The sequence below is a fragment of the Stomoxys calcitrans genome, chromosome 4 (genome assembly GCF_963082655.1).
Source record: "Stomoxys calcitrans chromosome 4, idStoCalc2.1, whole genome shotgun sequence".
Classification (NCBI taxonomy): Eukaryota; Metazoa; Arthropoda; class Insecta; order Diptera; family Muscidae; genus Stomoxys; species Stomoxys calcitrans.
In genome coordinates this window covers 25692654-25764742 of record NC_081555.1, presented here as the reverse complement: position 1 = coordinate 25764742, position 72089 = coordinate 25692654, and the positions used below count along the sequence as shown (strand labels likewise).

At 38.0% G+C, this 72089-nt stretch overlaps 3 protein-coding genes and 3 long non-coding RNA genes across 6 annotated transcripts; 3 read left to right on the top strand and 3 right to left on the bottom strand.

Annotated features, from left to right (window-relative positions):
• Positions 1 to 30837: 30837 nt before the first annotated feature.
• On the bottom strand, positions 30838 to 33492 carry LOC131996787 (uncharacterized). Its single transcript, XR_009397998.1, has 3 exons — positions 32140 to 33492; positions 31979 to 32072; positions 30838 to 31919 (listed from the first exon to the last, which is right to left on the bottom strand). It is a non-coding gene; the product is annotated as an uncharacterized LOC131996787 (long non-coding RNA).
• A 6459-nt stretch (positions 33493 to 39951) lies between these two features.
• On the bottom strand, positions 39952 to 41071 carry LOC131996788 (uncharacterized). The gene is made up of 3 exons (XR_009397999.1): positions 40849 to 41071; positions 40688 to 40781; positions 39952 to 40628 (listed from the first exon to the last, which is right to left on the bottom strand). It is a non-coding gene; the product is annotated as an uncharacterized LOC131996788 (long non-coding RNA).
• Positions 41072 to 41197: 126 nt separating this feature from the next.
• LOC131996786 (uncharacterized) lies at positions 41198 to 41875 on the top strand. The gene is made up of 2 exons (XR_009397997.1): positions 41198 to 41275; positions 41340 to 41875. It is a non-coding gene; the product is annotated as an uncharacterized LOC131996786 (long non-coding RNA).
• A 3166-nt stretch (positions 41876 to 45041) lies between these two features.
• On the top strand, positions 45042 to 53127 carry LOC106090524 (leucine-zipper-like transcriptional regulator 1 homolog). The gene is made up of 9 exons (XM_013256750.2): positions 45042 to 45266; positions 45388 to 45772; positions 45832 to 46140; positions 46209 to 46323; positions 46448 to 46611; positions 46676 to 47497; positions 47560 to 47738; positions 47813 to 47991; positions 52079 to 53127. The coding sequence occupies exons 1-9, from the start codon at positions 45206 to 45208 to the stop codon at positions 52481 to 52483; spliced, it is 2619 nt and encodes an 872-aa protein (XP_013112204.2). The 5' UTR covers positions 45042 to 45205; the 3' UTR covers positions 52484 to 53127.
• A 3915-nt stretch (positions 53128 to 57042) lies between these two features.
• Positions 57043 to 58459, bottom strand: LOC106090522 (uncharacterized). The gene is made up of 2 exons (XM_013256749.2): positions 58317 to 58459; positions 57043 to 57557 (listed from the first exon to the last, which is right to left on the bottom strand). The coding sequence occupies exons 1-2, from the start codon at positions 58359 to 58361 to the stop codon at positions 57261 to 57263; spliced, it is 342 nt and encodes a 113-aa protein (XP_013112203.2). The 5' UTR covers positions 58362 to 58459; the 3' UTR covers positions 57043 to 57260.
• Positions 58460 to 59458: 999 nt separating this feature from the next.
• Positions 59459 to 70914, top strand: LOC106090520 (uncharacterized). The gene is made up of 15 exons (XM_013256747.2): positions 59459 to 59539; positions 59604 to 60072; positions 60169 to 60280; positions 60351 to 60468; positions 60538 to 60743; positions 60810 to 60990; positions 61068 to 61242; positions 64552 to 64685; positions 64830 to 65045; positions 65574 to 65748; positions 65813 to 65991; positions 66058 to 66327; positions 70204 to 70347; positions 70449 to 70669; positions 70747 to 70914. Exons 1-15 carry the CDS (start codon positions 59498 to 59500, stop codon positions 70841 to 70843), a joined length of 2739 nt encoding a protein of 912 aa, XP_013112201.2. The 5' UTR covers positions 59459 to 59497; the 3' UTR covers positions 70844 to 70914.
• The last annotated feature ends 1175 nt before the right edge of the window (positions 70915 to 72089 follow it).

The following is a 72089-nucleotide window of genomic DNA, read 5'->3' as shown; positions in this document are numbered from 1 at the left end:
TATGTCAAGGAAAGGTCGGTGGAAAATGCCCTGCACGAGGTGATGAATAAAATAGAAGAATCCTTCGATGCCAAAACGTACACCCTGGCGGTGTGCATTGACATCGAGGGGGTTTTTATTAATGTGCAGGCCGGCACATTGATCCAATCCTTAAACCAGTACCGGGTGGACCCGGCGCTTAGAGACTGGATAAACCATATGCTAAGGAACAGGTGGATAATTTGCGTGTCATATGACATTCAAATAAGGGGAGAAAATGGCACAAGGCATGCCACAGGTGGCATTTTATCGCCACTCCTATGGGTAACCACCACTAAATGGCCTATTACGGAAGCAGACTGGGGAGATATTTGAGCCCGTCTGCTGTTATATGCAGAAGGGCCGAAAGGTTTAGGCATATGGCTGAAGTGATGGCTGAATTGGAGTGATGGGTGATTTAGTAGCGTACTGAGAAGGCTTACAGATTTTGGGCACTATGTAGACGGACTGTAAGCTTGAAATGGGGCCTGAATCAGAGGATAGTTCACAGGCTCCACGCCTCAGTAGTTTGGTGGACTGCTATGGAGACAAAGTGCAACATAAGGACCACACAACAGGTTCAGAGAACATGTTGACTTTGCATAGAGGGAGCGAGGGCACTAGAATCGTCTCTAGGGCACTGGAAACGATTCTAGATATCCGACCCATTGACATACAGATTAAGTGTGAGGCAGCCAATCCGGCTATGACAATTAAGGCGATGAGAGAATGGCTTGGGGATGAGAACAGCTCATAACATCGCAGTATAATAGAAACGACGATAGGAAACCTGGAAGAAAGGGAAGAGATTCCGATCAGATACCTAAGATGAACCTGGAGATAGAGTGCAAGGCTCTGCTACCAGCGGCACAGTCTTGGATTGACGGAACCCAAGTATTGCCATCTGGAAGATCATGTTACACGGATAGATCAAAGCTAGAGGGCAGAGTGGGCCTGGGGGTCTACATTGAGAACCCAGGGACTAAAATCTGTTTTAGACTGCCTGACCATAATACGGTCCTACAGGCGGAGATCCGGGTGATCACGGAATGCGTGAGGTGGTGTGGTGCTAATGCTAGGACGTCGAGTGTGAACATCTTTATGGGCAGTAAAATTGCCATAAGGGTAATTACAACCAGGACGGTAAGGTCACGAACAGTCTTGCAGTGTAAGAAGGAGATTTACGCCTTCTCTGAGGCCATAACGAAGTTAGGGGGGAATGAAAGGGCAGACGATTTAGCGATGAAGGCCAGAGGACTGCCGTGAATAAACTTGGTTAATCCGAAGCCTTTCGGGTCGACGCAGTCCGAGTTAAGGGCGTAGCGAAAATCCTATGGAGGATCCAGATCGTGAGAATACGAGGCTATTACTGAAAGAAAGCAAAAAGGAGGTCAGTATAGCTATTGGTATCATAACGGGACACATAGGACTACGAGCTCACTTATGTAAAATCGGTGCGGCAAGTTATAGCAGGGGTAGGGCATGCGGGGAAGATGATGAGATGTTGGAGCATTTCCTTTGTCATTGCCCGGCTTTCGCGTTCAACAGATACCGTTACTAAGGTGGAGACACAATATCAGACATGAACCAACTTAGGGGAGTGGCATGGGAAACAATTAAGGATTTTGTAAGTAGCACGGAATTCCTAACTTTGATTTTCTTTTTTGAGGTTACTTTTTTGTATTTAGAGCGCCCAACAAACCGATTACTGGCTTAGGTGTATGTCCATAGTGGGATGGGGCGGATTAAAATCCGCACCCTCATTTCAACCTAACCTAATCTACACTACATATCAGGGTCAAACGTCTCTTCAGAACTTAACCTAGCCAAGGGAAATAGGTCGAGGCGACCTTGCCAAATATCAGTGAAGCCTCAACCCAACACAACGAGATGCAGAAAAGTTAGAGATTAAAAATTTCAAAATCAATTTTCACAAAATTCTAATCAATATTCATCAATAAATAGCATAAAACATCGTAAAAAATAAAATAAGGGGAAAAATTACGCCTTTAAAACACGAAATTCATTATCTTATATCACTGAAGACTCACTAAAAATTGGTTCCTCCATCAGCAACAGCAGCATTTTCAATTCATTTTCGTAGTCTTTACCAACGTCATCTTCCATGTTGCCATAATGGCGATGAAAAACGCAGATAAGTAAATATTCCCAATTACAAGGATAACGAATGCAAAAAAGGACAAAAACAAAATATTATGTTAAGGATGTGATATCCTATAGTGACTATTGCCACCTGCTTCTTTTTATAGAATTTTGAATTTTAATTCGCTGGCTATGCCTTTAAAGGTCCTTCTTGTAATTGGTGGCAAAATTGTTGGAAGGAATGGTAAGTGACACTGAGAAGGAAAAGATTTAAATATAGAAAAAAAATTAGATTCAAATATAAGCTTTAAAAAAAATCTTCAAATTTTGATTCGATTTATTTGGGTCTAGAAGTTGAAGAGTGGGACAGGGAGTATGGGACTATTTAAATTTCTATGGAAATTTTGTTCAACGTATTATTTTCATAGAGGGTTTTGTCAAAGTTTTGCTCTACATTACGTTAACATTCGTTATGATAAACTTTCTCTGACCCTAAACATACGTTGTCTTCTATTGAAGATGCAAAACAACATGGAGACTTGTGATTTCCTTTGTTATCCATTCGATAATAATTTAGACATAACATGTGCTCTTTCTAATGAAATTCCTTGAAATAAATTGCCATTCGACAACAAAATATCCAATGGTATTAGCAACGATTGGCTTTATTACATAGAGATACATAGTTGTTTGCCTGCTATTCAATATGTTTCTCTGAAATATTTATTATTGCAAGGCTGACCATTTGTGTATGCGCTACGCATAACATGCCAAATATTTGTTGAATACTCCAATTAGAGATTGATTAAAATATTATTATTACTATTAGTAAAGCAAGTAACAATTAAAATATACAATAGAACAACTACAGCTACAACTACAACAACAATAGAAAAGCATAATCAAAACTAAATGAAATGAGAAACATTTATTGTTTCATATTTATAAGGGCCCCCGTACTTTGCCCTGAAGTAAGAACAATATGAGATGAGATGATGATTGTAGGGGCAGAAAGCTGTAGCTTTTCACATATGCCGCCTTTGCTCTGAACTCCTCACTCACTATGGATGGGCTCAGCAAATTGTTTGGATTGCAGTGTGTTCAAGTATTTACAGAGAATAAATATAAAATGCCACAAGCAAATAAATAAATTCAACAATACAACTCCCTAAAAGCATGCTTTAGAAAAACGAAAACATCTCTCTGGCACTTGAGGCAACAGGAAACGGAAATAAATAAATGAATGGCGTTTTATGTATTTCAATGGAGTTGATGAGATGGGTAATAGCAATGGCGAAAACATTACAAGAAATATAAAATAAGGGATAAAAACATTAAACGAAATTAAGTTAAATATATGAAAATAAAATTGAATAATATAAAATTAAATATATAAAACAAAAATTAAATAGAATAAAATAAAATAAAATTAAATAAAAATAAAAAAAAATAAAATAAAATAAAATAAAATAAAATAAAATAAAATAAAATAAAATAAAATATAATAAAATAAAATAAAATATAATATAATATAATATAATAAAAGAAAATAAAATAAAAATTTGCATCTATATGCAAATCTAGACCGAATTTAAATTGAAGAAGGATTTTGAAGGGCTTTACACAACTCACTTTTCTTATATTTGGCAAAATCGGACAATAAATGCGTCTTTTATGGGCCAAAGACCTTAAATCGAGAGATTGGTCTATATGGCAGCTATATTCAAATATGGACCGATCTGAACCAATTGGCAGAAAAATTTCGAGGGGCCCAACACTACAACTCATTGTACCAAATTTCTGCGAAATCAGACAATAAATGCACCTTTTATGGGCCAAGATCTTAAATCGAGAGATCGGTCCATACATCCAAATCTGAACCCATATGGGCCTAATTGAAAAAGGATTTCGAAGGACCTAACACAACTCACTGCCCCAAATTTGTACAAAATCGGATAATAAATGCTCCTTTTATGGGCCAAAGCCTTAAATCGAGAGATCGGTCTATATGGCAGCTATATCCAAATTTGTTCCGATCTGAACCAAATTGAATAAGGATGTAAAGGGCGTAACACAACTCACTGTTCCAAATGTTAGCAAAATCGGACAATAAATGCGCCTTTTATGGCCTCAAGACCTTAAATCAAGAGATCGGTCTATATGCAAATCTAGACCGATCTGGGCCAAATTACAGAAAGATGTTGAGTGGCCTAACACAACTCACTGTCCCAAATTTCAGCAAAATCGTATAAAAAATTTCGCTTTTATGGGCCTAAGACCCTAAATCACCGTATCGGTCTATATGGGGGCTATACCAAGATATAGTCCGATATGAGCCATTTTCGAACTTAGCCTGTCTATGGACAAAAAAAAAAGAGTCTGTGCCAAGTTTCGGTTCAATATCTCTATTTTTAAGGACTGTAGCGTGATTTCAACAGACTGACGGACTTGGCTAGATCGTCATAGATTTTTACGACGATTAAGAATATATATACTTAAAAGATCGGGAAAGGATGTTTCGATGTGTTGCAAACGGAATGAAATTCGCTGATTTATTGATGTTTGAAAATCGAAGATATCACCCGGTTGGGTTTTGGCTTGCGAAGGTTAATAAGAAAAGTTTATGCGAAATTTCTGGCGCTTAGCTTTACTCTTTGTAAGTGGCTGTTAAAACGTCCATTTATTTGTTCAACTTAGATATAAAAAGAAATACCCGATGGTTTTTATCTAAACATACTATGTTCAGGTCACAAGATCCTGATCCTGGATCCTATTAGTGCGGCCTTAGCCCTAATGAAACCACCAAACGGCATAGATTCAAAAAGTCAAATCGACAGTTACCAACCAATCGATTTGCGTCATTGAGATTAGTGCATCCTATCGTTGTGGCCTTTAATCTGGTTAAACCATCATAGAAAATTGTTCCAAGAAAGACCAATCGTTGTTGGGAATGTTGAGCTCTATAAGTGAGGCACTAAATCTGGTTAAACCACCATAGGTCAGATACTGTAAAAGCCCCAAGACAAATTGTCAGTTACCACCCAATCGATTTGTGGCAGTCCCCAAAGGTCTATGTTTGATAACTTTTTAAATCCAAAAATCATTTGCTGTATGATCTTATCTTCAGTTCGCGCACTAAATAATATCCCCTTGTCAATTACTAGTTCAAGGTTTTAGTTGAAGAGTCATGCAACTAATGCACTCCACTCTATTACACTTGCATAGTAATGCTAAATTAATATATTGGCAAATATTTCTTTTCGCATTTTCATTTTGAAAAAATCTATGATGACACTTAAGTAGGTACTTATGGTCATGGCCCATGTGTGCAACTGTGTTTGCATTTAAGTAAATAGCTCTATGCGTGTGTGTGTGTATTGATTCTTTATGTTTATATAGCAGTGCGTGTCTAAAGGATAACTACAACAACATAAAACCAAATGTGAGTATATAATTGTCCAAAACGGTAGTATGAAATGAAAGAACAAAAAAAGCAAACAACATCCTTTGCAAAGAGATCACAAAGACTTTGTTTGCCCTCTCACCACCACAACCGCACAAACACTTGAGGTACTCTTAACAACCGCAAAGTAATGCATTTCAAAGATTTTCCTTACAGTTTCTACTGGACAAACGAAAAATAGGAAAACTTTGTACGGATGAGTTTGAGAAAAGACGATTCGAGAGGTTTTTCTCGGAAATCTTGTGAAATTTCTCAAGGTTCATAAGTATGTGAAAATACTTTGACCCATAAGGACTTGGTTATTAAAGGAGGGTATATTTTTAGAAGTAAGCTTTTGATAATGAATTGCTTGGGCATCCATAATTTATTAGAAACAATCACATTGGTTCAATATGTCTTGCATTGGTCTGAGATACTTTCAGACAGGGTCTTTAATATTCAATGGCACAGTGGGGCGATAAGAAAGTAAAATAAAATAAAATAAATAAAGTAAAATAAATTAAGGTAAGAATTAAATAAAATAAAACAAAACAAAATAAAATTAAATAAAATTAAATAAAATAAAATAAATTAAAAAATAATAAAATAAACTAAAATAAAACAAGTAAAAAGGCGTTAAGTTCGGCCGAACTTTGGATATCCACCACCTCGGGTATGTATAAACCACCGTTCGTCAAATCCGGGGAAAAATGCATACCTTATGACCCCTAGTAGCTATATAGAATATGTTCCGATTTGGACCAAATACTAATAAGCACAAGTCATTGTTCAACTGTGTAAAACAAAATTTTGCTCTTTTTAGTAGCTATATCTAAAAATAAACCGCTCTGAACCATAAACGACACGGACATCGAAAAGCCTAACATACGTCACTGTGTCAAATTTCAGTGAAATCGGATTATAAAAGAGCCTTTTATTGGGCCAAGGCTTTTCATCGATATATCGGTCTATATGGCAGCTATATCCAAATTTGGACCGATTTCGACCAAGTTGCAGATACATTTCGAAGAGCCTAACACAACTCACTGTCCCAAATTTCGGCGAAATCGGACAATAAATGCACCTTTTATGACCCCAAAACCTTAAATCAAGAGATCGGTCTATATTGCAGCTATATCCAAATCTGGACCGATATGGACCAAATTGAAGAAATATTTCGAAGGGCCTAACACAACTCACTGTCCCAAATTTCGGCGACATCGGACAATAAATGCGCCCTTTATGGGCTCAAAACCTTAAATCGAGAGATCGGTCTATATGGCAGCTATATCCAAATCTGAACCGATCTGAGCCAAATTTACAAAGAATATCGAAGGACCTAAGACAACTCACTGTCTCAAATTTCAGCAAAATCAGATAATAAACGTGGCTTTTATGGGTCTAAGACCCTAAATCGGAGGATCGGTCTATATGGCAGCTTTATCCAAAACTGGACCGATCTGGGGCAAATTGGCGAAGGATATCGAAGGGCCTATGACAAACACATTGTCCCGAATTTCAGCAAAATCGGATAATAAATGTGGCTTTTATGGGTCTAAGACCCTAAATCGGAGGATCGGTCTATATGGCAGCTATATCCAAAACTAGACCGATCTGGGCCAAATTGGCGATGGATATCGAAGGGCCTAACACAACTCACAGTCCCAAATTTCAGCAAAATCAGATAATAAATGTGGCTTTTATGGGCCTAAGACCCTAAATCGGAGGTTCGGTCTATATGGGGGCTATATCTAGATATAGTCCGATTTGGCCCATCTTCGAACTTAACCTGCTTATGAACAAAAAAAGAATCTGTGCAAAGTTTCAGCTCAATATCTCAATTTTTGAAGACTGTAGCGTGATTTTAACAGACAGACGGACGGACATGTCTAGATCGTCTTAGATTTAGGGTCTTTATAGGGTCGGAAATGGATATTTCGATGTGTTGCAAACGGAATGACAAAATGAATATACCCCCATCCTTCGGTGGTGGGTATAAAAATAAAGTAAAGTAAAAATGAAATAAAATAAAATAAAAAAATTAAATTAAATAGTATAAAATAATCTTCTTATATATAAAAATCAATAAAAAAACAAAAGGGGCGGACCCTCCCCCTAACCCCAAAAGTACTACCCAAAACTAAAGGTGGACCAATCGGGACAATATAGGATTCAAATGAAAGGTATTCAGGAGTAGAGTACGTTCTTTATATTAAAACTCAGGTCCAAGTAACTGGGGGCCGCCCCAACCCCAAAATCCCCCAAATAGGTTTATTAGACGATCATGACAATATGGCATTCAAATTAAAGGCAATCGGGAGTAGACTACGAATATGGTCAGGAAGGAGGAATAGGCTTTATAATATGTTGATATCGGAAGGGGGCGGACCCTTCCCCGTTACCCCAAAAGCAACACCCAAAATCAAAAGTGTAGCGATAAGGACAATATGGCTATTAAATGAAAGGTATTGAAGAGTAAAATACGAATATGGTATTGAAAATCGGGTTCAAGTACCCATAAAGTCGCCCTAACCCCAAACCTCCTTCAATCAGACACATTGAACGTCCATATCAATATAGGGCTCAAATTAAAGGTATTCGGGAGTAGATTACGAATCTGGCATACGAAATCAGGTTGAAGTATAGGGGGTCACCCGGCCCCCCAAAAACGCCCCAAATGGGCATATTAGCCAATCACGACTATATGGGTCTGGTTTTTTTGTCTGTTCCGTAGAATTAAAAACGACGAATTTCTTAAAATTTTCACAGATTGTGTAGGTTTTTGTGGAAGGATGGTTACAGACACTTCACCTTACCTCAAAAACGCAAACCAAAACCAAAAATGGATTGATACGCACAATATGGGCATCAAATGAAAGGTATTGGAGACCAGAAAACGAATATCGTATTAGATTTTGGATCCAATTACCCAGCGGGCGGCCTCATTCTCAAAACTCCTCTAAACAGATATATTCGACGTTCCTATTAATATGGGAAGGGCAAAAGTCGGGCGGTGCCGACTGTATAATACCCTACACCTATATTTTAAGTACAATGTGGCAGCTATATCCAATTCTGAACCAATTTTGATTGATTTCGGCACATGTTTTCAGATGGGTTAATAAACAATCCGTATCAAATTTCGAGTAAATATGTTCAAACTGTAATAACTTCGGTTGGCAAATGACAACATTATCTCAATTTAACCAAAATTTGAAGAACATATATATGGGAGCTATATCTAAATCTGAACCGATTTAGAGCAAACTTCTCAGATGCGCTTGCAGTGCGTCTGGGAGTGAAAATCGGGCGATATACATATATGACAGCTATATACAAATCTGAACCAATATCTCTGAAACTCACCAGTATGTTAAGCGTCATAAGAAAATCCTTCCTGCCAAATTTCGAGAGAATCGGTTAACAAATGGGCTCTTCATTTCAATATTTCTTAAAATTGGGAGTTGCTTCTAAATATGACCCGATTTCAACCAAACTTGTTAGATATTGCGATAGTCGTCGAGGAAAGCGTTGAACACAGCTTGGTCAATAAATGCTCTTGCAAAGGTTCTTGGAATGAAAATCGGGCGATATACATATATGGCAGCAAAATTTTGGCATGATTGGTCAATAAATGCGCTTGCAGTGGCTCTAGGAGTGAAAATCGGGCGATATATATATATATTAAAGAGCTATATCTAAATCTGAACCGATTATGGATATTGTGAAAGTCGTCGAGGAATGCGTTGTACAAAGTTTTGGGAAGATTGATCAATAAATGCGCTTGCAGTGGCACTATGAGTGAAAATTGGGAGAAATATTAATCTATATCTAAATCTGGAGCGATTTCTATGAAATTCACCATTAATGTCGAAAGTCAAGAGAAAATCCTTCCTATTTAATTTCAAAATCCGTTAAAAAATCCGTTAACAAATGACCATTTTATTGCAATATTACTGCAAATCGGACGAACATATATCTGAACCGATTTCTTTGAAATTCACCAGTAATGTCGAAAGTCATAAAAAATACTTACTGCCATATTTCGATGGAATTGGTTAACAAATGACCATTTAATTGCAGTATTACTGCAAATCGGACGAACATATATATGAGAGCTATATCTAAATCGGAACCGATTTTTTCAATTTCGATAGGCTTCGTCTCTAGGCCAAAAAACATGTCCGTACCAAATTTTAAGATGATCGGATAAAAATTGGACAGAGGGACAGACAAACGGACATAGCTAAATCGAATCGGAAAGTGATTCAGAGTCGATCGGTATACTTATCAATGGGTCTATCTCTCTTTCTTTTGGGTGTTACAAACAAATACACTAACTTATAATACCCTGTACCACAGTAGTGGTGTAAGGTATAATTAGGTCCAAGTAATGGGAGGTCGCCCTACTCCCAAATACCTCCAAATGAGCATATCAGCCGCCCATGGCTATATGGAATTCAAATGAGAAATAAAAGGGGTAGATTACGAATACGACATTAAAATTTGCGTTCAAGTATAGGTGGCGCTTTTTCTCCTAAAAATACGTCGAATAGGTTAATTGACCCATTATTGTAATATGGAATTAAAATAAAAGGTATTTGAGAATAGAAAACGAATTTGATATCCAATTTTGGAGCCAAGTGTTCGGGGTACGCCCTAAATCACCCCCTAAACTGAACTTCATTTCCGACAATAGCAATATGAATCTTAAACCAACGGTATTTGCGAGTAAATAACTATTTTGATATCTATTTTGACACCGCGAGCCCTTTTAATCTCTTCGACATCCGTGCTCTAAATAGTTCAGATCGGTCTATATTTTGATATAACTGCCATATACACGTACCGATCTCCCGTTTAAAGTTCTTAGGCCCATAAAAGGTGATTTGTTCAACCGATTTCGATGAAATTCGATATAATGAGTTGTGTTAGACCCTTACATACACTTCCTGAATATGTTGGAGTTCAGACTATATTTAGATACAGCTGCCACTATGGGTTCACAAATGATGCATTTTTCACTGTGTTATGACGAAAGGTGGTTAATATATATATCTGAGGTGGTGAGTATCTTAAGTTCGGCTCGGCCGAAATTATTGCCTTTTTTTACTTGTTCATATTCAAGAAAGAAACAAAGCTTTAGTGACACCTTAAATAGACACAAGGTAAAAAATTCTGGTTTTGGAACTTTTTGACATTTTAAAGGCTTTTGATAAACCTTCTTAGTTATAAATACTACCAATCAAACCCCACATGGTCTCTTACTGGCTCCATTCACCAATTAGAATTTATAAAATCTTAAATCTTCGAACACTCACTCCCACTGTGCAATTTATTTCGACTATAATGTTAGTTTGAGTTCTCCCACATCATGTCCATGTGTGAAGTATTGCCAATATCTTGCAAGGCAAAGATTGCAAATATACTTTTGTACTTTGTTTGCTTCAAGTAATGGAGAGCATAATGCAGGGCAATGTAAGATGGTTACTTTTAAAAGGATTGCAAATATTTGTGCAAGTGTATGAACGTTCGTCCAATGACGTCCATTTATTAAATTAACAAAAGAAGTAAGAAATATCTGGAACATAAAGTATCAATGACAGAGTTTAGAGCTAAGAGCTAAGGGGTGATGGAAAGTTAAATAGAGAAAAGTCTTTGGGTTTGAAATAAAAAATTTTCACATTTTATTACTATAAAAATTTGTGTAAAATTTTTATTTCTATAGAAAATGGTGGCAAAATTTTACTTCTATAAAAAAAGTTGGTACAATTATATTTCTACAGAAAATTTTATCAAAATTTTTTTTTTTGAAAAAATTTTGTCAAAAATTTTATCAACATAGAAATTTTTATCCTAATTTTATTTCTAAGAAAAAAGAAATTTTATTTTTAAAGAAAATTTCTTCAAAATTTTATTTTTAAAGAAAATTTCTTCAAAATTTTATTTTTAAAAAAAAATTTTTCAAAATTTTTTTTTTTTGAAAAAAAAAAAATTTCAAAATTTTATTTCTGCAGGAATTTTTTTTTTTAATTTTATTGATTGAAAAGTTACTTATTTAACTTTAGTTAATTTTATTGTATTTTTATAAAAAATTTTATTCCATAAAATTTTGTTAAAACTTTATTGTCTTTCAAGTCGAGGTTAATGACCAAGCCAATGCAATACCCAAAGGAGAGATTGTTAAATGAGTTTTGAAGAAAAGAAATTGCCAGTTCCTTAGACAAAGCAGGACACACGTCACCCCACTGGTGGTCGCGTTTCGATAATTGGGTTTCTTTAACTCATCGGCACCATTGTGAACTATGTCAGTCCGTCTGACCGGCCTACAGTTCACAGCCAGTTGTTCGTAGTACTTATCGATGAGATTATAAACCCAAATCCTATGTGAAATCTCAACTACTACTACCAGACTGTAAGCTTCTTCACTGAGCAATGTCTCTTCAAAAATACTCCAACTCACCTCTACGGCCCTAATGGTATACTAATCTAGTCATTCCATTTGTAACACCTCGAAATTTTGATCTGGGACTCCATAAACTATTGGTTGCTCAAAAAGTAATTGCGAATTTTTCATATAGTCGGCGTTGACAAATTTTTTCAACGGCTTTGTGACTCTGTAATTGCATTCTTTCTTCTGTCAGTTATCAGCTGTTAATTTAAGCTTGCTTTAGAAAAAAAGTGCGCGAAATTTTGTTTACATTTGTTTGTTTGGCGTCAATTTTAATATGGAGCCCACAAAGGAGCATTTTCGTCATATTTTACTTTATTATTTCCGTAAAGGAAAAAACGCGGAGCAGGTTGCTAAAAAGTTACGAGATGTGTATGGTGATAAAGCCTTCAAAAGAAGACAGTGTCAAAATTGGTTTCGCAAATTCCGTTCGGGATATTTTTCACTTAAAGATGAGCCACGTTCAAGTCGGCCAAATGAAGTTGATGATGACCAAATCAAAGCATTAATCGAATTGGATCGTCATGTAACTGAGCGTGAGATAGGAGAGAAGTTAAATATACCAAAATCAACCGTTCATTATCACATAAAAAGTCTTGGACTGGTGAAAAAGCTTGATATTTGGGTACCACATGTATTGAAAGAAATTCATTTAACAAACCGAATCAACGCTTGTGATATGCACCTTAAACGCAATGAATTCGATCCTTTTTTAAAACGAATCATAACTGGAGATGAAAAATGGATAAAAATGGACAACGTTAGTCGAAAACGATCATGGTCCAAGCATGGTGAACCAGCTCAAACCACTTCAAAGGCTGATATCCACCAAAAGAAGGTTATGCTGTCTGTTTGGTGGGATTGGAAGGGTGTGGTATTTTGAGCTGCTTCCAAGGAACCAAACGATTAATTCGGATGTTTACTGTCAACAATTGGACAAATTGAATACAGCCATCAAGGAGAAGCGACCAGAATTGGTCAATCGTAAAGGTGTCATATTCCACCAGGACAACGCTAGACCGCACACATCTTTGGTCACTCGCCAAAAACTGAGTGAGCTTGGCTGGGAACTTTTGATGCATCCACCATATAGCCCTGACCTTGCACCATCAGACTACCATTTATTTCGATCTTTGCGGAACTCCTTAAATGGTAAAACTTTCGGCAATGATGAGACTATAAAATCGCACTTGGTTCAGTTTTTTGCAGATAAAGACCAGAGGTTCTATGAACGTGGAATACTAAATTTGCCAGGAAGATGGCAAAAGGTTATCGAACAAAATGGCAATTATATATTTGATTAAAGTTCATTCTAAGTTTTATTAAAAATGCATTTACTTTCTTTTAAAAAATCCGCAATTACCTTTTGGGCAACCCAATATATAAATTCCTGAGTCGATTTAACCATGTACGTCTCTCCGTCCGACCGTCCGTCCGTCTGTCGAAATCACAATAGTTAGCCGCTTGAAATTTGGCACAGATACTTAATATTGACGTAGGTCGACGGGGATTGTAAATGAGCCATATCGGTTCAGATTTAGATATAGCTCCCATATAAACCGGTCTGCCGATTTGACTTCTTGAGCACCTGGAAGCTTCAATTTTCATCTGTCCGAATCTGTCAAGAACCTGATATAGCTCCCATATAAACCGATCTCCCAATTTGACTTCTTGAGCACCTAGAAGCCGCAATTTTTGTCCGATTTTGATGAAATTTTGCACGTAGTGTTTTGTTATGACTTCCAACAACAGTGTCTAGTACGGTTCGAATCGGTCAAGAACCTGTTATAGCTCCCATATAAATCTATCTCCCGATTTGACTTCTTGAGCACCTAGAAGCCGCAATTTATGTCCGATTTGGCTGTAATTTTGCACATGGTGTTCTGTAATGATTTCCAGTAACTGTGCTAAGTACGGTCCAAATCGGACAAGAACTTGATATAGCATCCATATAAACCTATCTCCCGATTTGACTTCTTGAGCACCTGGAAGCCGCAATTTTTGTCCGATTTTGCTGAAATTTTACGCATAGTGTTCCGTTATAACTTCCAACAACTGTGCCAAGTACGGTCCAAATCGGTCTTAAACCTGATATAGCTCCCATATAAACCGATCTCCCGATTTGACTTCTTGAGCACCTGGAAGCCGCAATTTATGTCCGATTTGGCTGTAATTTTGCACATGTTGTTCTGTTATGATTTCCAACAACTGTGCTCTAAGTATAGTTTATATCGGTCAAGAACCTGATATAGCTCCCATATAAACCGATCACCCGATTTGGCTTCTTGAGTCCTTACAAGCCGCAATTTTTGTCCGATTTTGCTAAAATTTGGCATGTATTGTTTTGTTACGACTTCCAACAACCGTGCCAAGTACGGCCAAAATCAGTCTATAACCTGATATAGCTGCCATGTAAACCGGTTTCTCGATCATCCTTGTTCGGCTCCTAGAAACTTTAATTTATTTTGTATAAATTTTTAGCAGGATCCAAGGTGGTGGGTTCTGAAGATTCGACCCTGCCGAACTTAGCACGCTTTTACTTGTTTCAATTTGGTTCAGATCGGTCCAGATAAGGCCCCTTAAAAGGTGCATTTATTATCCGATTTCGCTGAAATTTAACAGAGTGATTTATGTTAGCTTTTGCGACATTCGTATCCCATTTGCCTCAGATCGGTCTATATAGCTACCAAATAGTCCAATAGTTTGTTCTACAAAATTGAACTGTGACTTGTATTTATTAGACTACTCAATGTTAGATTACTCAATTGAGGCCACCGTAGCGCAGAGGTTAGCATGTCCCCCTAGGACGCTAAACGCCTGGGTTCGAATCCTGGCGAGACCATGAGAAAAATTTTTCAGCGGTGATTTTCCCCTCCTAATGCTGGCAACATTTCTGAGGTACTTTGCCATGTAAAACTTCCCTCCAAAGAGGTGTCGCACTGCGGCACGCCGTTCGGACTCGGCTATAAAAAGGAGGCCCCTTATCATTGAGCTTAAAACTTGAATCGGACTGCACTCATTGATATGTGAGAAGTTTGCCCCTGTTCCTTAGTGGAATGTTCATGGGCAAAATTTGTATTTACTCAATGTCCTTGCCGAATTTAGCCCAAACTCGGACCATATTTCGATATACCAGCTATGGGTGCATAAATTATGCATTTTTCACCGAATTATGACGAAAGGTGGTTTACATATATACCCAAGGTGGTGGGTATCCAAAGTTCGGTCCGACCGAACTTAATGCCTTTTTACTTGTTTAAGATTACTTTTGTTTATTTTATTTTAATTGAATTTTTTTGCAATATATTGGGTTGCCCAAAAAGTAATTGCGGATTTTTCATATAGTCGGCGTTGACAAATTTTTTCACAGCTTGTGACTCTGTAATTGCATTCTTTCTTCTGTCAGTTATCAGCTGTTACTTTTAGCTTGCTTTAGAAAAAAAGTGAAAAAAAATATATTTGATTAGTGTTCATTCTAAGCTTTATTAAAAATGCATTTACTTTCTTTTAAAAAATCCGCAATTACTTTTTGGGCAACCCAATATTTCATTCATACCCTTTTTCCTCAGATCAGTTTAACCCCTCTACGAAGGGAAATCTTAGAAACAAACTTCTTTCAACTCCTTTTAATCTTTGCCATTTATGGCTATTCTAAAAAGTGTTCTCCGCCCCTTGCTTATCGGTCAGTCAGTGCCACACACTATTGGGAGATATGGGTCAAATTTATCAACACGCCAGGAAATGGATGACACCGCACTGTCTATTATCATGGCCAAGAATTCATAGATTATGGAATAGCAGTCCCATGTTAAAATTTATATACTGTCAACTTCAAGTCGTCTTTTGCATTTTCGCAATAACATGCTGCTCCCATGCCTGGGATTTACCTTATCCGGGTGTGTGTTGATGTGCACAAAGGGTTAACTGATAGAATCATAAGAAATTTGAAATAGATGGCAAAGGGGAAGGCGTTGATACCGGAAACATGTTGGGAAAATGGGAACATTTATGTAGTGCCTGTCTAAGCATAAAATTAGGGTCATTTCACTAGCGATTATTTGTTTTGCTTTCTGGACAAGAGGTGTTGTTCAGCTTATGGTAAAATTTAAAGTACGGAGCCAAGTCGTATATAAACGGCGTTACCTAGCGTTGTTAATATGCATAAAAGTGGAATCTCTATTTAGGCAAACAAAGAATAATGGATAAGAATTGTTATGCTATTGAAGCTATTGGGTTGCCCAAAAAGTAATTGCGGATTTTTCATATAGTCGGAGTTGACAAATTTTTTCACAGCTTGTGACTGTAATTGCATTCTTTCTTCTGTCAGTTATCAGCTGTTACTTTTAGCTTGCTTTAGAAAAAAAAAATGTAAAAAAAGTATATTTGATTAAAGTTCATTCTAAGTTTTATTAAAAATGCATTTACTTTCTTTTAAAAAATCCGCAATTACTTTTTGGGCAACCCAATATATCAAGTTATAGTCCGATTCGGACCATAAATGAATTAAATATAGAAGATCGTAGTAGAAGTCAATTCGGCTCAAGATGCATTATTGGGAGATCGGTTTATATTGGAGCTGTATCAGGCTCTAAATCGATTCAGACCATATTAGACACGTATGTTGAAGGTCATTGGAGAAGTCGTTGTACAAAATTTCACCCAAATCGGGTAAGAATTGGGCCCTCTAGGGGCTAAAGAATTCAAGATCCCAAATCGGTTTAGATGTCAGCTATATCAGGTTATGTACCGATTTCAACCATACATATCACAGTTGTTGAAAGTCATAACAAAACAGCTCATGCAAAATTTTACCCAAACTGGATGAGAATTGCGCTCTCTAGTGGCTCAAGAAGTCAAGATACAAGTTCGGTTTATATGGCAGCTATAAAAACGCCTCATGCAAAATTTCATCCAAATCGGAAAAATTTGCCAAGGAACCGAGCAAGGTGCAAACTTCTCACACATCAATGAGAACTTCCCAATTCAAGAGTAAACATAATTATAATAGACCTTCTTTTATAGCCGAGTCCGAACGGTGTGCCGCAGTGCGTCACCTCTTTGGGGAGATTTTTTACATGACCACGCATGGCTTGGTACTTCGCAAATTTCGCCTGCATTAAGAGGGGATAGCCAATGCTTTAAATTTTTGTCGCCAGGATTCGAACGCTGGCATTCAGCGTCATAGGCGGACATGGGCTACAGTGGCACAAACAAAAAATCACTTTCAGTGACATTCAAAGAATATTCAAGCACACACCAAGAAAGAATTTGCCAATGTTGATGCGTTTGTTGTGGAAAGTAAGATTTTCTTCTCTCTTACAGCGCCACGGAGAGTTAGAGGACTTATTGAGCCCAGTTGTAAAAGAAAAGCATGCTCTACACCGCACTCAATAGTCTTTGGGTATGTAGGGCAACTTAATCAATTTTGATTGAAATTTTTATGTTGATGAAGATACATGGCGTATCAGAAATCATGATCCATTAGCCAGTCAAAGTGTTATGAATAATAACACACATATGCTCAACTTTCATGAGCTACTTGCTATGACATTCTTTGAATAGAAAGCATTGAACATAATCTTGAGCTGGAAGGTGTTTGAAAAATTTTATTTCAATAGAAATAAAAATTTGACAAAAATTTCTATAGAAATAAAATTTTGACAAAAATTTCTATAGAAATAAAATTTTGACAAAATTTTCTATAGAAATAAAATTTTGACAAAATTTTCTATAGAAATAAAATTTTGACAAAATTTTCTATAGAAATAAAATTTTGACAAAATTTTCTATAGAAATAAAATTTTGACAAAATTTTCTATAGAAATAAAATTTTGACAAAATTTTCTATAGAAATAAAATTTTGACAAAATTTTCTATAGAAATAAAATTTTGACAAAAAATTCTATAGAAATAAAATTTTGACAAAATTTTCTAAAGAAATAAAATTTTGACAAAATTTTCTAAAGAAATAAAATTTTGACAAAATTTTCTAAAGAAATAAAATTTTGACAAAATTTTCTAAAGAAATAAAATTTTGACAAAATTTTCTATAGAAATAAAATTTTGACAAAATTTTCTATAGAAATAAAATTTTGACAAAATTTTCTATAGAAATAAAATTTTGACAAAATTTTCTATAGAAACAAAATTTTGACAAAATTTTCTATAGAAATAAAATTGTGACAAAATTTTCTATAGAAATAAAATTTTGACAAAATTTTCTATAGAAATAAAATTTTGACAAAATTTTCTATAGAAATAAAATTTTGACAAAATTTTCTATAGAAATAAAATTTTGACAAAATTTTCTATAGAAATAAAATTTTGACAAAATTTTCTATAGAAATAAAATTTTGACAAAATTTTCTATAGAAATAAAATTTTGACAAAATAGCCACTAAGTGTCGCTTTTAACGCCTTTAGGGCAATCTCTTCCTCATTCAATCTTTTGTGAACCTTTATTATATACGCGTCTATCGAGTTCCAATTCTGCTCCGATTCTAGCATGACAGTTGTTATATTGTCTGTCTGTTTATGAAAGACTCCAATATATTGCGACCTATAGCGAATCTGGGACATGGGAATACCAAATGTTCTGCGTCCTCCTCCATTGTAGGACAATTTGGGAGCCGTGGAGAGGTAGCATGTCCGAAGCGATGCAGGTACCTTCTGTAATGGCCTGTCAAAAATTGAGTCAGATTGAAGTTTAGCTCCCCATGCTTTCGGGTTTACCACTTATTTATGTTAGGCAATAATTTATAAGACTAACGGACATATGGAGAATTTTTCCAACGCCTTTGCCAGTTTTTCATAGTTGTTACTCTCTCAGACCTACGAATGGCCTTTCTGCGTGCCTCCGTCCTTGAGTAAATTTGCAAATTTTTACCCCTGAACATTCCACTAAGGAACAGGGGAAACTTCTCCTATATCTATTTAAGTTTTAAGCTCAATGATAAGGGACCTCCTTTTTATAGCCGAGTCCAAATGGCGTGCCGCAGTGCGACACCTCTTTGGAGAGAAGTTTTACATGGCATAGTACCTCAGAAATGTTGCCAGTATTAGGAGGGGAAAACCACCGCTGAACATTTTTTCTGATGGCCTCGCCAGGATTAGAATCCAAGCGTTCAGCGTCATAGGCGGACATGCTAACCTCTGCGCTACGGTGGCCTCCTATCCTTAAGTACTCTCCTATATACAGTAGCACAGATATGTCTACATACTTTTTTATTAAATATCAATTACATAAATTGCCACTAACTTAGTTAGGACATTTTACCCTAAACATGTTAACTAATTTTAGTACTGGGAAGCATGGTAAACAATTTTAGCAACAATAGACATTTGGCAGAAAAACTTTTACGTACAAAAATTTCGTTTTGTGAAACTTTTTTTTGAGTGGGGTATGTAGACTTTTCTGTGCCACTGTATATTGGAATGTTCGCTAGCAAGCATATCGAAGGGGATCACCCCTACTATCACATGTGCTGCGTCGCTTGAGATGGTTCTGTAGCCACTGCACACTCGGAAACGGTTTTGCCAAGCTATGGTTGTCATGTGGGATCTTGAAGACGTCTTTTGCTTTGATTCCCAAACAGGGCCTCCATACAGCAACACAAGAATTTACGACATATACGAGTAGCAATCTTCGGCTTTGCCTCGGGCCTATGTTTGGCATCATTGGCAAAAAGAATTTGCCAATGTTGATGTGTTTGTTGTGGAAAGTAAGGTTTTCTTCTCTCTTATAGCGCTACGGAGAGTTAGAAGACTTATTGAGCCCTGTTGTAAAAAGTGTTTTAATAATTACACACACATGCTCAACTATCCTTGAATAGAAATTCTTTGAATAGAAAGCATTGAACATGATCCCGAGCTGGAAGGTGTTCGAAAAATCACGGAAATAAATTTTTGACAAAATTTTCCATAAAAATAAAATGTTAAGAAAATTTTCAATAGAAACAAAATTTTTTTTTAGAACAAAATTTGACAAAAATTTCTTCTAAATATACCATCATACATGATGTTCCCCAGAAACGGACAAAGCACAGGTCCTTGTGGCACTCAAGAGGTTACAGTATATGAAACGACGCTGTTATCAGTGTCGACGCATTGTACTCGGTTCGAGAAATAGCTAAATTTCTTAATTAAAAAACAAGTAAAAAGGCGTTAAGTTCGGCCGGGCCGAACTTTGGATACCCACCACCTCGGGTATATATGTAAACCACCTTCCGTCAAAATTGGGTGAAAATTTTGGCGAAATCGGACAATAAATGCCTCTTTTATGGGCCCAAAACCTAAAATCGAGAGATCGGTCTATATGGCAGCTATATTCAAATCTGGACCGATCTGGGCAAAATTGAAGAAGGACGTCGAAGAGCCTAGCCAAACTCACTGTCTCAAATTTCAGCGACATCGGACAATAAATGCGTCTTTTATGGCCCCAAAACCTAAAACCTAGATATCGGTCTATATGGCAGCTATATCCAAATCTGGACCGATCTGTGCGATATTGCAGAAGTATGTCAAGGGGCTTAACTTAACACACTGTCCCAAATTTCGGCGACATCGGATAATAAATGAGAATTTTATGGGCCCAAAACCATAAATCAAGAAATCGGTCCATATGGCAGCTATATCCAAATCTGAACCGATATGGACCAAATTGAAGAAATATGTCGAAGGGCCTAACACAACTCACTGTCCCAAATTTCAGCAAAATCGGACAATAAATGTGGCTTTTATGGGCCTTAGACCCTAAATCGGAGGATCGGTCTATATGGCAGCTATATCCAAATCTGGACCGATCTGAGTCATATTAACGAAGGATGTCGATGGGCCTTACACAATTCACTGTCCCGAATTTCATCAAAATCGGATAGTAAATGTGGCTTTTATGGGCCTAACACCATAAATCGGAGGATCGGTCTATATGGTAGCTATATCCAAATCTGGACCGATCTGAGTCATATTAACGGAGGATATTGAAGGGCCTAAGACAACTCAGTGTCCCAAATTTCAGCAAAATCGGATAATAAATGTGGGTTTTATGGGTTTAAGACCCTAAATCGGAGGATCGGTCTATATGGCAGCTATATCCAAATCTAAACCGATCTAAGTCATATTAACGGAGGATATTGAAGGGCCTAGCACAACTCATGTCCCAAATTTCAGCAAAATCGGATAATAAATATGGCTTTTATGGGCCTAAGACCCTAAATTGGAGGATCGGTCTATATGGCAGCTATATCCAAATCTGGACCGATCTGAGTTATATTAACGGAGGATATTGAAGGGCCTAACACAACTCACTGTCCCAAATTTCAGCAAAATCGGACAATAAATGTGGCTTTTATTGGCCTTAGACCCTAAATCGGCGGATCGGTCTATATGGGGGCTATATCAAGATATAGTCCGATATAGCCCATCTTCAAACTTAACCTGCTTATGGACAAAAAAAGAATCTGTGCAAAGTTTCAGCTCAATATCTCTATTTTTGAAGACTGTAGCGTGATTTCAACAGACAGACGGACGGACATGTCTAAATCGTCTTAGATTTTTACGCTGATCAAGAATATATTGGGTTGCCCAAAAAGTAATTGCGGATTTTTCATATAGTCGGCGTTGACAAATTTTTTTCACAGCTTGTAACGCTGTAATTGCATTCTTTCTTCTGTCAGTTATCAGCTGTTACTTTTAGCTTGCTTTAGAAAAAAAATATATTTGATTAGAGTTCATTCTAAGTTTTATTAAAAATGCATTTACTTTCTTTTAAAAAAATCCGCAATTACTTTTTGGGCAACCCAATATATACTTTGTAGGGTCGGAAATGGATATTTCGATGTGTTGCAAACGGAATGACAAAATGAATATACCCCCATCCGTCGGTGGTGGGTATAAAAAAGTGTTTTCAACTCGCGGAATTGAAGGCCTTTTTTTATAATGGCGGTTTTGGCTGTCTCCGCTACGAGTCTGCTCGCATCGACTGTTGATCTAGCTTTCCCGAAGCCAAATTTTCTTTCGGAAATTCCATTTACATCAGCAACCTCTTTTGTAATCATACAATTTAAACAAAATTTTAGAGAAAAATGTTGACAATATTTTTATAAAAAAAATTTGTTTGTAAAATAATCAAATTTTTAAAAAAAAAAAAAAAATTTTGAAAAAAATTTAAAAAATTTTTCTTAGTTATTCTGGTATTCCCTATTCCGTTACGTTTTTCACAGTGACGGCTAACTTTTTTTTTCACCATGCATTGATTTCCACCCTGCCCCCATTAAAAGATAAAAGGGTTGATTGCAAATTTTAAAAAAAAAAAAAAAATTTTGAAAAAAATTTTAAAAATTTTTCTTAGTTATTCTGGTATTCCTTATTCCGTTACGTTTTTCACAGTGACGGCTAACTTTTTTTTTCACCATGCATTGATCTCCTCCCTATCCTCGTTAAAAGACAAAAGGGTTGATTGCATGAGAGCAATGTTCATAAATCCCACCAGATGACAAGCATCATGCGGCGTATATTAAAGGATTTAATGGGCAAAACAACGAGCAAGACTATGCCAAATATTGGATAGTTATTTTTTCCCCCACTATTATTGGACATTGACAAGGGGCTAATGGCCAGTTTTTATTGACATATGCAAAATTAAATGTATTTTCTTGGCCACACCCATCATACGCCAACCCCAACTCGGAGCACAACTAAAACCCTTGGCCTTCATAAATACCAAAATGCGAAGCTGGAGGAAATAAAGTAATAATCACAAGACAAAAAGGATGTTCGGACATCCTTTCATAATTCCCCAAAGCTTGCCTTGGCACAGACAATGGCCAAGCTGACGTCTCGACTGTTGGCTTGTCCATCTGAAAGGGAATATCCTGTATTTGCTGTAATGCCATTGCACTTGATTTCTGGCATTGTCATAAAATCTGACATGAATTCCTGTGTCATAAAGTGCAAATTTAAAGTAATTGCAAATATTTGTTTGCCATGCTTAAACAACTTCAAGAGCAGGACCAACCAACTACTGACCAAAGGATTGATTTACTGGCATGTCACTGAGTGTGCTAGCAGCAAACATCATCTAAGACACATGCATGACCAAAGTCAAGTATCAATTTTAAACTTGTAACCACACGATACAGATAGACAGACAGACACCAAGATGTGTGTGTGTGTGTGTGTGTGCATAAGACCATAAGCCAGCATTGTCTTTTGCCAACACCAACTCTCTATGTATCAATCCCCGGGGTGTCTACTTTTGTAAAGGGGTATAATGCAAATCATTTTGGTCAGTTTCTGGATTCTTCCAGCAATTGCAATGTCTGTTGGGGACAGCATGTAGAAGGTAAACGGATATTACTTGCAAGGCCATAGATGCCTCAAACGGAAATGAATTAGCCCCAATACCGAAAACCCCTCCTTCTTTCTTAACAAGCAAGACGTTCGTCCTTTTCAATTTATGAATGTTTATTTCCTGTGTTATTTGCTACGCTTTGGGTACAATACATAAATTCAATTGTTATCCCTAATTTGTTGATAATTTGTAATTTTGTTAAAACAATATAGACATGGTCAAACAGGACATACATAGGGGGAAAAAAAACTTGCCCAAACCAAACCCTGGAGCGAATATGCACAAATCTTTGGAAAGTCATACCGGAGTGAGTTTTCATATGCAAATATCCAAAAGGATTTCTTCCATTGTTGTATTTGCTATGCCAAAGGATAACCATTTGTATTCCCATTTTCTATGACTTTAGGCAATGGCAAGTAAGAACAGACCTTGGCCATGTCCATGAAATCCAATTACTTTGGTTGTAACAAAGAATTATTTTGTTTTTTTTAAATGAAATGCAAGATTTTCAAATAGAAATGCAAAATCAATAACATAGACTATGCATGTGGGATGAGATGAAGACGAACGAGCTTCGTTTAGACCTTTCTAGCTCCCTAGTGGATTTTGCTTTGAATAAGTACCTCATTTTGTTAGAAATAAGGTCTAAAGGAGTTGCATTGAAGACGTGGGGTGGGGAATCAGGAGAGAACTCAGCAGTTCTTGCTGAAGACTTATCTGAGGAACTTTTTACCACATCGTTTAAGTCTGACAGGAAATCGAAAATGCTTCGATCGAAAAAAGAGGAAGAGGCTACGAGTCTAAACCTGACGAGACCTGTGTGGTTTGGACTCAAATAGGTGAGCTCTTCCTTAGTGAATTTTGCTTTGGATAAGTACCTCATTGTATTAGAAATAAGGTCTTAAGGAGTTGTATCCCAAGGATTCAAAAAGAGAAGCTAAGGGTTATTAAGTCCACGGGGTGGGGAATCAGGAGGCAACTCAGCAATTCTAGCTGAAGACTACTATGAGGAATTATCATCCACATTGCTAAAGTCTAGCGGATTGCAGGAATCCGAAAATCCCCCTTTTTCGATCGAAAGAAGAGTAAGAGGCTTCGAGACTGAACCTGACGAGACCTGTGTGGTTTGGACTCAAAAAGGTGAGCTCTTTCTTATTGGATTTTGCTTTGGATAAGTACCTCATTGTATTAGAAATAAGATCTAAAGCAGTTGTATCCCAAGGATTCAAAAAGAGAAGCTAAGGTTTATTAAGTCCGCGGGGTGGGGAATCAGGAGGCAACTCAGCAGTTCTATCTGAAGACTACTATGAGGAATTATCATCCACATTGCTAAAGTCTAGCGGATTGCAGGATATCGAAAATCCCCCTTTTTCGATCGAAAGAAGAGTAAGAGGCTTTGAGACTGAACCTGACGAGACCTGTGTGGTTTGGACTCAAAAAGGTGAGCTCTTTCTTAGTGAATTTTGCTTTGGATAAGTACCGCATTGTATTAGAAATAAGGTCTAATGCAGTTGTATCCTACGCATTCAAAAAGTGAAGCTAAGGTTTATTAAGTCCGCGGGGTGGGGAATCAGGAGGCAACTCAGCAGTTCTAGCTGAAGACTACTATGAGGAATTATCATCCACATTGCTAAAGTCTAGCAGATTGCAGGAATCCGAAAATCCCCCTTTTTCGATCGAAAGAAGAGTAAGAGGCTTTGAGACTGAACCAAACGAGACCTGTGTGGTTTGGTCTATTTGTTGGTTTTGGGCTCAAAAAGGTGAGCTCCAGTGTAGAAGGAGGCAACACATAAGATTCTTGGACAGCAGCAGTTGGGGAAGCATCTAATTAGGAATAGATGTTTCCCAAACGATTAGGATAATGCGACAGTGGTGGGGAGTCTGAACCCTGACTATGGTGCGGTTACTGCAGATAAATCTCCATAAATATAAGGTCGCTTAGGCGATACTAAAGGTCCTTCTGATGTCCGGAGGATTTGAAGTTGTTCTTATCCAGCAACCATACAAGGTCGGATGGAGTAGTTCTAATGTAAATGCAAATTTTGTCCATGAACATTCCACTAAGGAACTGGGGCAAACTTCTCATATATCAATAAGTGCGTCCCAATTTAAGTTTTAAGCTCAATGATAAGGGACCTCCTTTTTATAGCCAAGTCCGAACGGCGTGCCGCACCTCTCTGGAGAGAAGTTTTACATGGCATAGTACCTCACAAATGTTGCCAACATTAGGAGTAGAAAACCACCGCTGACAATTTTTTCTGATGGTCTCACCAGGATTCGAACCCAGGCGTTCGGCGTCATAGGCGCACATGCTAACCTCTGCGCTACGGTGGCCTCTAATGTAGTCTCCACATATATGGAATCTTGTGATGGCATGAGGCATAGTACCTCACAAATGTTGCCAGCATTAGGAGGGGAAAACCACCGCTTAAAATGTTTTCTGATGGTCTCGCCAGAATTCGAACCCAGGCGTTCGGCGTCTCTAAAGTAGTCTCCATATATATGGAATCTTATGATGGATCCCCTGCTGGAACGTCTCGCTAAGCCGTTCAAAATCAGTGCATATGCGGATGACCTGCTCATACTGGTTAAAGGAGATTCCAGACTTGCTCTGGAAACTCGCGGTGAGCTTGCCATGGGCATTGTACACGAATGGAGCGATCGTGTTGGTGTTGACGTCGCGGAGGACAAAACCGTGACCATGTTGCTCAAGGACATCTTGTCGCGGAATCGTCCACCAACGATTCGATCTGGTGGGGCTAGCATCAGGAACGTAGCGCTCGTAAAATATCTGGGAGTAACTGTTTCAGAGAGAATGAGTTTCCTGGTCCATTTGGATCGGGTGAAGGAAAAGATGACTGAAGTAGCCGGAATGGTTAATCGTAGCGCTCGTAAAATCAGGGAGTGACAGTTTCAGAGAGAGTAGGTTTTCTGGTCCATTTGGATCGGGTGAAGGAAAAGATGACTGAAGTACCCGGAATGGTTAAGCGTGTTCTGAGAAGTGATTGGGGTCTTAGTCGTCGCGCTGTTCGGTCCATATAAGGTGGTCTATTTGTTGCTTGCGCAACTTATGGAGCGCCTGTATGGCACAGAATTGCTGCGACAGTCTTAGGACGAAAGAAGATCCTCTCTTGCTTGCCTATGTGTAGGACTATTTCGACAGATGTGCTACAGGTATTGGCGCGCACCGCTGGATTTACTCGTGAGTTACATAGCCGTTCTGTTAAATGTGAAAAAGGGAATTCCATTAGAGCGTGAGGATAGGCTAACTGCTTTTGAGCTTGCAGATGGGGATGTTAGGCGGCTCAAGGCACTCCTTTTGAAGCTTCTAGATGATAAGTGGAAAACTAGATGTACGAACAGTGACAATGGTCGGGTGACTTACAAATTTATTTGCGACCGACGTTCGTACGAGACCGCCCGGACTTTGGTTTTGGCCTAAATCTGGGATTCATACTGACGGGACATGGTTCCTTTAATGCATTTTTGCATCAGAGGAACTTGTCCGAGACTGGTCTGTGAGACTGTGGCAGACCTGAGGACTGAAGACATGTACTGACGGCATGCCCGTACTATGCAAACATTAGAGAGGTAGGCGCGATGGGAAGACGAGACGATTGTTGCAAGGCTGGCCACCTTTACCCGGGAAGTATTTCTTAGGAGACGGACAAGACTTAGTGAAGGCATGAATACAAGCTAATTATCCATTACGAGGTGTTACTGTACTGGCGCGGCCGAGTGATTTGGTGCTGCTCAGAGCGTCGAGACGATTAAGAATATATATACTTTGTGACGTCTTAGACGAATATTTAGAGGTGTTACGGACGGAATGACTAGATTCGTATGCCCCCATCCTTTGGTGGTGGGTATAAAAAGAATTTTGATAATCGGATCACAAATGAAAATTTGGCAGCCCAAACAATTTTTCGAAATGCCGAGATGCCCAACTTTAGGGGCCTGCCAAGGGGATCCCGGACAACACAGTGCCTTGAAATTTTGCACACGATCTCGCAAACACCTCACCTCTAACAATTCCACATTTCTACCTGTTCTCACAGGGCATATTTTTTTACTAGTTTTTTCCCACTGTGGGACGGTTCACTGGATGTTCACTGCGGTGGTTCGGACGATTCTCGCCCGTTGTGGCACCGGGCCCTTTAGAGGACGGGTCTACGCAATGTGTTAGGATAGTTAGGAGTGCTCCAAGAGCAACACTGAAAGCGATACTTGATTTGAGACCTCTCCACTTGTACGTGGAGTGCGCGGAGATTAGGGCTGCCCTCAGACTGAGGGAGTCAGGAGTCTTCGGGTCCTGAGCAATATTCTTGATCAGAAATTGAACCTTTTCCAATTCAATTTCTGGAAAGGGGAGAGTCAAACTGTGGCTGAATGCGCTCTAGCATTCAGTGCTGCTGAATGCGATGCTTGATCTGAGACCTTTACCTGTGGAGTGCGAGGCGTTGAAGACTGCCTTCAGACAAAGGGAGCCAGGGACATGGCGCCCTTTGGGTTTTGGGCATTCGTTTGTTTTGCGGAAGGCCACTGGCATGGGATTGTCTTCCCGGAAAGGGTACTTTGGGCTGGCGCGTTCCTCTATTCTCAGGTGCCTGTGTTTGTATCCAGGCTGGTTTGGGCACGGGGGCAGCGGTGTTTGTTGAATTCCTAGGAGTAAAAGAGTTACATAGACTTCTGGAAGGGAGCGGTGCATTTCATGCAGAGGTTCTTACGATTCTCAGTGCCTTGGATGTGATCCTAAGTCAGAAGCGGCTGCCCTCTGTCTTAGCTGTTTTGAAAAGTGTGCTGGCGTTGTAGGCTGCAGAGTTACCAAGGCCCTGTGGCCGATAGTCTCCGCAAGGAAGACGTCGGTTGTTCTTGAGCTTAAACAGCGTGGATTGATGATGGGAGTTATGAACGGCGACTGCAATGTCACGTCGCTGACTTGGTGATAGGGTCTGACAACGCGACGCTGATGGTGAAACCACTTCTTTGTTGGCTGTTTGGGATCGTGGACTCCTACTACGGCAAATACGGAAACTCAACGTTTGCTGGCGTTGTGGGCTGCAGGGTTACCAAGACTCTGTGGCCATGGTTCTCCGGTAGTAGGACGTCGATTATTCTTTAGCTGGGAAAGCGTGGATTGATGGTGGGAGTCATGAGCGGCCACTGCAATGTCAGGTCGCTGACGTGGCGATGGGCTCATGATGTTGAGGATTTCAGCAGGTTCTATGGGGATGAGGCAAGGCCACCGTAGCGCAGAGGTTAGTATGTCCGCCTATGACACTGAACGCCTGGGATTGAGCGAACTACTTCTCTCAACTGGAAGTTCATGTTACACCGATGGATAAAATATAGAAGACAAAGTTGTCCTGGGGTTGTACATTGAGGATTTGGGGATTGATATCTTTTCCCGACTGTCTGACCAAAATACGCTTCTGTAGGCGGCGGAGATTCGAGCGATCACGGAATACATGAGGCGGTATGATGTTAACGAACAGTAAGCTGGTCATCAGAGCTAAAACAACCAGGGCGGTAAGATAGCGGATAGGCGTGGGAGTGTAAGAAGGAGACTAATGGCGTCTCTGGGGATGGCACGATTTAGTAAAGCATTGATTGAAAGCCGGGCCATAGCGGAGAAAAGGGGAACGAAAGGACAGACGAATTGTCCGTAGGGGCCATAGGGGCCATAGGACTGCTATCAGTAAACTGGGCGAATGCAAGGTCTTTCGGGTCTTTCGGTATCACATAGGACTACTGCGGCACTTACACTGAATAGGAGAGTCAAATGACAACGTGTGCAGACAATGTGGGGAAGATTGTGAAACGTTCTGCACTCTTAAAATATTTTTTTAATTTTATCTATAAAAAAGAATTTATTATAAAAATTTTATCGTTCGAAAAATAATTGTGAAGGGGCTCAAGCATGTGCAAAATTTTGTCTTTCGAAAACATTTCATTGACATTTAGAAAAAAACTTATTGAAATTTTGTTTTTAAAAAACTAATTTTCAGATAGACCGGGCCAAATTTTATCTTTGGAGGATTTTCACTGATTTGTTTTCTTTAGAGAAATTTTAATTGAAATTTTGTCCATAAAAAAATAACATTTTGTCCCTTGACATTTGTTTTAAGAAAAATGTAATTCAAATTTTGTATATATGTCCAGTTTGGGGGCCCTGAAAATATATCAGCATCGTGCTCTACTCTCAAATATCATTTATTTGAACCCCATATTGCCATTGGCCTCAAAATTGGATATCTAATTCATTTTCTGATCTCAAATACCTTTAATTTAAACCCCTTTTTGTCAAAGTCAGCAAATATGTCCGGTTTGGGGTATGGGCCCTAAAAACTATAAATATCGAGCTCCATTCTCTTTAAAACCCAAATTGTCATGGTGAGCAAATACGTCAGATTTGGGGGTTGTTATGGGGGTGGGACGTGGGCTGGACAGTTAGTCCCGAATGTTGACTTCAGATTCGTGGTCTACTCCCAAATACCTTTGATTTGAGCCCCATATTTCCATAGTCGGTAAACATGTTCGGTTTGGGGGTGGGGCGGCACTCAGTGACTTGGCTCTGAAACAGATTCGTGTTTAACACTAAAATACCCCATATTACAATTTTTGGCAAATATGTCCTATTTAGGTGGTGTTATGGGGGTGGGATGGACCCATTGACACTTTTTCCTGAATATTTATGCATATTTTCCCGAATATTTAGTTTCGTGCTTTACTCCCAAAGGCCTTTTATATGAGACCCATATTGCTATGGTCGTAAATTTTTCCTGTTTGGGGGTGTTTTTGGCAAGGGCCGGCCCCCCAAACACTTGGTAACACATTTGGATATCAGATTCGTATTCAACACTAAAATTTCTTTTATTTGAGCCCCATTTTGGTCAGTAATTAAATCCTATTTGGGGTTGTTTTGGGGAAGTGATGGACCCCCAGAAACTTGGTTCCACATTTGGATATCAGATTCGTATTCTACTCGCAAATATTCATTTGATTCCTATATTGCCATGGTCGGTAAATATGTCCCATTTTTGGGTGTTTTGGGGGTTGGGATGGTCCCCAAAACACTTGGTCCGACCATTGGATATCAGATAAGTTTTCTAATCTTAAATACCTGTTACGAGGCCCCTATTTGCGGCCAAAAATGATTTGGGCACCGGCTAGATTTCGTCGCCTTATCAGGGGAGGTCCCATCCCATCATCTTTCGCCCCGGGGTCGTATCAATAAATAAAAATGTTCTAACAAACTAGACAACACTAACACACAAGCACAGATTTCTTCCTAAGTGGGAGGTAGATGGACCCTCCAGTCGCCCTGCCCTACCATGGTCATGTGGACATCCCCTTCTTCAAACATGATCCCTGTATCCCGCTCAAGCCACCACGCCTACCTCACGTTGACACCCCCCTTATATCCACAATTTAGCACAACATATTTCTTTTTTTTTAAACAAGTCCCAACATCATAAATTTTATTTAAAATATAAAGGCCTAAAACTAACGCAATTCGTATTAAGATTCCTGTCTTTCTTTTATCAAAATCATCAACAATAAACTGACAGTACTGAGTTTTAACTAAATTATAGCATTAAATCAATTAACTTAATCTTCTAATTTTTAACTTTCTTGTTACATGAAACGAACACTGAACACTAGAACTTGCAAAGAAGGATAATCAAATTAATATAAATAAAAACGGTTAAGCCTGGCCTACCTAAGGGAGCTCTCTTAGAAGGGACACACTGCTGGGAATAGACACCCTACAAACGCGTACTCATGAACGTTTTGCAAATTCTATCACATAAAAACAAGTAAAAAAAAAACGTAAGCTAAAACTTAGGATATATGAAAAAAATATAAAAAAAATGGTCAATAAATAATAATGTAAGAAATAAATATGATGGTAAAAATAAAGTAGAAGGTAGTTAAAAAATCAAAATATAATAATCATGTCAATATCCACATACAAAAAAAAAGGTAATGAAAAGTTTGATTACTATTGCATTATAACCCCAAGGTTTTAATCTTTCGGTATCATCTATTTCGGGAGGAGAATAAAACGTTTCGTCATCAGTCGAATTCGCCTTTTCAAAGTAAGGTTAGTATGTGTGCGTGACTTCATATAATTTCAAATTCAAAGTCGTTGGAGGTGTTCAACTGGTGGTACCTTTTGCCATCACCAAAACAAAAGTGTACGGCCGAATACAAGCAAAGATTCCGCTTTCCAGAGATAACTGGGATAGTTCCCCTAATTTGGATAGCCTGATGGCAACAATTGTGCACCTCTGGATTAACGTTGACCAACGATTTTTCATCCAACCAAACCTCTCGGTCTGGACAACAACGGACGGAATTTCCTCTCTCGCCCTCTTTTGGGCACAATAAACTAAAAAGCGGCCTACCTTTATAACCACCAGATGAAACGGTGGCGTTTGCGGTAATCACCGTTCAATGTGTGTTTCTGAATCGGGGGGAATTCACTTTAGCCTTAACCCAGCCACTTGCACCAACAAAAATTTCGCCTCCTCTCGTCCAGGAGGCTTTATCTGCAAATAACAGGGTTTAAAACACCTTTCGGTCATAGAAATATAACCTAAAAACTCACTTTATCTTATTTGGTATCTTTATTTATTTCTCACAGTCTCGATTAAAACAGCAAAACGACTTATGTCGACACACAAAACACCCACTGGAATTTTCTAAACAAAAAAAACGTCTCCTTAATGACCGCTGCCCAAGATTTTGTTAACTTAACAAAACACTAACCTCTTCCTTATTATTACTTTGCAATTCAAATTTAAATACACATCTCTCAGATATAATGTCATGCACTTTTCTTTTCAACTGACGCCAAAATGCCTAATTAACCCTCTTTTATTACTTTGTTCTCACTCAATCATAAAAATTAGCCATCTTGAGTTAATAGCCATATTGATTTTATGCATTAACTCCGGTTTTAGAACATTTGTAACCCAATAGCTAACATTTAAATTCTCTTAAATCTTTTCGTTTGGAGCGGCTACTTTATATGAATGAAAACCGCTTTATCGTCGTATAGCCGCCCAACAACAATCTCACCCAGTGTAGTAATTCGCCATATGCAATGGCAAATAACATACGCAATGGCAACTCTACGCGTCAGCTGGGCGAAACCCATCTGTTTACTTCGTGGCTCTTGGTAGAAGGCCATAAGGTAATATCGTTCCATCATTTCTCCGCAATTATTTATTAATATTCCTTTCTTCCTCTATTTTCAGGTACCGGGAAACATGCTACGGTGGCCTGCCTGATGCCGTGATTGCAGGTTTATGAAACCCATCCTCTTGGGTATGGATGTATTTCATAAATCCTGACAATCACTTGCATCAGGTCTGCAATCTCTCGGCAGGTTCCCCCTCGCAGAGCTGGGGTTAGCCATCGGGCCACATATAAAAAAGGCAGCCCCAGTTCTCCAACGTTTGCCCGGGGAAGCCGCCGTGAAATAAACACCGCTTCCCCCAGCCTGTAAGAATGGGATCCAGTAATTGACCATTCCAACGAGGGACAATAAGAACAACTGAAAACAAAAAAAAACTTGCGCATGGCAGACCACACGTTCACATTGCTGTCGCTGGTCTGCCGAACGGTGTGCCCAAGTTAATCCCAACTCCTCCTGTCGCAGGAAGGCACTAGGAGTGGGGAGTGTGACGTGGAAGTCGGCCGCCACGCAGACGTAAAGGCCTCTTTATAGGGGACATCCACGCCAATTTTTTTTTTTTTCTCTGGCACGTGGTATACTAGGGTGTCCCGCAACAAAACTCCTGGCCTGACAAGAGATTCGCCGGCAGGGCTGGTGTGCGGGAAAATCAGAAGTGGTATCGAAGAGTTATAGTGCAACGTGGGGAACTCCCACACCCTGAATCAAAGCCGGGTATCATGAATAAAGTCAGGGAAGTACCGAAGTCGCTCACTTGTCCCAAGGTCACTTTACCCTCTAGTATCTCGTTATAGGTTTTGGCTGATCCTAGCACTACATTTGCATATGATAAGAAGTTCGGAAAGTTTGGGGTAAGGATTGGCATAAAAAAATTAAAGTCAATGAATTGAATTAGGATCGCGAAAACAAATCGGGGTATAATTACTAACGTAGTTGTATAATTACAAAAAATGTATAATTACGAAAAAAAGGTGTATAATTAAAAACGAATTGTATAATCACGAAAATTTGTAAAAGTCGGACAAAACAAACGTATAAAGGAAGAAATAATCGACTAGAATAATCAGGTACTCAATTTATGTACACAGATATCTTTTAATATTGCACTATAGGTTTATATAAAAGTAATATTAGGACGAATACAACATAAAATAAAAATTTGTCAATCTTTAAAGCTATTTGTATTCTTAACCTAATATCACAGTTTGTAGTCATCAATACTAAACCTATATTGCACTATATTTGAATATCTTTAACATGATACGTACCTAACGTCTTGCCTTGTAATGTTTCAAGTTCATACATGTTATTGCCGACAGGTCTAACGATTCGACACTTCAAAAACTTCTTACAAAATTTGGCATTACGATCTTTAGCAAAATCAGACGAAACAGTATTACGGCGATATACTTCTTGACCGGGTAGGAATCTAACGACGCGTGCTCGTTTATTATACCTCTCAGAACTTCTTTCATATGCCTCATGCATTTTCCTTTTCACCTTCTCTCTGATCATTTCCAATTTATCCGGTCGCTGTAAATCAGATATCTCATGATCGGACATGGATAGCAATTTCCGTGCCAACTTATAGTCCGTGCCATTAGAATACATCTCGTAACCGAATAATGAAAAGAAAGGGGTTACTCCAGTTGCCGAATGGACTGATGTTCTAAGAGCGCACTCGATCTCCGATAAGTAGAGATCCCAATCTCGATGGTCTTCATTCAAATATGTCCTTATGGCCGATATGACAGACTGATTTACACGTTCGGAAGCATTGGATTGGGGTGAGTACACTGCGGTTCTCATATGCGTTATTTTATAAGCAGATATCATATCTTGAAAACTTTTGGATATGAATTGAGCACCATTATCGCTGTGGATCACCTCCGGTACACCAAATTTATGAAAAATTTCACTTATTAAAAATCGAATAACATTGGCAGCAGTAGCATCACGCATAGCCTTCAAGAAAGTGAATTTGGTGAAGTGATCCACAACGATAAAGATGTACGCATTACCATTCTTAGATCGCGGGTACTTCCCCAAGAAATCAATATAAAGCTTTTGAAATGGCCTATCCGTAATCACTTCTTGTCCAATACTGGGTCTCAAATTCTGATTACAGGGCTTCGTCTCCTTACAGACCTGACAATTCTTGACAAATCGTTTAACTTGGCTCGCCATATGTGGCCAATAGAAAAACCTTCTGACTCTTTCTAGCGTCTTCGTGACTCCACCATGAGCGGTTGTTAGAGTATTATGGGCTTTTTCAATAATAGCATGGGCAATACCGGACGGGATCCATAACTTCCACTTACATTCCTGTTCCAGTTCCTGGTCAAAAATGGTTCTCTTATAAACGTATCCATCATCAATTTTCAAATCTGGAAGTTTATCCTTGTTTTCGGTTATGGTCTTTATGAGGTCGAGGTATTCCTCGCTTTCGAATTCTGTTGTCTCAAAATCAAGAAGTTCTTCTGATATCTCTTCAATCATGATATCTTGGGGCGCCCTGGACAACATATCCGCAACAACATTATCTGAACCCTTTCTATGTTCGATCTCAAAATCAAATGGTTGGAGTTGGAGTGACCAGCGCGCCAGTCGACCACTAAGATCCTTTAGGGTCATCAACCATTTAAGACTGGCGTGGTCAGTTATGACGGTGAATGGCATCATCTCCACATAGGGTCTAAATTTCTTGATAGCCATCACCGCCGCTAGGCACTCCTTCTCCGTTACGCTATAATTCCGTTGGCATGCGTTCAATTTCTGCGAATAGAACGCTATAGGGTGCTCCTCCTTCTGGTCATTCAATTGATAGAGAACGGCGCCGATACCATAGTCCGATGCATCGCATTGTATAAAAAATCTTTTCGAAAAGTCCGGGTGGCGCAAAACTGGTGCAGACGTCAAAGCCTTCTTTAAACTCTCAAATGCCTCAATGGCCTTTCCAGTCATTTCAAACTTCTTTGCCTTCTTGAGAGTGTCGGTTAACGGTGCTGATATTGAAGCAAAGTCCTTAATAAACCGTCTGTACCAGCCCGCCGTACCCAAAAAGCTCCTGACTTCCCTGGGGCTTCTCGGTATCTTGATCATCCGAATCGCTTGTACCTTATCGGGGTTCGTCTTAAGCATGCCATTTCCAATTATAAAACCTAGATACTTGAGCTCCTGGAAACAGAATTGAGACTTTTTTAACCCAATTGTTAAATTAGCCTCTTTAAGACACTTAGCTACTTCCTCCAACAGTCTTAAATGCTCATTGAAATCGCTAGAAATTATCAATAAATCGTCCAAGTATATAAAAACATTTTCCTTGAGGCGCTGTGGAATAACTCGGTCCATAAGCCTACACAAGCGTTGGGCCGCGTTACATAAACCGAATGGCATCACTCTGAACTGGTATAGAGGACGTCCAGGCACCGTAAACGCTGTGTATGGCTTACTTTCCTCGTCAAGTTCAATTTGCCAAAAGGCATACTTTAGATCCACACTGCTTATATAATATGTCTCATCGATTCGGCTTAGAATGCCATCAATATTTTGAAGGGGATATGCGTCCTTCACAGTTAATTTATTTAATTTCCGGGCGTCTAAGCAAAATCGATTTTTTCCAGGTTTCCTTACAATAGTGGTCCTGTTGCTCCAAGGACTGTTGCTCTCCTCAATAACCTTCAGACGGAGCATAGTATCTACCTCATCATAAACAAGAGCCTGTACCGCTGGAGACATGGGATAATATCTATCCTTAAATGGTGCAGCACCCTCAATCAATTGAATTGAATGTTTTTCCAGGCTGGTCTGACCAAGGCCCTTTTCCTCAAAGGTATCGAACTTAGCTACTACCTCCTTCAATCGTTCGTTCTGATCATCACTCAATACATGGGGATTCAGTTTATACACCTCTCCCTCCTCTATCAAATCCTTTTGGACCTTATCGATGTCGATTTGAGCGACTTTAATAATATCCGGAGCCAGCCGAAATAGTTTCCAGAAATCAATTCCGAGATATAACTCCTGATCCAAATCTGGGCATAGATAAAGTTCAAGTTCATGTTTTACCTCTTTATATAGGATTTCTAATTTAATCTTTCCTAGTACTCTGTACTCTTTTCCACCGGCAGTTCGAACATTCGAAAACAATTTCTTTATGTCCAAGCTTAATTTCTCTATGAACTCTCGGCAACCCTTCCCTAATACACTGACTGAGGCGCCGGAATCTAAAAGGCCTTTAAGTTTAATGCCTTGAACCTCCACCTCTGCGTAAGGTCTGGGGTCCATATTTTGACTTACATGTTTGATTGACTCTAATACATTCTTGAAAATCTTTCTTTTTTTCTCAAATTTTACGCGCACTTTAGGCGGGTTTCTTTTATTCGCAGTTACAGAATCCAATTCAAATATGCGTGATCTAATCTCGTTATAATTTTTCTCTCGAGTTTCTAGTGGTATATAATGTCTTAATTCAGGTTTAAAATTTAATTCATTTGCTTTAAAAATGTTATTTATTATTTCATTCTTATTTCTATTTTTAGATGATGATGCTATTTCTCTGATCTGGGGGAATTCAGGATTGGACGTGGCCCCCCGGCATACTCCACGCCCTGATTCAGGTTTCCCTGTTTACAGGACGGGCATTTGGGAGAAATAGTCCCAGGTTTTCCACAACGGTAGCAAAACAAATTTCTTTCGGTGGAGTCGCAGTTTCTGAAAGTGTGGCCTTGTTTCTGGCAATTCCAACAAAATAAAGTTGGTTTCGTTTTTCGGATGAACTGTATGGCGGATACTTCCTCACCTTTAGAAGATTCGTGGTCACATTCGGATGAACCTTCCGCGTATATTTCGCTGACCTGACGAATTGGACGAGATGGAAGTACAGGTCTTATTTCCCTTCTTGGAAAATTCTTCTCCGCTTCATTGCACTCTATTCTCAGCTGTTCAACGGACGAAACTTGAATGGGGTAAATAATTCTCGCTACACTCTCTTTAACATTTTTCTTTAATATCTTCATCATATCATATTCGGATATAGGTTGGACTAACTTAGCCCTAATCTGGCCCATAATATGGAAAAATGTATCAATAGACTCATTTGGTTGTTGTTTACGCTGAGCTAATTCTGTCACTATTTCAAAATTGGATCTGGTGGATTGATATTGGCTTAACAAACTATGCTTCAAACTGGGCCAATCCGAAAACTTATTCGTTTTCAGGGATAGCCAATACCATGACTCGGCTGGACCGGATACTATTAAAGAAAAATCCCTTAATATCTCTGCCCATGGAATATGGTACTGTCCCTGAAAGTATTCAAGACGATACACGAACTCTTCAACGGAAATACCCCCTGAAATGCCATCAAACCTTAGTCCCAACTTGTCTATTCGCACACGCTTATTTTCCCTCAGTGTATCATTCGGAAAATGACTACATACTGAACCTGCCACAGAATTGCCATTGGTTGGGCGGTTGCCATTATTTCCTGTTTCTGGTGCAGACAAATTGTCCAAGCCCCCTAAGCCAGAATTAGATGCCGGTGAACTGGGTACATTCCGATTCAAGGTAAGTTCAGTTAACCTTTTTACAGCCTCTGATAACTGTCCTATTGTATTCTTCAAACCACCTAATTCATTCTGGATCATACAAACATTGTTTTCGAGGGCTCTTTGTTGCCTAAGGACCTCTACATTACCATTTCCTGGCGGTTCAGACCTGGCCCCTCCAATCGGTGTCCCACCAGCTGATGGACCCGATGTATTGTTGTTGCCTGTCCCCGATCTTATTGTCCCAGACAAATCGGTGATTTGGCTTGTACTAGCCTGGTTTCCAACAGACATATCGGTAACGTATCTACTTCTTTTCTCTTCACTTTCTACAAATGAATTATTTGCATCAAAACTTTCAGGAATTTTTCTCTTTTTCGCCTGGGATCGAGTCTGAATGCTCATAACCTTTCTCTAATTGGACAATAATTTTAACGCCTATATTAAATTATTAGTTTATTTAGAGTATTTATTTTTCTCTTATCTAGAACACATATATTATATTCGGGGGTTTTACGTGAGTAGTGGTGGGTACGGGTTATATTATTGACTCTCTTTCGAGCACCAGTCTGAAATCTGGGAAATCAAAATTAAAACAAAACAAAAATTTTTTTTTTTTCGTGCTTTCGACACCAATATCTTGCAAATGATGCCAATTTCATACCTATTTGCCTGATACAACGGACCTCTAAATCCTATCTAGAGCGGCTATCAGGTCTAACATAGATCTGGACACAACATTAAACTGTAACTAACACTACACAAAAATAACGACACAGTATGCTTAGTGCAAAATACATTTTCACATAAAAAAGTATGCCACTAAATCCTCCTGTTGTTGGATTATTCACGTCCTCCTTCATTTCCAGTTTTGAAGTATCGGCTCTTCGTACAACGGACTTTTGAAATTTCCAAAACGGTTACGAAGCTTTCGAACCTCTCCACTTTCCAATCAGGGTTCAGTGTTGGTCTATTTCTTTAATTGAAATGGGCTATTACTTTGTGCTTTGGTGACCTACACAAACATAATTAACACAACATTTGACAAAAATGCTGAAAATCTTCCTTTGGGCGCCATATTGTTACGAGGCCCCTATTTGCGGCCAAAAATGATTTGGGCACCGGCTAGATTTCGTCGCCTTATCAGGGGAGGTCCCATCCCATCATCTTTCGCCCCGGGGTCGTATCAATAAATAAAAATGTTCTAACAAACTAGACAACACTAACACACAAGCACAGATTTCTTCCTAAGTGGGAGGTAGATGGACCCTCCAGTCGCCCTGCCCTACCATGGTCATGTGGACATCCCCTTCTTCAAACATGATCCCTGTATCCCGCTCAAGCCACCACGCCTACCTCACGTTGACACCCCCCTTATATCCACAATTTAGCACAACATATTTCTTTTTTTTTAAACAAGTCCCAACATCATAAATTTTATTTAAAATATAAAGGCCTAAAACTAACGCAATTCGTATTAAGATTCCTGTCTTTCTTTTATCAAAATCATCAACAATAAACTGACAGTACTGAGTTTTAACTAAATTATAGCATTAAATCAATTAACTTAATCTTCTAATTTTTAACTTTCTTGTTACATGAAACGAACACTGAACACTAGAACTTGCAAAGAAGGATAATCAAATTAATATAAATAAAAACGGTTAAGCCTGGCCTACCTAAGGGAGCTCTCTTAGAAGGGACACACTGCTGGGAATAGACACCCTACAAACGCGTACTCATGAACGTTTTGCAAATTCTATCACATAAAAACAAGTAAAAAAAAACGTAAGCTAAAACTTAGGATATATGAAAAAAATATAAAAAAAATGGTCAATAAATAATAATGTAAGAAATAAATATGATGGTAAAAATAAAGTAGAAGGTAGTTAAAAAATCAAAATATAATAATCATGTCAATATCCACATACAAAAAAAAAGGTAATGAAAAGTTTGATTACTATTGCATTATAACCCCAAGGTTTTAATCTTTCGGTATCATCTATTTCGGGAGGAGAATAAAACGTTTCGTCATCAGTCGAATTCGCCTTTTCAAAGTAAGGTTAGTATGTGTGCGTGACTTCATATAATTTCAAATTCAAAGTCGTTGGAGGTGTTCAACTGGTGGTACCTTTTGCCATCACCAAAACAAAAGTGTACGGCCGAATACAAGCAAAGATTCCGCTTTCCAGAGATAACTGGGATAGTTCCCCTAATTTGGATAGCCTGATGGCAACAATTGTGCACCTCTGGATTAACGTTGACCAACGATTTTTCATCCAACCAAACCTCTCGGTCTGGACAACAACGGACGGAATTTCCTCTCTCGCCCTCTTTTGGGCACAATAAACTAAAAAGCGGCCTACCTTTATAACCACCAGATGAAACGGTGGCGTTTGCGGTAATCACCGTTCAATGTGTGTTTCTGAATCGGGGGGAATTCACTTTAGCCTTAACCCAGCCACTTGCACCAACAAAAATTTCGCCTCCTCTCGTCCAGGAGGCTTTATCTGCAAATAACAGGGTTTAAAACACCTTTCGGTCATAGAAATATAACCTAAAAACTCACTTTATCTTATTTGGTATCTTTATTTATTTCTCACAGTCTCGATTAAAACAGCAAAACGACTTATGTCGACACACAAAACACCCACTGGAATTTTCTAAACAAAAAAAACGTCTCCTTAATGACCGCTGCCCAAGATTTTGTTAACTTAACAAAACACTAACCTCTTCCTTATTATTACTTTGCAATTCAAATTTAAATACACATCTCTCAGATATAATGTCATGCACTTTTCTTTTCAACTGACGCCAAAATGCCTAATTAACCCTCTTTTATTACTTTGTTCTCACTCAATCATAAAAATTAGCCATCTTGAGTTAATAGCCATATTGATTTTATGCATTAACTCCGGTTTTAGAACATTTGTAACCCAATAGCTAACATTTAAATTCTCTTAAATCTTTTCGTTTGGAGCGGCTACTTTATATGAATGAAAACCGCTTTATCGTCGTATAGCCGCCCAACAACAATCTCACCCAGTGTAGTAATTCGCCATATGCAATGGCAAATAACATACGCAATGGCAACTCTACGCGTCAGCTGGGCGAAACCCATCTGTTTACTTCGTGGCTCTTGGTAGAAGGCCATAAGGTAATATCGTTCCATCATTTCTCCGCAATTATTTATTAATATTCCTTTCTTCCTCTATTTTCAGGTACCGGGAAACATGCTACGGTGGCCTGCCTGATGCCGTGATTGCAGGTTTATGAAACCCATCCTCTTGGGTATGGATGTATTTCATAAATCCTGACAATCACTTGCATCAGGTCTGCAATCTCTCGGCAGGTTCCCCCTCGCAGAGCTGGGGTTAGCCATCGGGCCACATATAAAAAAGGCAGCCCCAGTTCTCCAACGTTTGCCCGGGGAAGCCGCCGTGAAATAAACACCGCTTCCCCCAGCCTGTAAGAATGGGATCCAGTAATTGACCATTCCAACGAGGGACAATAAGAACAACTGAAAACAAAAAAAAACTTGCGCATGGCAGACCACACGTTCACATTGCTGTCGCTGGTCTGCCGAACGGTGTGCCCAAGTTAATCCCAACTCCTCCTGTCGCAGGAAGGCACTAGGAGTGGGGAGTGTGACGTGGAAGTCGGCCGCCACGCAGACGTAAAGGCCTCTTTATAGGGGACATCCACGCCAATTTTTTTTTTTTCTCTGGCACGTGGTATACTAGGGTGTCCCGCAACATACCTTCCATTTGAGTTCCATATTGTCGTGATTGGTCTTTATATATATTTGGTAGATTTTGGGGGTGGTGCGGGCCTTAGGTACCCCATCCGAAATTTAGATACCAAATTTTTGTTTTTAGGTAACTATAAGAGAGCACACAGAATTTCGCTTAAATCGCACCACCCACCTCCGATATCTGGAGTTTTTGAAATTTAGGGTGAGAGTTGTCTTGTTACGCTACGAAGTTGATTTACACAATCAATGTTGTTGTAAACACACAGAACGAAAATTGTCCGCGTGTGTGTGTGTAAATATGCGGGAAGCGTGTGTACGTGTATAGACAATAGGCAAAAGAGAAAAAACACAACAAAGAGAAAGCCATTTGAACAGCAATAAAATTAGGAAATTTTATCGAAAACAAGGAATTTTTGAAATTCTGGCGGGGGCTTAAACTTTTCTGGGGGTGCTTAAAAGAACGGAATCTTGATGGGATTTTATGCAAAATATAGCAATGTAAGATTCCAATTTGAAAATTGAATTTAAAAAACTTACCATTAACTAGTTAACCAGTGTCTTTAAACCAAATATGGATTTCTGAAACACTTCGATAGAAGTTAAATTAAATATTTAGTAAATCTTTGAATTAAATAAACAAAGTGACGAAATGTGAAATGTAAAATTAAGCTTTTCGAAAAAACTAAAAAACTTACTGCATGTTGTTGTTGTTGGAGCCGCAGTCCTGCATAGGGGGCAGTATATGACCAGAAATGTTTCTGAATCGATACTAACTCATATATGTTCACTGTTGCTTGCAGTAAAGATCAGTTACTATGTAATTGCTCAGTTCATATAGAATAGTTATGCCACTGTATAATAGTTCACTTGTAAGGCCAATCAATGACAACGTTAACCTGCTCCAAAGAGGAATCTTTTTTAAAGGTCACTTAAATTGCAAGATTGCTTATTAAATTACTTTGCTATTTTCCACTTCGACTTACATTTTATGAATTTAAGAAGCAAAACAGATTCACTTTCACATTTGACACATTCCTTTTTCACAGACAATGTACTTTTTGTAGTTGAAAATATTTATTTCCCGTTCACAATTTGTTTTTATTTTCACCCGCGTTTATCGTTTTATGCTCTTGTTGTTGTGCTCTTCTGTTACGTTATTTTTTTTTTCAAACGGGCTGCGATTACATAAAGCGACATGTCGCGCGACAGATTAGGCTTAACAGGTGACAAAAGTATCGTGCTACACAATCAATCTTTAAATAAGTCCATGAATTTGCCTTTGACCTCATGACCTTTTGGGATAAATGTGATGATTATTGGAAAAATTAGTTTTAAAGTTTGCTTAGTAGGCAAAAAATATCATTTTAGTAATTTTAATCAAAGAGTCAGCGTCAATCTGATATCATTCATTTTCGATGACTCGATTTCATAGTCGATTATGCAATTTTCGATTAGTTTAATATCGATTTCTTTTTTGTGGGCGCATCGGCGAATTGCTACAACTAAGCAAAGGAAACTTGATATGTTACAATTTGTAAACAAGGCGAAGAAAATTCGATTCGCACTGACATTTAAAATTCGGCATTTGGCAAATTTGCTTCGACCAATTACAACAAGAATATAAACGTTTATGAAAGGCTCTATCACACTATATGTTCTTGTCTTATGACATGCCACTTTTTATGTATAATTGATATTTCATTAGAAAGTCAAAATTGCCAATTTACATACGATTCTTCATATTTGCTATCACACTATTCAAGGCGGATTTAAAAAGGTGGTCACACGCCAACTGTTTTTAACAGCCGGCTAGATTTGACGGTATTAAGATAACAGATTTTTTTAATGCATTCTCTTTGTTGTTATCTTTTACGCACACTTTCTCCACACGTACACACAAATTTCCTTGTTTGTGCTGGCAAAATCAGCTTGATGGCAAGATGGTGATTTTACCACATGGTTTTTATGTACAAATAAGACAACCTTTAAAATAATACAGCCATGCAAACTATTATATTAATTTTGTATGACATAACCTAAAAATGTGAACAAAAGCTCATTTTTTATGGCTACAAATTGTTAAAGTTGTGAGAAATCTGTTTAAATCATAAAGTTGTAAAAAAAAATTAATTTGGAGTAGCTTTCATTCAACTGACAACAAAAACAGCTGATTTCTTTAAGCTTTTGTCAGAAGGGAAAGAGCACCGCTCTAATCGAGAACATAACAGCGCTATTTTGAAAAGTGATTTTCATTTGTTAGTTTCATTCGCATCACACTATGTGTGCAACTTTAACTATTGCCAAATTTGACATGTCATAAGACAAGAACATGAAGTGTGATGGCACCTTAAAGTTGGCATTCATCTAATGCCAACTTTTTAAAACAGCAACTCCGAGAGTTGAACGCAAGATATATTCATTAACAGGTAGTGGCAGTTGCCCAACAACAAAATTTTGAGTGCACTATCTGTCAAAATTAGTGATTAGAGCAACTCTGATTTTACGTATGTAACTAGTTCGTACCAGTTTTCGATGTTTGTGTGTTATGGTTCTTAACTATTGGGTTGCCCAAAAAGTAATTGCGGATTTTTTAAAAGAAAGTAAATGCATTTTTAATAAATCTTAGAATGAACTTTAATCAAATATACTTTTTTTACACTTTTTTTTAAAGCAAGCTAAAAGTTACAGCTGATAACTGACAGAAGAAAGAATGCAATTACAGAGTCACAAGCTGTGAAAAAATTTGTCAACGCCGACTAAATGAAAAATCCGCAATTACTTTTTGGGCAACCCAATATAATACACACACACAACCAAAACTCGTTGACAGATAGTGGACTTCGCGAGAAAAAATTTTACTCAGCTGTTTATGGTACTCTACCTGGTAATTATGTCATGGTTGTACCATGGTACCGACGTAAATTTTATCAGTGTTTTGCGTTTTTGAAACTTTCGTGGGCGACACAACGGACCTAAGTTCCCTGAGTGAAGCTGATAGTGAATGAGGCTGTTAGACGCGTGCCTTTATATACCCGAAGTTTAAAAACCATAACAGCAGCAAACTTAGTTTATAAAATAATTATTTTGACGTTTATGCTTTTGTACGGCGAATTCAAACTGAATTGACATATAAAATTCGCTCAGCTGGGTTGATGCGGCCACCTGATAAATACGCCTTGGTTCATTGTATTTTCAATAGGACGTTGGTTGGTATAGCAAATTAATGTTGGAATAACAGAAAAAAAATAGGAAAATAAATAAATAACAGACAACTAGCCTAAGCTAAGTGTTTGGATCACTTGATAGTGTTGTGCTCTAATTTATGAAAATTTCATGCTAAAGGCTATTTTAGGGTCGGATTCGACCACGGAATCTTCCCAGGAGGAAAGGGCCAGTAAGTAGAAGAATTTTTGCATGTAAATGCAAAAATGATAAAAAGCCAGACATCATTAATTTGCTTTCATTTAATCAACATTTTTGTTTATTTTGCTTAATTTCGTTTTTTTCCTTATTAGCTAACGCTGCCGCATCGAGCAGCAGACATAGTGGTGGCTCGAGCTGTCGCTCGATATCCTCCAGTGCGGTTTTGAGTAATTCCTCATCGAGCTACGATTACGGTACACCACCTGGTGTATGTATGGCATGCGAAGCTGACAAATATCAACAACAATCCCATCATCAACATCATACTGAAGGAGAACGTAAAAGTCGTCGCAGCAGAATGTCACATTCCAGTTCAAGTATGCGTGGTACATCATCACGTGGCTGTTTAGCCAATAGCTCGAAATCAGTGTCCCCCGGCAGCTATAGCTGTAATGCACTTAATGTGGATTTCAGTACTTACACAGCGACTCATCAATGGTCCAAAATGTTGGAATGTGCTGAGTTTGTGGGAGCCAAGTAAGTTGATTGCAACTATACCTGTAGGTCTCCTACATTGCTTTTATTTTGTTCTATAGGCGCTCCAAGCACACTGTGGTCGCCTACAAGGATGCCATGTATGTTTTTGGCGGTGACAATGGCAAAACCATGCTCAATGACCTCATACGTTTTGGCATAAAAGACAAATCATGGGGTCGTGCTTGTGCCACTGGTACACCTCCAGCTCCACGCTATCATCATTCTGCTGTGGTCTTTGGAAATTCTATGTTTATTTTCGGTGGATATACTGGCGATATTCACAGCAACTCGAATCTCACCAATAAAAATGATTTATTCGAATATGAATTTCAACGGGCCATGTGGGTGGAATGGAAATTTTCTGGAAGGTATGTTTGTAGGATGGAATAGCATGTATGATGAACTAGTTGTGTAATAATTTTTTCTAATTTTAAAGAATTCCTGTTGCCCGTTCAGCTCATGGAGCTGCTGTTTATGATAACAAAATGTGGATATATGCTGGCTATGATGGCAATGCCCGTTTAAATGACATGTGGACATTAAATTTGACGGTATATTAGAAAGTTAATTAAAATTTTGTCGTAGATGGCTTGGAAACCCTAAAACCATAACTTGGAATTTCCCGTACCCAGATTGAATTAATTAATCTATCTATTGACCTATTGTCTTTTTTAGGGAGAAAATCATCAATGGGAGGAAATAGAACAAAAAGGAGATCGACCCCCTACCTGTTGCAATTTTCCTGTAGCAGTCGCCCGTGACTGCATGTACGTTTTCTCGGGCCAGAGTGGCATGCAAATCACCAATTCCTTGTTCGAGTTTAATTTTAAAGCCAGAACGTAAGTGAAACTGTGTGTTGATTGACCGCATGATGTAAAATTTAAAAATTTAATTACTTTCCAGTTGGCGTCGCATTGGCAACGAAAATGTTTTACGTGGTGTTACATCTCAGCCACCTTCACGGCGCTACGGTCATACCATGGTCCATCATGATCGATTTCTTTATGTTTTTGGTGGCTCTGCTGATTCTACTCTGCCAAATGATTTGCATTACTATGACTTGGACACCCAAGTTTGGTCTATTATTCAGCCAGAGCCTAATTCGGATATACCTTCGGGGCGAGTGTTCCATGCTAGTGCAGTTATAAGTGATGCTATGTATATATTTGGCGGCACTGTTGACAATAGTGTGCGTCGAGGCGATACCTATCGTTTTCAATTCTCCAGTTATCCCAAATGTACTTTGCGTGATGATTATGGCAAATTTTTCAACGAAAAACAATTCTGTGATATACAGTTTGTCTTGGGTCCCGAAGAAATCAAGATTATGGCCCATATAGCTTTTGTGGCTGCGAGATCCAAATATTTGCGAACCAAAATATTAGCTGCTCGTGATGCACGGCAACAGCAAATGGAGAAAGTCTTTGGTTCGGGCATAGAAGTGCGTACCTGTTCTTCGGGGCCCAATCAAGAGCCAGTGTTGGAGGTGCGCTTGCCCAATGCTAATCCCGAAGCATTTGAGATTATCTTGAATTACATCTACACGGATCGCATTGATCTCAAGGAGTCCTATAATAAAAATATTATCATATTAATAACAGACATCTATCAATTGGCAGGGCTTTTTCTAATGCCTCGCCTGGCTCATGGTTGTATACAGTACCTAGATTTTAAAATCAATAAAAATAATGTTTTGGAAGCGCTATACAATGCAGATAGGAAGAAGTAAGTCCCAAATGAAGCTAATGTCATTAAAAGCTCTTACATAAATTTTTATACATTTTTAGAATACAAATTGTCAAGGATCATTGCATGCAATTTCTGGTTAAAGAGGAAAACTTCACCGATGTTGTTATGTCCAATGAGTTTAGTGATTTGGAAAAACCTTTGCTGGTGGAAATAATACGCAAAAAATTAAGTCCCAACAAGTCGGTGGCAACCGATTCCAATGCAGATAAGAATGTGGGTATGTATATAAAAACTAATGTAAATTATGAAAACCCTGTTGAATTTGTTATGACTTTTTTTCTTATTTTCTAGGCACCACTCTGGAAAGTGATATGGCTGTATTTTTGGAATCCACTGGCAAAGATTTTTGTGATATAAATCTGGTATTAGATGGCCAGGTTATAGCAGCCCACAAGTCAGTACTATCGGCTAGAACACAATATTTCCAGGGCATGTTCAGATCATTCATGCCGCCAGATAACACAGTAAATGTAAGTCGCTAATAGTTACAATAATTTTTGATGCCAATCAACCCATGACCTATATATAGCTCCCATATAGAATAAACTAACCTTTCCCAAACTGTACTTAAACTTCCATTTCCTAGAAAATGGTGCAAAAACTACCATTTTTAAAGGAAAAGGTACCAAAATTGCCCTTTTCCGAAGAACAGGCTATTAAAAGTTTTTAAAAAGGAAATTATACTAATAATTCCCTTTTACTTACTAAAAGTATCCTTTGCCAAAGTTAAGGGTACTAAAAAAACTGTACCAAAGGAAATGATACTAAAACAAACCTTTACCAAAATAAAGAATACTAAAACTAACCCTTTGCCAAAAAAAAGTGTATAATAGCCTTTTCCCAAAGGAAGGGTATAAAAACCTTTTCCCAAGGGAATGGTATTAAAAGTACACTTTTCCAAAGGAAGGGGTATTAAAATTAGCCTATCCAAAAGGAAATAGCATCAAATGTACCGTTTCCCAAAGAAAAAGGTATTAAAAGTACCCTTTCCCAAAGGAAAGGGTGTTGGAAGTACCCTTTGGTATAAAAAGTACCCCTTCTCAAGGTAAAGGTTATTAAAAGTACTCTTTTCTAAAAGAAAAGTGTATTAAAAGAACATTCTCCCAAAGAAAAGGGTATTGGAAGTACCTCTGTCCCAAACGAAGGTGTACTGAAACAACCCTTTCTTAAAGAAAAGGGGACTAAAGCAAACCTTTCTCAGTGGAAAGGGTACTAAAACAAATATTTCTTAAAGGAAAGGGTACGAAAACAAGCCTTTTTCAAAGGAAAGGGTACAAAAACTAGCCTTTATCAAAGGAAAATGTACTAAAAAAACTTTTTCCCAAAGCAAATTTTTTAAGGTTTTCTAAATCTAACCTCTCTCAAAGTAAAGAATACTTAAGCCACAGTTTCTCAATAGAAAGGGTACTAAAACTAAACTTTCTAAAAAACCGTGTGCTAAAACTACACTTTAGCAAAGAACAGGGTACTAAAACTACACTTAAGCAAAGAACAGTGTACTAAATCTACCCTTTCCATAAGTAGACTGATCTAAAACTACACTATCTCAAAGGAAAGTGCACTAAAGCTACCCTTTCTCAAAGGAAAGTGCACTAAAGCTACCCTTTCTCAAAGGCAAGAGTACTAAAGCTACCCTATCTCAAAGGAAAGTGCACTTAAACTACCCTTTCTCAAAGGAAAGTGTACTAAAACTACCCTTTCTCAAAGGAAAATGTACTAAAAGTACCTTTCTCGATGGTAAGTGTACTAAAACTACCCTTTCTCAAAGAAAAGTGTAGTAAAACCGCCCTTTCTTAAAGAAAAGTGTACTAAAACCACCCTTTCCCAAAGGAAATTGTACTAAAATTACCTTTTCTAAAAGAAAGTGTACTAAAACTACCCTTTACCAATTGTTAGTATATTAAAACTTCCCTTTCTCAAAGGAAAGTGTACTAAAACTACCCTTTCTCAAAGGAAAGTGTACTAAAACTAGCTTTTATCAGAGGAATGTGTACTAAAACAACCCTTTCCCAAAGGTAAGTGTACTAAAACTACCCTTTCTCAAAGGAAAGTGTACTAAAACTACCCTTTCTCAAAGGAAAGTGTACTAAAACTACCCTTTCACAAAGGAATGTGTACTAAACTGACCTTTCTTAAATGAAAGTGTTCTAAAACTACATTTTCTCAAATGAACATTTACTAAAACTACCCTTTCTCAGAGGGAAATATACTAAAACTACCCTTTCTCTAAGGAAAGTGTAATAAAATTACCTTTTCTCAAAGAAAAGTGCACTAAACCTACCCTTTCTCAAAGGAAATTGTAATAAAACTACCCTTTCTCAAAAAAAAGTGAAATAAAACTGGCCTTTCTTAAAGGAAAGTGTACTAAAACCGACTTTTCTCAAATAAAAATTTACTAAAACTACCCTTTCTCAAAGGAAAATGTACTAAAACTACCTTTTTTTTCAAAGAAAAGAGTACTAAAACTGCGCTTTCTCAAAGGAAAGTGTACTAAAACAACCCTATCTCAAAGGTAAGGGTACTAAAACAATCCTTTCCTTGAGGAAAGGTTAAAAAACCATAAGGAAAGGGTACTAAAACTACCTTAAGGTACTAAAGTTACTCTTTCTTCAAAGTAAATGGAACTTAAACTTCCCTTTCTTGAAGGAAAAGGCACTAAAATTGCCCTTTCTCAAAGGAAAGGATACCAACACTACCCTTTCTCAATGGAAAGGGTACTAAAACTAGTCTTTCTCAAAGGAAAGTTTACAAAATTACTACTTTTCAAAGGGAAAGGGAACTAAAACTACACTATCCCAAAGGAAAGGGAACTAAAACTACACTTTCTCAAAGGAAAGGGGGGTAAAAATACACTTTCCCAAAGGAACGTTTACTACAACTACTCTTTCTCTAAGGAAAGGGCACTAAAACAAGCCTTTCCATTAAGAAAGATTACCAATACTTCCCTTGCCATTAGGAAACTGTACTAAGACTAGCCTTTCCATTAGGAAAGGGTACTTTAACTATCCTTTCCATTATTAAAGAGTACTAAAACTACCCTTTCCATAAGGAAATAGTACTTAAACTGCCATTTTTAATCGGAAGGGTTACTGAAGGGTTAATTGAGTAGTTTTTTAACTTATGTTCTTATGCATAGTGTGATTATTTTTAGGCCCGATGGCTTCGCATTGCATGAAATGAAACCTTTTCCATAAGGAAAGGGTATTAAAACTATGCTTTCAATAAGGAAATGGTACTAAATCTTCCCTTTCTTTAAGGGAAGGGTACTTAAACTGCTTTTCCTCGAAGGAAGGAGTACTAAAACTACCCTTTCTTTTTAATTAAAAGGTTACTAAAACTTACCTTTCCATTATGAAACGTTACTAAAACTACCCTTCTATTATGATATGGTACTAAAATTACACTTTCCAATAGGAAAGGGTACTAAAACTACACTTTCCATAAAGAAAGATTACCATAACTTCCCTCTCCATTAGGAAAGGCTACTAAAACTTTATACTTCCATTATGAAAGGGTACTAAAACTGGCGTTTTACAAAGAAAAGGGTAATAAAATTACACTTTCAATTTTGAAAGGCACTAAAACTACCCTTTCCTTGACTTCAACTGCTTTTTCTTAAAGGAAAGAATACTAAGACTACCCTACTACACTTTCCCAATTAAAAGGGTACTAAAACTACACTTTTCCAATTTAAAGGGTACTAAAATTATCCTTTCCATAAAGAAATATTACCAAAACATCCCTTTCCATAAAGTAATATTATCAAAACATCCCTTTCCATTAAGAAACGGTACTAAAACTAACCTTTCTATTATGAAACAGTACTAAAACTAACCTTTCTATTATGAAACAGTACTAAAACCACCCTTTCCATTATGAAACAGTACTAAAACTACCCTTTCCATTATGAAACGGAACTAAAACTACCCTTTCCATCAGGAAAAGGCTTTTCCATAAAGTAATATTATCAAAACATCCCTTTCCATTAAGAAACGGTACTAAAACTAACCTTTCTATTATGAAACAGTACTAAAACTACCCTTTCTATTATGAAACAGTACTAAAACTACCCTTTTCATTATGAAACAGTACTAAAACTACCTATTCCATCAGGAAAAGGTACTAAAACTACCCTTTTCATAAGGAAGGAGTACTAAAACAACCCTTTTCGTTATAAAATGGTATTAAAACTGCCCTTTTCATTAGGAGTGGGCACTTAAACTACCCTTCCATAATCAAAGGGTACTAAAACTAACCTTTCTCAAAGAAAAGGTTATTAAAACTACCCTTCCTTAAATGAAAGGGTACAAAAATTAACCTCTTTCAAAACAACCCTTCCCTAATACTACGCTTATCCCTAGGAAAGTGTGCGGTAACTACCCTTTCCCAAAGGAAGGGGTTCTAACCCTACACTTTTACAAGGCAATGGGTAAACTACCCTTTCCAATAAAGGTCTTATTAAATACTCACTTCTATGGAAAACTATCCCTCCCCTATATTTCCTTTTTTATCGCTCACCTTTGAATTTCATTAATTTTCTTCTCTCTTTCCTTTCAGATTTCAATTGGCGACATTTTGCCATCCGTCGAAGCCTTCCAATCACTGTTGCGTTATATTTACTATGGCGAAACCAAACTACCACCCCAAGATGCCCTATATCTATTCCAAGCACCACATTTTTATGGTCTATCCAACAATCGTTTACATTCGTTTTGCAAATATTCCCTAGAGCATAATATAACCTATGAGAATGTCCTACAGACCCTAGAGGCTTCAGATTATACGAAAATTTTCGACATCAAGGAACATGCATTGAAATTAATCGTTAAGGATTTCGCACGAGTGGCAAGGCTACCGAAGATTGATTGTCTCTCTCGTGAATTGCTGCTGGAAATTATACGTGCGGTAGCAGATTCACATGGTGAATTTCTAACACGTATTAGTATTAATACAGATATCTGAAAATTGGTGTTATTACAGCCAGCTTTACGTTTCCTATTGGCTTGGCTGCAAAAGGGCAACAATGCTGCCTGACACCGTAATAGCATCTAAGTAATGAAAAGTGTAATGCAACTCGAATCATAGAATTATGTAAATGTGTGTGTTTCGGTGTTTATGTTCTATTCAAAACGATTGTTATCGCATTATAGTTTTTTTTGTAGGTATATATGCACTATGCAATCATGGATATCTATTCTCCTATATGACAACATATATGAATGTGATTGCCTTTTGTAATGCACCACTATTACTTTGTATTCTAAAAGTTTAACACTTTCAAGTCCTACTCGTTTCCTGATTTACCATATACCTATCATAGTTATTATTATTTGTGTATTTTTACATTTACCTGTGTACATACATATACTACGTTGTCGTCCCTATCTTAGAAACAAAGGGCATACAAAACGCTTTAAGCATGTTTTTGATGTCCCATATACAAACCCCTTGTGTTAAATTATGTGTGTTGTAATAAAATTTATGTACTACCTTTAACAAAACACTCCTTTTATTTTATATTAAATATGAAATTAAGAGATTGCAAAATAAATAAAAAAAAAAGTAAAAGAAGCTGAAAAGAAATACGCTATGATTGTAAAAGAAAATATGTGTGATCTTTTTCTCATTTAGAGGGAGTGCTAAAACTACCAAACTATGTTGGGACCAATGTAGACTAATGGCTCGATTATGATAATCCACCCATAACCATTGCCATAAACGCAAAGGAAGACTATGCTAAAAGTTCAGATAAAAATTCGATAGAAATTGTTCTTTCCAGAGGCTTAATACATCCATTTAGAATATCTTGTTTTTATGAAAGCTCTATCTTCAATGGGCCTATTTGGCTCATGGATAGTCCCAACCCGACATACACTACTAAGAAATAAATAAAAGAAAAGATGAACGTACAAATCGCCCTATCGCCAAGGTATTATTTGACTGTATTTCCCATTATTATACCCAACGCCTTGGTATTTATTGGATAAATACTCAGTAAGTACCTTTTTGGGGTATTGTGGCACCCCTCTAAACCTTTTTAGAGGGGTGCCAAAACGCACTGTTTCAAATTTCATCAAAATCGGCTGAAAAATGTTCCTTTCATAGGCTCATTACACAATATCGGGAGATCGGTATATATGGCAGCTATATCCAAATATGGTCCGATCTGTACCACATTTGATAGGAATGGGAATGGGGTCTACCAGTGCCAAAATTCATCGAATTCGGGTAATAAATGGATCTTTTATGGCCTCAATACCCTATATCGGAAGATCGGGTGGTCGGTCTAAAGGCAGCTATATCTAAATATAGTCCGATCTGAACCGCACTTCACAGAAAAGAATAGGTGTCTACCAGAACTCACTGTTCTAAATATCATCGAAATCGGATGAAAAATTACCAAATAATTGCCTGAAGACTGTAAGTCTGGATATCGGTCTATATAACGGCTATATAAAGGGTGATTTTTTTGAGGTTAGGATTTTCATGCATTAGTATTTGACAGATCACGTGGGATTTCAGACATGGTGTCAAAGAGAAAGATGCTCAGTATGCTTTGACATTTCATCATGAATAGACTTACTAACGAGCAACGCTTGCAAATCATTGAATTTTATTACCAAAATCAGTGTTCGGTTCGAAATGTGTTCATTCACCGTAACGTTGCGTCCAACAGCATCTTTGAAAAAATACGGTCCAATGATTCCACCAGCGTACAAACCACACCAAACAGTGCATTTTTCGGGATGCATGGGCAGTTCTTGAACGGCTACTGGTTGCTCTTCACTCCAAATGCGGCAATTTTGCTTATTTACGTAGCCATTCAACCAGAAATGAGCCTCATCGCTGAACAAAATTTGTCAAAATTTGAACACATTTCGAACCGAACACTGATTTTGGTAATAAAATTCAATGATTTGCAAGCGTTGCTCGTTAGTAAGTCTATTCATGATGAAATGTCAAAGCATACTGAGCATCTTTCTCTTTGACACCATGTCTGAAATCCCACGTGATCTGTCAAATACTAATGCATGAAAATCCTAACCTCAAAAAAATCACCCTTTATAACTAAAATCCGATTTTATGAGATCAGAAGGTCAGGTTTATTTTTTGAAAAATGTTTTTATACACAAGATATAAATAAATAAATATCCAGCTTTTGGGTATTTATTGGGTTGCCCAAAAAGTAATTGCGGATTTAAAAAAAAAAAATAAATGCATTTTTAATAAAACCTAGAATGAACTTTAATCAAATATACTTTTTTTCTAAAGCAAGCTAAAAGTAACAGCTGATAACTGACAGAAGAAAAAATGCAATTACAGAGTCACAAGCTGTGAAAAAATTTGTCAACGCCGACTATATGAAAAATCCACAATAACTTTTTGGGCAACCCAATATAATTTTATAGTAAGGGTTACCCTATTATTTAGAGTAAAGGTGGTTGTTGTAGCAGTGTTATACACCGAGGCGGCAGCCCTTGCCGATGAAGAAGGGTTTTCTAACAGAGTTTTCGCTCATACTATTCCATTGAATACCCCTAGACCGACGAGCGTGTTGGGATTGTGGATAAAGCACTTGAAGCAATGTAACTACGACGCCGGTGAATGATCCGAGAAGTTGCGCCCGATTATTAAAACTACAGTTTATCGAGGATCCTAGGAGGGGACACAAAACCAGACATGAACCATCTTAGGGGCGTGTTATGGAAAACAATTAGGGATTTTGTAAGTGACACGGAATTACTGACTTAGATTTTCTTTTTATACCCTCCTTCATAGGAGGGGGTGCATATAATACCTCGAAATATGCGTCTAAGACCCATTTTTTAAGTCGATCTAGCCAAGTCCGTCCGTCTGTCGAATGTACGCTAAATTTCGCAGTAGTAAAGCTAGGTGCTTGACAACTTGCACAAATACTTCTTATTAGTGTAGATCGGTTGGGATTGTAAATGGGCCAAATCGGTCCATGTTTTGATATAGCTGCCATATATACCGATCTTGGATCTTGACTTCTTGAGCCATTAGAGGGAGTAATTCTCATCCAATTTGGCTGAAATTTTGCACGAAGTGTTTAGTTATGACTTGCAACAACTGTGCGAAGTATTGTTCATCGATCTATAATCTGATACAGCTGCCATATATACCGATCTTGGATCTTGACTTCTTGAGCCAATAGAGGGCGCACTGCTGAAAATTTTATGATGGTCTCGCCAGGATTTTAACCGAGGCGTTCGGCGTCATAGGCGGCTATGCTAACCATTCAGCTACGGTGGCCATAACCCTGGTCTTAATGGGGCCAGATCATCCGATAGGAATGTCCTCGTTGTTCTGGAGCTCTCGAAAACCTCCAATACATGCCATGCTTTTTGAGGACATCTCTAACAATTGGAATTTAGAGATAAGAAGGCACAGCCCCGTAGAATGAAACAGAGATTTGCCCAAGTCGGGGTGATATCCCCGACACTGTTTAAACTCTACATCTACTCTATTTCACACTCTCCAGACGGCATTGAGATCGTATCATATGCGGACAATTGTACAATCATGGATTGGGGCCTGCATGTGGTTAAACCGCTACCTAGCCGATCTTGGTATTTATTTCACTGCCAAAAAGTTCTTACAGTAGAATGTAATTAACGAAGGCGTAACTATCCCAAAATATCAAATTTGAAACCCTTATTAATCATCAGCCCATGTCACTCCATTTGTTACAAGGTCCTTAAATCCCTTGCCAACAGCACTTGGGATGCTCCAGACACAGGAAAACTATGAACACCACACAGGTTAGTACCTTAAGCTACGATCTTTACGGTGTTCATAGTTATCATGAGAAGCTCAGCTTGAAGCTACTGGGCGCTTTAACAGGTTGCGGATAGTGCAATGCTCCATACAGAGTAGCTGCAACTAACGTCGCGGACAACCAGCGGCGTCGATGGATAGTCTCAGTGAGAGGTCGGATGGTAGTGGCTCCTGCTTAAATATTATCAATCACTTGCCAACAGCACTTAGGATGCTCCAGGCACAGGAAAACTATGAACACCACACGGGTTAGTATCTAAGCTTCGATCTTTACGGTGTTCATAGTTATCATGAGAAGCTCAGCTTGGAGCTACTGGGTGCTTTAACAGGTTGCGGATAGTGCAATGCTCCATACAGAGTAGCTGCAAATATTGTCGCGGACAACCAACGGCGTCGATGGATAGTCTCAGTGAGAGGTCGGATGGCACCGGCTCCTGCTTGAATACTAATTGCCTATAATACTCGATGGCAAAGCGAGTTATTAGCGCCTTTAAATAACCAATTGGTATCACGTGCCTTTGGCGATTGCTCCTGAAATGAGCTTGGTCACTTATAGGAGCTTAGTTTGTACGTACCGGATTGACCCGACGAAGTCCTTTAGCGGCTTGGACTGCCGACTCAGTGTACAACACACTGCTACATCAACAACTCTTTTTATCTGTGAAACGGCATGAGAGCTGATCTGTCCGTGGGAAAGTCAAATGAAAATTTAAAACGGAACATTACATTTTAAAAAAATATGTATGTATTTAAATGCATAAGTTCATTTCTTTTTAATCTCAGACTACTATAGACTTACAAGAACGGTGTTTAAATGTACACTGTCTGGCAGCAATAGTTAACAGCAGTTGTATGTAACAGCAAAAGTCTTATCTCTCTATGGAATATGACACTGAGGGCTGCCTTGTATGTACTAGTTGATTAGACTCCACAATATTCTTTACTCTCCCATTTCTTCGGGATTTTTTGACATTTTCCCCGTTTCTAGTTTCATTAAATGTACAGATTGTTCCAAACATTTGATTTGCTCATCTAATGATTGCTGTCGTAGGCGTAGATTCAAATTGTATGGCCTTAGCATTTGTGCCGCTTCCTGTATGTCATCCAGTGATTCCAAAAGGTCCATTATTTTATTATAAGAATCACCAAAGTCTTCGGAAGTGTTAGGATCTATGCACTCTTCAAATTCTGATAATTGTTTGTATATACTGTTGACTCGATTATTTATACTTTCTACCTGAAATGAAAAGATAAGAAAAAAAAATAAAGAATGTTGAACAGGTGACGTATGGTGTAGTTGATGGTCAAAGGGGGCACATATCTTACAAATTAGCATTAAAACTAGGAAATTCTACAACGAAGGCGTAGTAGTTGTTGTGGTTGGGGTAGTATGTTGTTGTTGTTGTAGTAGCAGTGTGTGGTACACTGAGGCGGCAGCCCTTGCCGATGAAGGAATTCATCGGGTCAATCCGGTACGTACAATCGGCTGCCATGGGATTGCCATGTTGTATGGATTGTAGTAGTATGTTGTACTATGAGGCGGCAGCTCTTACGGAAGGAGGACGTTATCGTATCAATCCGGTATGTAAAACCTGCTGTCATGCGATTGCGAGTAGTAAGTGTCTCAAGTTCTCGTGAAAAAATGTATTTTCTCTTGCTCGAGCCTTTCCAGGTTTCAGTAGCAGGTTCACTCTTTTCACTTTCCAGACACAGGGACCTATAAGTGCGCTCAGAGACATATTGACGACTTTGGTTAGATACTCGATTCCCGGTAAACCCATATTTTTCGGTGGGCCCATTTTTAGTGGGGATTGAATTGATTCGTTTGAAAGTTCAGCTTTGCCACCACACCCTGGATATATTTGTAAATTAACTATCCTCATCAGTCCAAACAAATTTTGGAATTCATTATGGGCATATACCACTGGATTTATTAATAAATTTATGTAGTTCCAAGCAAATGCCAAAGCAAATGTACAAATTTAACGATAATTACCAATTTTATATGATCCTCTGTCACAGTCTCCTTGTAATCGTTCATATTTTCTCGAATTTCCTTCGAACAACTTCAAATTTTCAGACTAATTCCAATTTGTTTATAGTTAAAATTTGAATTTTGGAATTTGCCTTTGTCGTAAACAGCTGTTTAAGTTTCAATGTTGTCAATAGAACAAATTCACAACTTTCATCTTTCATATATGTCATGAGGAAATGTAATTCGAGCAATGGTACATTTACACAAGGTGATACAATATGTAACAAGTGAGCAAAATGAAATAACTTATATACCCTACACCATCACTGTGGTACAGGGTTTTATAATTAGAGATAAAGAGAGATAGACCCATTGATAAGTATGCCCATCGATTCAGAATCACTTTCTGATTAAATTTAGCTCTGTCCGTTTGCCTGTCTGTCCATGTTAATTTGTGAACAAAGTATAGGTCGCAATTTTCAACCAATCATCTTCAAATTTGGCACAGGCATTTTTTAGCCAAGAGACGAAGCCTATTAAAATTAGAAAACGCGGTTGAGATTTGGATATAGCTCCCATATATATAATTATTCGATTTGGACTAATATTGTTATAATGTGGTCATTTGGGACCGATTCCGATTGCCATTAATGTATTTCGCCCGATTTCCACTTCTAAAGCCAATGCAAGCGTTTTTATTGAGCAATCTTGCCAAAATTTGGCACAACGCTTTGCTCGATAACTACCACTATATCTAATAAGTGTGGTTGAAATCGGTTCAGATTTAAATATAGCTCCCACATATATGTTCGTCAGATTTTGGGTAATTTGCAATAATGTTGTCATTTGCCAACAGTAGTTATTATAATAACTCATTTCTTTGTATGTGTGTTGGCAAAACGTCGATCAGCTTTATGACAAGATGGAGGTTGCACCATATGATTTCTGGTTGTTGTTTAAATGAGACCATCTTTAATTGTAACGCTACGCTGACATATGACTACAGTTTTTATTTATTAGTGCATGGTAACCCTGCAACTTGCCCAGTCGCACATCACTTTACAACGTGTATAGCCCCCATTAGAAAACAAGGGTTTACATTTGTCAGAACAGCTGATTGGACTGTTATTGAATTTTAAGCGCCTCAAATGAAAGAATTAAACAATAATTCAATTTTATTTAATAGAGAAAAAAACTAAAGCATGCAATATTTGGCCGCCTTAAAGGCTAACATAGGAGCCGAAGTAAGTCTGTTTTGAGTTGCAATGTTAAAGTGTGTTTAATCTCGGTTCTCCGTTTTATGTGTAGATCGTTGCTCGCGATTTTGTTCAAGAGCTGGTTTTGGCTTCCCTACAAACTGGTGATCTTAATTTGGATTTGGCTTGTAGTTTTGTAAACAATTCTTTGCTGGCCATTGGCATACAAGGACAAATAACCCCTGAACAAGTGGAAGAAGCAAATGAAGGTCGCTCTAATTACCAATGGCCAGCGGAACAATTACAAATCTATAGCTTTCCCTATAATAAATTTGAATTTGCCCGAGTGGAAAAGTTTTTGCAGGATTTATGCAAAGAAGTTGATAAGCAAAACGATGATTATATTGAAACTTTGGATGCAGAAGATAATAATGATGAAGGGGCAGAAGGTAGCGATAACTTGTCTCCCTTGGAGCTACTAATGCACATGATGGCTGTTTGGTGTAGTGTTTACAAACATTTGCTTAAGGAGAATACCTGGGGAACGGCACAGATGTTTGAAGAACCTCTGGCCAGGATAAGTAAGTATTGTGCAACAAGGAGATAGCCCTTAAACCTTGGATAGCCTTACTACAGCATATTCAAACTTTACGCCCAATTATTTTTGTTTCTCCTAGATGTTTGCCTATTGGAGGGCATTCATAAGTTACGCAAAAAGTATCGTTCTGTGTTTCCTGTGCTGGACAACATTTGCAGTCGGCTATATCTAAGTGCAATGCAGGGATTAAGGTAATCTTAGTAAAGCTAAGCACAATCAAAACTTAAGTTGATTTTATTATTCTCCAATATCCTGTGGCAGATATAAACAATCAAATGATAAAATATTCTCACAACTGCTTGAACTCATGTGTGAAGATTTGGATTTTTTTAAAGAAAATGAAATCATGGAATTCTTTTATGAAGTATGCAGCTTAGAGGTAGGTGGGTTTAACAATTTTTCTTTATATTAAAATTCTATACAATCCTTTTGTATATGTCTATTTCAGTATTGGCCTTCTATACTCAAATTATATGAACATTTGCAAAAAATGCTCAACGAACTTGAGGGAACAAGTTTGAAAATTTTAACAAACGTACTAATACATGAGAAAATGCTAAAAGTCTACTTTACGGTTATGGTTAGCCGGCGGTCATCTAGGTATGATGTCAAACAACAAGAGGGAGTGCTAAAATTATTGCAAATTTTGCAAGGGTATGAACTACCTAATTTTTGTTTCTTTTAACAAAATCTACCATAAAATTTTGTTTTTATTAACAGCAAGCTTTTGACATTGGATTGCTTCTCACATGTGTTTATTGAAGCTATTTTGAATTTGGTATTGTCTCCTAAAACCAACATATCGATCTTGGCTAGCAATGTCTACTTGGCCCTAATGCAGCGTAGAGTAACGGACAATTTGATTTTAATGCATATACTCGAATTTTATTTGGATCATGTGGTAAGGCTTAAGGGCACTTTTTTTTAAATTTTATTAGTCTTTAATTTATTATAACATGTTTTTCGTTAACTCTTCAGACTTCAGTACTTAACTTTAAGGAATTTGTTATGCGATTCTATAAAAATTTCCCTTATATAGCTAACATTGCTCATTTAATAGAACTTGCTTCGAACAATGAGTATTCGTATGATTTACATTGTCTAAGCTCTCACATAGCAGTTACAATTGTGGAACTTATATTCGAGTTAGAGGGTAAGTAAAACGATGAGTACTAAAATTAAAAATTTTTCAATATTTCAAGCAGCTAACTAGTTCTTATCCTAGATGATGTATGCTTCAAATGGCAACCGTTGGTTGGAAGCTATTTAGGGTAGGCACTCTGCGTAAAGGATTTAATTCTAAAAAATTTGGTTGATGTTAATAGCTTGCTATATGTCTTTCGGTCGCTTAGGACTACGGGCGACACCGTGTGAAGGGCATGTGGGGAAGATGATCAGACTTGGGAACATTTGCTATGCCCGGCTTCACAGAATTCCACGAAATATTTTCGGAGATGCTCTTCGGACTAAGAGCGCACAACATGCCTATTACTGGCTCAGGTTATTGTTGTTGTTGCTGTAGTAGTGTATTGTACACTGCGGCGGCAGCCCTTGCCTATGAAGGACTTCATTGGGGCTGCCATGGGTTTGTGTCGTTGTTATAGTAGCAGTGTGTTGTACACTGAGGCGGCAGCCCTTGCTGATGAAGGAATCCATTGAGTCAATCCGGTACGTACAACCGACTGCCATGAGGTTGACTGGCTTAGGTGTATGTTCATAATCAAAGCTCATAGCTCACCCCTACAAAAAACTTTAAAAAAATACCAAAAATGTATGCTCTGATGGACTTAAACACCGTCAACTAGGATTCTTAAAAAAGCTAAATGTTTCAATATATCTATCTTATCTATGACCATGCACGAGTCGATTAGAAGATCTGACCACAGATAAAGTTTACAATCTAGCCAAAGCCCCAGGCTTTCTGTTTCAAAGCTGAGATTACCCTCTTAGCTGCTTCGGATTCTACTGGTCCGAGCCGAAGTTGAGATCAATCCCGGATCACACCCCGTATTGTATGTTGTTGTTGTTGTTGTAGGAGTATGTTGTACACTGAGGCGGCAGCCCTTGTCGATGAAGGACTCCATCGGGTCAATCCGGTACGTACAACCGGCTGCCATGGGATTGCCGTATTGTATGTAGCGGGCAGATACGCTAATCATTGATCAAATGTACCAAAGAAGAAGGGTGTTAACACTGCGGAAGGAGTTATAATTGTTCTAGTCTTACCACAGCCAGAGTCTGGAATCACTGAGGCGGCAGCTCTTGACGATGAAGAACTCCATCGGGTCAATCCGGTACATACAACCGGCTGCCATGGGATTGTTGTTCTATTTTTCGTCTGCTTGATTCTTTTGAGTGTCAAGATCCATGAACTCTGCGACTAAGATGGGGTGCATGCAGAGGGATCTGGGTGTGAGTCAAGTGTGTCTGGCTGGACAGTTAAACATGTGAGGTGTATCGTGTTGTCCCTGGTCACAATGGGGACATACATCTTGCACGTCGGCATCAATCCTTGCCCTGTAGGAGTCGAGGCGACTGCATCTGCCGGAACCTAATTGAGGCAGAACTACTCTGGTTTGCCGGAGGAGGCCAATTTCTTCAGGTGAATTGGGAGACGGGAGAAATTGACCTCCCCCGGTAAACCGGAGTAGTTCTGGCTCAATTACGTTCCAGCTTATTCAGCCGCCTCAACTCCTACAGAGCAAGTATTGATTCCGACGTGCAAGATGTGTGTCCCGATTGTAATTTTTGTAGGCGCATGCTGTTCAAAGCAATCCGAAGGTAGAAACACCAAGATCAGCTAACTCACCCGTAGCCTCAACAACAGCTCCATTTGGCACTTATGTAAAATAGCGTTAACCTCTGTTCAGTCTGCCACATCCGGTCAAGGTCAAGGTCAGCAAATTGTAATAAATGTAACTGGTGGTGCCACATACCGAAAGCCTACAATTGCTCAGGCCTCAGCAGCAAGAACGACTGGGATAGAAAGTACAGCTCCGTTACCTTCACCTCTGTTACAAAGTCAAGCGCAACAACCACCAAATGACGGCAGATTCCAACAAAGCCCACGACAAGATCAACAACGACAGCACTCAACAAATATTCAGCCGGCAATGCACCCGCCTCACAGAGATCTTTAGCAAACCCCATCGAAAAGACAACTGCATACGTGCACCGTTTGCCAAAGGGTTGCTTTCCACTCCACCTCGGTCAAATGTAATAAACTGCAATGGTTGGTGCCACATCTGCAAGAGAAATAACTGCTCTGCCCTGAGAAGCTATATAAACTGAAGCTTAACAGCATGTTGCACTCCTAGCGTTGCAAACATGGCGTTGTTGTAGCCACATTTGGCCGTGGGGAGATTTTGATCATTGGTTATTTAAAGGCTCTCAGTATCTATGCCGCCCGGCCTCTCACTGAGACTCATCGCTCGATACCGCTGATTGTCCGCGACTGCTGTTGCCCCGTATGGAGCGGTCCATCATCCGCAACTCCGGTAGCACGCAGCTGAGATAAATAGGTTGAGTTTGTCCCTCAGGTATTTGACTCTCAATTCGCCTAGATGTTTGAGCATTAGCATTGATATTTTGTCAGGGTGCATAGACTAAATTTCCCATGAACATTCCATTAAGGAACAGGGCATACTTCTTTCACATCAATGTGTGCAGTACGATTAAAGTTTTTTTAGCTCAATTATTAGGGTCCTCCTTTTTTATCTCGAAGTTTTAACATGGCAGGATACCTCACTATTGTTGTTGTTGTAGCAGTAAATTGTACACTGAGGCGGCAGCCCTTGCCGATGAAGGACTCCATCGGGTCAATCCGGTACGTGCAACCGGCTGCTATGGGATTGCCTCACAATTGTAGCCAGCATAAGTAATAGTCTCCAGTGTCCTAGTGGGCGAGGTCCTCCTATGCCAAGACAACATGTTCTCTGAACTTATTGTATGGTCTTAACGCTGAAATTTTTCTCCAAAGCAGTCCACCATACTATTGAGGCGTTAGTAAGTCTTGTTCTAATCACGCTTCTGAAGTAGACTATCCTCGGATTCAGGCCCTATTTCGAGCCTATTATGGTGGTCACCCAAAGGAGTGGCGATAAAATGCCCCCTGTGGCTTGCCCTTTGCCACATTCTCCCTTATATTTATGTCGTGGGAGCCGAAATTTATCCACCTGTTTCTTAGCATTTACCCAGTCTCTAAGGACCCGGTCTTCCCCGTTACTGGTCTAAGGATTGGATCAATGTGTCGGTCCACACATTGTTAAACGCCCCTTCGATGTCAATGCAAACCGCCAATTAGTACGTCTTGGCATCGAATGTTAATAACTATAGCTTAGAAATTGTCCACGACCAATCTACCTCGGTATTGGCAACTACAAAACAAACCTCAACAGTTTTGTGCTAAAATTGTTTGTATGATAACATGAAGTGAGTTAAATACATTTGTTGTTCTTTCTAGAATCTCCCATGGATAAAGTTGAACCCATGCTACTAGTGCTGCCAGAGATGCTTGATTGCGTGGATAATCAACAGTGCATTGGAATAGTATGGGGTCTATTCAAGCATGTGCCATTGGAAGGTCTCAAACAACAGGTTAGTAATGTATTTTTAAGACAGTAACTGTTGGAAAAGTAGGCAGCCAATCTTTGCATCAAAGTTAGCTGAGACTTGAACCATAGTTGATTGTCTGAAGGTTTTACTTTGTTTTTATTTCATTAATAACTATTTCATTTTCAGACCCTGGATCATTTAATTCATTATGGCTTAAAGATATTCGAATGCGTGGAAAATAAATTTGAATATTCATTGCTAATGAATATCTTCATCAATTTACATCACTGCATACAGATCACAAATAATTGGGAACAGTTGGAGTTATTAAGCGATACGCTCGCAATTAAATTTGATAAATTGATGAGCATATTAAGGAGAAACAGGGACGATAACAGAAATGTAAGTGCTATATGTAATAACCTACAAACATGCCATGAAGCAGGGACAAACTCCTTACATTTCAATGAGTACTGTCCGATTATATAGCCATGTCCGAACGGCGTGCCTCAGTGCGACACATCCTTGGGGAGAAGTTTTAACACGGCTGTTATAGCATTTTTTTCAAATGGCACAGTATCTCATAAATGTCGCCAGCATTAGGAGGGGATAACCATCGCAGAAAATTTTGTTCGGTTGCTCCCGCCAGGATTTAAACAGAGGCGTACGACTTTATTGGCGTGTATGTTAACCTCTGCGCCACAGCGTGGCCACATATGTAATAACTAATAGGAGCTTTACATAGTTGGCCACAGATAAGGTCAAGGAATACTTGCAAGTGGGTTGGTGAGCACAAGCAGAATCTATGGTGGGAATATTACGAAAACTGCAACACAAACTCCAATAAACTAGTCTGCAATCGCTATCAGACATTTCACATCTTGAAAATCTTGAAACTTTTGATTCAATGATTTGATGTTTTTTTTTCAGGATCTACCCCTACACTTTTATCGCGATTTGGATGGTATTCTAAAGCGCTTTAATATACTTATGAAAACTAAATATGATCTTATTGAATTTCCCATGGGCGTTATAAAATCATTGCAACAATATGTTCTAATGGAAGATGCCTTGCTGCCTCCAAAAACACAAGATTCATTCATGGGTAAACATTTTATGTAGTGTTCAACATTTTATGCTTAACTCTGAAGATCGTTGTTTTTTTTTAGATATTTATGCCTTGGAAATTTGTGTATCCGGTTTTTTAAAAGTTTTAAGGCGAGAAAATCCTGAATACCTAACCACTTCAAATAGTTTCACCAAAGCCTTGGAGTTGTCTAAATATTTGGAGAAGTGTTTAAAGAATATTAAAGATTTTGTGAAAATTCCTGCCTTTCGTTTGAAAGCTGTAAGAGTTAACTAAAATTCTATTGGAGAAGAGGAAATTTTAGTTTTTTTTTTTGTATATTTGCAGTATATTTGTGGTCTACTAAATTTGTACCAGTACATTCCTATAGCCCTCAGCCAATATCAATTTATAACAAATATTTTAATATCATTGCAACAAATATCGACTGCCGAACTCAACTCAAATGTTGTGCCTAATGAAATCCAATTATCGCATCCAATGCAAACTTTAAAATGGTATCGTGTAATGTTCTTGCATTACATAGAACTGCATAAATATCAGCATGTTGAAATTAAATCCAATATTGTGTGGAAGCTATGTATCAATTATGGCAAGGTAAATGAAAATTTTGAAATGAGTCTAATTTTTTTTTAACATTCTAAGAAAACCTTTTGAATTCGAAAAAATGTTTATCAAAATTTTGTCTATAATATCAGAATCGTGATCTTCTCTCAAATACCATTTATTTAAAACCCATATTGCAAATGGTTTTGAGGGGCGTTTACAGGATGAGGCGTCCCCCAAACACATGGCCCCAAAATTGGTTATCAAATTCGTTTTCTAATCTCAAGTACCTTTCATTTGAGGCACATGGTTGAAATGGTTGAAAAATGTTTACTCTTCGGGGGGTGTTTTGGGGAAGGGGTGATGGTCTTGGTGAGCAAATACGTTCTACTTGGGGTTGTTATGGTGATGGCTGGGGCCAACTGTCCCCTAGACAGTTGGTCTCGAATCTTTATGTCAGATTCGGTCTACTTCCAAATACCCTTCATTTGAGCTCAATTTTTCCATAGTCGGCAAACATGACCGGTTTGGGGGGTGTTTTGGGAGATGGGGCGGCCACTCAGTGACTTAGCTTTGAAAATATATATCAGATTCGGGGTCTACTCTAAAATACCTCTTATTTGAGCCTCATATTGCAATGGTCAGCAAATACTTCCTCTTTGGGTGGTGCTATGGGGATGGGGTGGCCCATAAACACTTTATCCCCAATTTTGATATCAGATTAGTGCTTTACTCTCAAATACTTTTAATTTAAGTCCCATATTGCTATGGTCGTAAATTTGTACCCTTTTGGGGATGTTTTTTTGGAGAGGCGGCCCCCAATCCCTTGGTGCCATATTTGGATATCAGATTCGTATTCTACACTCAAATACCTTTTATTTAAGCCACATATTCCCATAGTCAGTAAATAAGTTCTGTGTGGAGAGTGTTTTGGAGAAGGGATGGACCCCCAGAAACGTGGTACCACATTTGGATATTAGATTCGTATTCTACTCGCAAATACCTTTCATTTGAGTCCCATATTGCCATGGTCGTTAAATATGTCCGATTTAGGAGAGTGGGGTGGTCCCCCCTAACACTTGGTCCGACAATAGGATATCAGATACGTTTTTTATCCTAAATACCTTTCATTTGAGTCCCTTATTGCCGTGATTGGTCTCAATATATGTTTGGTAGGTTTTAGGGTGGGGCGGCGGTACCCCATCCGAAATTTGGATACCAAATTTTTATTTTTAGGGTACTATATGAGAGCACACAAAATTTCGCTTAAATCGCACCACCCACCTTCGAGGTCTGGCGTTTCTGAAAATTAGGGTATGGGGCAAAAATTAGCCTAAATTACCCCATCTAGCGTCAAGTTCTGGCGCTTTTGAAAATTAGGGTAAGGGACAGAGTCCTCCCCCCTTTAAATATCGAAAAATTTAGAAAGAATTTAAAGAGAATCCTTTCAGCACTTTAACCGGCGGTCATGCTAACCTCTGCGCCACGGCGACAGTGGTGTGAGCCGATAAAAAGAGATTCGGCCTACCCTTGGTATCTTAAGTTGATGGTTAGGTCAGATTTTAGTTGGAGTCTTGCAATCAGACTCACTTAGGCATTTTCGTCTATTGTGATGCCACAAGAACTGAGGAAGGAGATGCATTCTAGTTCCTACCTTTCAACCAACCAGATCGCTTTAAAATTCTCAACAACTTGTGAATGTGCGCATCCGCCCATTCAGACAAGTCTTCAAAGAAATGAGAACACCTAAAGCAAAACTTCTGCTGCTTGCAATGTCAAGCCCCAAAGAGATTTCTCTAAAACAGGAAGCGGTTATGGCGTTCGAAGATTTTGCAGGAGAAATTTTTTTAATTTTGTCCTTAGAGGAAATTTCTGCAAATTGTGTCTTAATAGAACATTTTTTAAAAATTTCTTAGAAATTGTGTCTTTTGAGAACATTTTTTAGAAATTTTGTCTTTTGAGAAAATTTAGGGAAATTTTTTAAAAAAATTTGTCTTCTTCAGAAAATTTCTTAAAAAAAAAATGTCTTTGTTGAGATTCCATTGCCGGATATTGTCCGACTTTAGACCATTGTTTATTGCTCACTATTCAAAGTATAGTATAACAAAAAACATTTAAAAGTCAGTTGTTGTTGTTGTAGTAGCAGTGTGTGGTACACTGAGGCGGCAGCCCTTGCCGATGAAGGAATTCATCGGGTCAATCCGGTACATACAACCGGCTGCCATGGGATTGTTTAAAAGTCAGTAAAAGTGTGTTGTTGCTAAAGGCATTTGACTGGTTATCCTGGTCAAATGGATCATTACAATCTAAAGCACTATGATCCATTTGACATCGCCCGCTGATGATATTTTTTGATTGAATCGCGATACGGGATAACCAGTCAAATGCCTTTAGCAACAACACACTTTTGCTGAATTTTAAATGTTTTTATATCCATCACCCTAGGATGGGGTTATACTAGTCATTCCCATTATAACACCTCGAAATATTGTTCTAGGACCCCATAAAGTATATATATTCTTGATCATCTAGATATTCCGAGTCTAACTAGCTATGTCCGTCCGTCCCTCTGTCGAAATCACGATAGGGGTCGAACGCGTTGAACTAGCCGCTTGAAATTTTGCACAGATGCTTCATATTGATGTAGGTCGTTGGGGATTGCAAATGGGCCATATCGGTTCAGATTTGGATATAGCTCCCATATAAACCGATCTCCCGATTTGATTTTTGAGCCCTTACAAGCCCCAATTTTTATCCGATTTTGCTGAAATTTTGCATATAGTGTTCTAGTATGACTCTCAACAATTGCGCAAAGTACGGTTCAATTCGATCTATAACCAGAAATAGCTCCCATATTTTAGCAGAATCCATGGTGGTGGGTTCCCAAGATTCGGTCCGGCCGAACTTAGCACGCTTTTACTTGTTTGCTTTACTATTCTTTGCATAGAAAGCATTAAACAATGGTTTAAAGACGGATTATATCCTGCAATGGAATCTTAAAAAGATTTTAAGGCCGAAAAAAGAGAACGCAAACAGACAAAATTTGTCTTCTTCAGAAAATTTCTTGAAATTTTTTTTTGTGTTTTTCTGAAAATTTCTAAGAAACTTAGTTGTTGGAAATAATTTCTTTGAAATTTTGTTCTTATTTCTTGGAACTTCTGTCTGTAGAGAAACATTTTTAGAAATTTGGTCTTTAAAGAAAATTTCGTAGAAAAATTTCTTGGAAATTTTGTCTTCAGAGGAAATTTCTTGGAAATTTTGTCTTTTTTTGGAAATTTTGTCTTTAGAGATAATTTTTTGGATATTTTGTCTTTAGAAAAAATTTTTTAGAAATTTTGACTTTAGAGAAAATTTCTTAGAAAAATTTCTTGGAAATTTTGTTTTCAGAGGAAATTTCTTGCAAATTTTTGTCTTTAGAGGAAATTTCTTAGAAATGTTGTCTTTAGAGGTAATTTTGTCTTTAGAGAACATTTTTTGGAAATTTCGTCTTTAAAGAAAATTTCTTGGAAATTTCGTCTTTAAAGAAAATTTCTTGGAAATTTCGTCTTTAGAGAAATTTTTTTGGAAATTTCGTCTTTAGAGAAATTTTTTTGGAAATTTCGTCTTTAGAGAAAATTATTTGTATATTTTGTGTTTAGAAAAATTTTTTTAGAAATTTTGTCTTTAGAGAAAATTTTGTAGAAAAATTTCTTAGAAATTTTTGTCTTTAGAGAAAATTTCTTGGAAATTTTGTCTTTAGAGAAAACTTTTTAGAACCCTTGGATTTACAGCAAATTCCTTGGAAATTGTGTCTTAAGAGAAAATTTCTCAGAATTCGTCTTTGAAAAATATTTTATAAGAAATTTTGTTGTTTTGAGAAAATTTCTAAGAAATATTTTGCCTTTAGTTCTCTAACAATTTATCCTATTTTTTTCTCTCATATTGCAGCCCCACAATAAATTCAACGAGGAATTACAGCAACTACTCATTACATTGATCACTTCAAGATTCAATATCTATAAACACATCATTGCTGTGGTGATTTACAACCTTTATAAGCAGCAACCGCCATTGAAGAACGCTGCCATAGTGGTAAGTTAAAAGTATTACCGCCATATCACCGACTTTTAAGACTTACAAATAATGTCAGTACTGTATTTTGTGTTAAATATTTTATTTGCTCTCTGTTTCAGTCGCTTTTGAAGAAACATAAACATTTAATTGATAACGAGGCAAGCGTTGAATCAAGGGACTTATTGAAAATCCACATTGTTCTCCTGGTATTAGAAATTGTCGAAAAGGCTTTGAGTGTGCTCAAAGGCAATAGTCAACAAAATCGTTTGCTGGCCTTAAAGAATTTGAACATTTTTCTAGAAGACACACACCTAAGTGTAGCACAAGCCAAGGATCTAATGTAATGTGAACAAAATGATTACCTCATAAGACAAATTAAATTAAATTTTGTTTTTCTTGTTTTGTTCCTTCTCTTAGATTGGAGCAAATTGCTGTCTTCGATAAATATGCCATAACAAGAGAGGAAACTGAAATATTGCAAAGTTTCAAGACAGATGTGCTGGGCAATCGTTGAAACAACTTATCACTAATGCATTTTTTTACCTATACTATAAAATAATAATATTATTATTATCTTGTTAAGTATTTACATCTTCAAGATGGTTTTTAATTTTTATTTCCTCCCATTGAATTTATGTTTTTATGTTTTTTCGTTTGTTTCCCCCACGTCAGAACTTTGTTTGCTGGCTGATTTATTTCTTTAACGCTTTCTGTGTGTGTGTGTGTGTCCCTCCATAGGGGTGATGGTAATTTAACCCCAGCCAGACAGGTCTCTAAAAACAATTATATTACTTTTCACATTATCATCTAGTTTATCTAAACAAGATAATGTGATAATTCATTTTGTAAAACTAGCATTGCTCTTTTTTCAGTGGTCTTCGTCACACGATTTACGCCCATTTTATGGCAGCCATTAATTTGTATGGGATGGTTATGGGTACTGTGTATGCTCTTTGCTGGTTCATGAATTATGACGTTTAATGAGAAATAAATGTCTAATTTTTATACTCATTTAGAGAGATTATGTACTTAGTAGTATGACAAATGTGTGGAACTTTTCACATTGCGGCCCTAGCTAAAGAAAAAATATTAAAATTATTTTAATAATCCAATTTTACTTTTGGGCGACGGGGTTAATCAGCAAAAGGGGTGAAGGGGAAAATCCTGTTAATAAATATCTAAAGCTAAAATATGTAAGAAAGTTTATTTATGAAAACATTTTTTAAAAAATTAACAAAAAGAACAAATTTTTTAAAAAAAAGTGAAAAAGACAAGATTTCTACAAATGTACTGTAAAAACAAGATTTATGAAAATGTACTGTAACGATAAATTTTTTTAAACATGTACTGTAAATATTAAAAAAATGCCCTAGAATAGGTCAAAGTGGCAGTCTGCCATCAGACTCACTTAGACGTTTTCGTGCATTGTTATACCACAGGAACAGAAGAAAGATGATGCCTTCTAGTTCCTACCATTGAACCATCAAAATCGCTCTAAAAAGCCCAACAACTTGCGAACGTTTACATCCCCTAAATCAGACAGGTTCTTAGAAATGAGAACCTAAACTGGAACTCCTTCTGGGCTGTGAGCATTTCCAAAATATTTGGCTCATTTAGGGAAGGAGTTCCAGTTTAGGTTCTCATTTGCAGAAGCTCTGAGGACACCCAAGAAGAAGAGACTATAGAACACCTTCTGTGTGTGTGTGTGTGCCGCACTAACGGTCAGAATGAGTTCCAGTTTAGGTTCTCATTTTTGTGAG

Excerpts from the sequence above, each read along its gene's own strand:
- LOC106090522 (XM_013256749.2), bottom strand. The coding sequence starts at position 58,361 with ATGAACGATTACAAGGAGACTGTGACAGAGGATCATATAAAATTG. Across the intron at positions 57,558-58,316 it reads CAGAGGATCATATAAAATTG|GTAGAAAGTATAAATAATCG; the intron begins GTAATTATCGTT and ends TTTTCATTTCAG.
- LOC106090524 (XM_013256750.2), top strand. The coding sequence starts at position 45,206 with ATGCTAAAGGCTATTTTAGGGTCGGATTCGACCACGGAATCTTCCCAG. Across the intron at positions 45,267-45,387 it reads TTCCCAGGAGGAAAGGGCCA|CTAACGCTGCCGCATCGAGC; the intron begins GTAAGTAGAAGA and ends TTTCCTTATTAG. Across the intron at positions 47,739-47,812 it reads CAATGCAGATAAGAATGTGG|GCACCACTCTGGAAAGTGAT; the intron begins GTATGTATATAA and ends CTTATTTTCTAG.
- LOC106090520 (XM_013256747.2), top strand. The coding sequence starts at position 59,498 with ATGCAATATTTGGCCGCCTTAAAGGCTAACATAGGAGCCGAA. Across the intron at positions 60,744-60,809 it reads TTATTGCAAATTTTGCAAGG|CAAGCTTTTGACATTGGATT; the intron begins GTATGAACTACC and ends TTTTATTAACAG. Across the intron at positions 66,328-70,203 it reads TATGTATCAATTATGGCAAG|CCCCACAATAAATTCAACGA; the intron begins GTAAATGAAAAT and ends CTCATATTGCAG.